This window comes from Odocoileus virginianus, chromosome 17, assembly GCF_023699985.2.
Source record: "Odocoileus virginianus isolate 20LAN1187 ecotype Illinois chromosome 17, Ovbor_1.2, whole genome shotgun sequence".
NCBI lineage: Eukaryota > Metazoa > Chordata > Mammalia > Artiodactyla > Cervidae > Odocoileus > Odocoileus virginianus.
The window spans coordinates 14,694,878-14,766,012 of NC_069690.1; the positions used below are offsets into that span (position 1 = coordinate 14,694,878).

General features: G+C 45.9%; 2 protein-coding genes and 1 long non-coding RNA gene across 5 annotated transcripts; 1 reads left to right on the plus strand and 2 right to left on the minus strand.

The window, feature by feature from the left end:
• Positions 1-18,529: 18,529 nt before the first annotated feature.
• LOC110146365 (uncharacterized) lies at positions 18,530-39,532 on the minus strand. 3 transcript variants are annotated; one of them, XR_011492117.1, is made up of 4 exons: positions 39,368-39,532; positions 37,178-37,327; positions 26,024-26,088; positions 18,530-23,833 (listed from the first exon to the last, which is right to left on the minus strand). It is a non-coding gene; the product is annotated as an uncharacterized lncRNA (long non-coding RNA). The 3 variants fall into 3 exon arrangements; XR_011492118.1 differs by lacking the exon at positions 26,024-26,088 and having other exon boundaries at positions 39,368-39,527; XR_002316524.2 differs by having other exon boundaries at positions 18,530-26,088; positions 39,368-39,525.
• On the plus strand, positions 29,003-32,275 carry CCL1 (C-C motif chemokine ligand 1). Its single transcript, XM_020907182.2, has 3 exons — positions 29,003-29,337; positions 30,514-30,628; positions 31,720-32,275. The coding sequence occupies exons 1-3, from the start codon at positions 29,262-29,264 to the stop codon at positions 31,808-31,810; spliced, it is 282 nt and encodes a 93-aa protein (XP_020762841.1). The 5' UTR covers positions 29,003-29,261; the 3' UTR covers positions 31,811-32,275.
• Positions 39,533-48,887: 9,355 nt separating the features above from the next.
• On the minus strand, positions 48,888-50,886 carry LOC110145797 (C-C motif chemokine 8). The gene is made up of 3 exons (XM_020906254.2): positions 50,732-50,886; positions 49,856-49,973; positions 48,888-49,453 (listed from the first exon to the last, which is right to left on the minus strand). The coding sequence occupies exons 1-3, from the start codon at positions 50,805-50,807 to the stop codon at positions 49,348-49,350; spliced, it is 300 nt and encodes a 99-aa protein (XP_020761913.1). The 5' UTR covers positions 50,808-50,886; the 3' UTR covers positions 48,888-49,347.
• Positions 50,887-71,135: the final 20,249 nt, after the last annotated feature.

Genomic DNA, 71,135 nt, shown 5'->3' on the forward strand with positions numbered 1-71,135 from the left:
ACCTGGTTCCTCTGTTCCTAGGATTCTCCAGGCAAGAATACTGGAGCAAGTTTCCATGCCCTCCTCCAGGGGATCTTCCCAACCCAGGGATCAAACCTGTGTCTCTTGAGTCTCCTGCCTTGGCAGGTGGATTCATTACCACTAGCACCACAATTTTTTAAAAGTTTTTTTTTTTTTTTTCTTAGAGAAAAGAAAGAGTGTATGGCATTCAGGTCAGATGGGCCACTCTGTCCCTGTGCCATCTGCTGGCCTTTGATGAACTTCTTTACACATTAGTGCAAGGAACTTTCTCCTGGGGGAATGTCAATACCTGCTTTCCAGGTTGCTGCCTTGATGACGAGGCTGATGTCAAGCTTTTATTGCAGCCCCTGGCACATGACAGGAAAGTCCATTTTCTTTCTTCCTATATCCCAAAGCATCCTTGCAACATCTTGTTGGGGGAGAAAAAGGACCCGGAGGCAAAGCCCAGAGCTGCTTGCTTTCTCCTGGGGAGGGCTGTGCTGTGCGTAGTCGCTCAGTCGTGTCTGACTCTTTGCAACCCTGAGGACTGTAGCCTGCCAGGCTCCTCTGTCCATGGTGATCCTCCAGGCAAGAATGCTGGAGTGGGTTGCCATGCCCTCCTCCAGGGGATCTTCCCAACCCAGGGATCGAGCCCAGGTCTCCCGCATTGCAGGCGAATTCTTTACAGTCTGAACCACCAGGGAAGGGGAGAGTTAGGGTCACGAGTAATCCCTAGAAGGAACCTTTCTGATGCACCTTCATCTTGCACCTCAACTGGACCTTTTGGAGTTCCCTCTCACACCATGATCTCATGCTTCAACACACCGGCAGACAAAACAAGCTGCATTTCAGATGATCTGGCTGATAGATCACAGATATGAAGTTCACTCTGGGTCATCTATTTCCTCCTGTTAGATTACCTGCCTTTCTGTCACTGGCATGGGCATGTGTGGAACCAGCAAGATGCACGAGCCAGGAGCAAGTAGCATCCAGGGTCAGGAGATCACATACCTGGCTCCTCTGCTGACAGCCCCTGAGGCAGGGGTCTACACCAGGAATCCTGGGTCCCTGATCAAGCCTGGGGAGTGAGACCAGCCACCCCAGGGATGGGGTGGGGGCCAAGGGAGGGACTTCAGAGGGGAGAATGAATTACCATTTCTCAGTTTCTGTACGGCTCTGAAGTATCAGTAGAGCCCCACACACCTAGGGTCTGATATCTAGCTGGCTGTTCACCAGCTGTGTGGTGTGGCCAAGTCCCATAACCTCTCTGCGCTGTTCCCTTCTCTGTAAATGGGGGTGAAAGCAGTCACGTGGCAGGGTTTTTGTAAAGATGAATGAAATAACATGCACCCTGGCCTGTCCCACGAGGTACTGTTCTTACAGCTGTGTTTTCTCCTTCCAGCTATTCAGAGAGAGCTTTTATCATCCCATTTCAGAGGTGAGAAAGTAAAGGCTCCGTCCTATACAGCACATGGAACTCTGCTGAACGTTATGTGGCAGCGTGGATGGGAGAGGGTGTTTGGGAGAGAATGGGCACACGTGTGTATGTATGGCTGAGTTCCTTCATTGTTCACCAGAAACTACTACAACGTTGTTAATTGACTATACCCCAATACAAAAAAAAAGTTCCAAAAAAAAAAAAAGAAAGGCTCAGGAAATGTGTCTTGCCTACAGCCACACAACTGGACCATTTTCCCAGATCTTTCGTGCCTCGCCCCCCAACCCCACCCCAGTCCATTGTGGTTCCACTCTGTTCCTGCGGAAACCGGCAGAGAGCAGGGGGCCCAGGATCTGCGGTCCACACCCACCTTCTCCTGCCACAGCCCTGCTTCCTTCAGAGCTGCACCCACGCAGGGTTTCCCTGCTCCACCCTGTTGCTAATTTCAGTGGCATCCCTGCTCCACTTGTTGCTAATTTCAGTCTCTGAGGCTGGGCCCTCCCCCGATTCACCTTCCTGTGAAGTCCTCCTCCGGCCCCTACCTCCCAGCAAGGGCCAAAGGCGGGGAGATACCATTGAATTTACCCCCTGGAGTGGGAGTTCTTTGCTGAAGCCTTCTGTCTTTCCCTTCCAGTCCTTTCTTCCTTCTTATCATCATCCCTCCCACCTAAGAGCTTTGTGGCCATCCCTTTCTCTTAGTGGGGAGACCAAAAAGAGAAGGAACAGGGTGGGTGAGCAACTTCCCTCAGGTTTGCACAGTGGGAAGATCTCTGCAGGCTGCCTTAAGCAGAAGATGACAGAATAGGATAAAGGCCCCGACCCTGGAGGGCTCCCACTCATCTTTGCTCTGTGCCTATCACAGTCTCTCTCTGTGGCTGGGGAAATGCCCACTTTGGTTTGGCAGGAGGGTTTGGATCTTTCTGGGCATCTACACTTTCTTCCGCGCCCCTTCCCCTCTCCTCAAGGCCCACAGGTCGTCAGTCTAGTCCACCACAGGGAAATTCCAGGCCCTTCCTCCGGGTCTCTGGCCCTCTCTGAACCACGCTAGGGGCTGTCATCTGCACGATGGGCCACCATTACCCTGCGCCGTCAGCTGCATCACCACCCTCATTCTAGAATGAAGGTGCTGATGTTCGGAGACATCTAGTGACCTGCCGGCGGTCACACCGTGGGTAAGGCAGACAGCCCAGCTCTGGACTCAGGTCTTTAGCTCCCAAACCCAGGGCTCTCTCCTCTTCAGCCGACACCAAGTGGAGGGTGCCAGGCTTTCTTCCACTCTCCTGAGGAGTGCCTTTTCTGGAGAAAAACACGAGCTCCGTCACTGACGTACATGGAGCACTGACCTTGCACTTGGCTCGGCTCGAGCTACTTTATTCCCCATGACCCCCTATGTAGTGGGTACCGCTACTCTATGTGGTTTACAGCCAGGGAAACTGAGGCTCAGACAGATGGGCCCACAGTCCAAATGAACATAACTAGCAGTTGGCAGACGTGTGAACTCGAACCCAAGACTGACAGCCCCAGTCCTTAAGCATGGTGCTGACACTGACATCAGTCACTCAGTTGTGTCCAACTCTTCGTGACCCCATGGACTGTAGCCCAGCAGCCTCCTCTGTTGATAGAATCCTCCAGGCAAAGTTCCGGCCCTGGGCTCAGGGTAGGGGCTCAGCCACCTCGAGTTCCTTTCTTCTCTTTCTAGGCTTCAGCGAGGGTTCATTGACCTCAGACCACGAAAGAAGGATCTTCAGCGAAAGTGAAGAGGATGTTCTGCTGACGTTGGAGCCGGTTTCTCCCCAGCGCCAGGCAGCTTGCTCTTTTCAGCCTCCTGGACCTCGCTCCCAGGGGGCGGTGGGAGATCCTGTGCCCCGGGTCTCCCTCTCCGTTTCCCAGCCTGAATTGTAATCTCCTCGCCTCCTTGGCCACCCTGGCGTCTTCTTTGAACCTCCCACCGTGGAAAGACCCTTCTGCCTAAACTCCTATCTGCTTCCTGTGGTTAGTATCGGGGCAGGTTCTCTGATGGGAACATTACCTGAGTCACGGTCCCCTCCCCAGGGCCCACTGACTCAGCATTGTGCTTCCCTTCCTGTCTCCATCCCCACCAAGGTGACCTGCTCCCGGCTCTGCTCTGACCACAGACTTCTCCTTCACCAGACGCCTCTGAGAGGAGGCGGGGCCCAACTTTAAGACCCCAGTCCTCCCCCGAGCATCTGCCGTGAGCCAGGCTTTGTGCTCAGCATTTTCCTTACATCATCTTATTGGACTCTCAAAGCGTTGCTCTGTGGTCACCATTAGTTAGTGACTGTTTCCTCTTAGAGGTTCAGGGAGGTTGAGGAATTTCCCCCAAATCACATAATCAGGTGGAGCCACTACGCAAACCCATGTCCGGCTGACTCCTGAACCCAGGTTCTTAAACACACTGTCCCGCCACAACTAAGCCCCAGTGCAACCAAATAAATAAGTCAATAAGTAAATATTTTAAAAAACACAAAATGCACCGTCCCGTGTGATATTTGCTTCTGAAGCAGAGGGAAAGACAGATAGGAATCCTTCTGCCTGGGAGAATTTGAATGCCTCCTTGCTCACTCAACTTGGGGGGAAAATTTGACTCCTGGACACCCACTTAGAGGCCAGAAATTGCCCTGGGGTTTCCCAAAGGCCAGAGAGGGCCACCACATGTGGGAGGGAGGAGGTGTGAATCTCCAGGGGCCAGCAGGGTTCTCAATGCCTGGAGTTCTCAGTGGTTTGGGGCAGGGTGGGGAGTGTTCTCAGCTCCTCCGAGGCCTGGGTTTCCTGGACTGGGCTCTTCATTCCCCAGCAGGCCTTCACAGAGGGCCCTGCACAAACTCACACTCTGCCATCGGGGCCTTTTGGGTATCACAGGAGACAGACATGGCAGCAAGCATCAGCAGGGCTGGCGGCAAGGTCTGGGATGAAAGCAGGAGAGAAGGGACTTAGAGCCTTGAGGAAGGCTCTGGAGAAGGACAGGGACCCACACTCCCCCAGGCCTAGTGTAGTGTGATGGAGGGTGAGAGGGTACTGGGTTCAAATCCGGGCTCTGCCGCTTCTGATCTGGGGGACCTCCAGCAAATTTTCTCTGAGCCTCAGTTTTGCCATTATGAAATAGGGCTAATCCCATCTACTTCACTGGGGTGTTGTGAGTGTTAAATAAGGTGGGTTTTAAAGCACCAAGAGGTATCAGAGGCTACTCCCTCTTTCCATCCCCACCTTGCCCATCATCAAACTAACACCTGCAGAAACGATCTTTCCAGCAGCCATGGTTGATCCCAAAGTCAGTGGCTTGACCCTCAGGTTAGCCAGTAGCCCTGGACTCTGTTCTTTTGTCCAGATCACAGAGGGTATTAGATAAGAGACTGAGGAGGACTGGGGGCCACTCACACACCTCTTCTTAAAACAAAGTGAAACAAAACAAAAAAACCCCAACCCCCAAAAAGGTGAGTGGTGCAAGGTCTACTGATGGAGATTCAGAAACTTTAAATCCAAACAATATCACTTAACTCTCAAACTGGGAGGCTTAAAGGGTGGGTTCAGAACACAGATTCTAGAGTCAGACTACCTAGGTTTGCTTCTTGGATCCATGATGTTCAAGCTGAATGAAATTGAGCACGCTTTTTAAAGTCCTTTAAATATCCTTTTATGGGTGCTTCCCAGGTGGCCCAGTGGTAGAGTGTCCGTCTGCCAATACAGGAGATGTAGGAGATGCAGGTTCAATCCCTGGTTCGGGAAGGTCCCCTGGAGTAGGAAATGGCACCCCACTCCATGGAAAATCTTATGGACAGGAGAGCCTGATGGGCTACGTCCATGAGGCCACGAAGAGTTGGATATGGCTGAGCCTCTAAGCACACAAGCATATCCTTTCATCGAGTCTTGTATTCCTCATCTGTAGAGTGGGGATCCCAACAGTACTATTAGGGTCTTCCCCATGGAGAACACATGAGGGCAAAATGAAATAAGATGTGTCAGGATTTAAGTACAGAACCTGGAGTAAGGGAAGCTCTCATTAAACATTAGCTGGTTTGTGACTACTTGGAAACTGTGCCTTCGAGTGTGGCAGTGCTGGCCAGACTTTGGGGTCATCTAGATGCATGGTTTTCACCCAGGGGGCTCCAGGGTATGTGGACATGCTCCAGGAGCCACTTGTCAGAGTCAGAGATGGGGAGTGGGCAATCACCCATTTTCTACCTCTGCCCCCATCTGTTTCATAGTTTGGGGTTCCTGTGAAAATAGTTTAAATAAAAGTGTGTGTGTGTGTGTGTGTGTGTGTGTGTGTGTGTGTATGTGTGTTGCTGGGGTTTGGGCGTGGTGGTGGGGAAGTGCTATTGGTTTTTTAGAAGTCTGAAATCTGTAGATTTGTCCCAGTGATTTCTAGCTCCCTCCACCACATGAGAACTTTGAATATCTTTTCATCATAAGCCCCGTGGTTTGAAGAGTTTGGTCTGCCTCCAAACTGCAATGTGAGATTCAGTGTGAAATTTTTTAGCCCCGATCAAGGCAAAATTTTAGAAAGACCTTTGGCAAACTTACAGTTCAGAGCCTTCATTGTTATTTCAGGGTCTGAGAAGAGACTGGGTCCCTGGATCTGGGACCTGGATCTCCTTCACTCCTTTTCCTACAAGGGGCGGTGTCTTGTGAGCACTTTCTGTGAGCATCGTCTTATTTAACTTTCACAAGCATGCTTTATTCTGATCTCCATTTTAGATTCAGAGGACAGAGGCATGGGTGGGGATTGGTGGTGGTGATGCTATGTGGTCTGCGCAGTATTGCTCATTTGAAAACCATTTTTCAAAGCCCCAGCTCACTGAAGCATTATCTATTTTCTGTATGAAGATTAGAGCCTTGTAGAATCCATCTACTCTTTTTCCAAATGGTCCCAACTCTCCTAAACATTTTATTGCTATTTGGAATTTGTTAATTTGTTCCCTATGTTAGCAAAGCTCTGTGAGAAGGCGCAGATGAAAAATTTGTGTTAAATCAAGAGCAGTCTGTGTTTGATTTCGATCCTTATATCACATCCATGATCATACACTACAGTTTATTCACACATACACATGAGCATATTCCAAGGACTATGTGCTCAGAAACTCAGTGTTTGCAGCAGACCCCAAGACATATAGACTCCACAACACATGTGTTCCTTGAATCATAAACATGGGAGAAGATGCACAGAGACGGTCAGATACGCAAACACATATATGTATCCAGACACACAAAACCATATCTACGCAACATGCACACACATTCACAGACACCCTGTGTGTGTGTGCTCAGGCATGTCTGACTCTTTGAGACTCTATGGGCTGTAACCCACTAGGCTTCTCTGTCCATGGGATTTCCCAGGCAAGAATACTTGAGTGGGTTGCTATTTCCTTCTCCAGGGGATCTTCCTGACCCAGGAATCGAACCTGCATCCCCTGCATTGCAGATGGATTCTTTTATCTCTGAGCCATCAATGAAGCCCACACAGATACACCAATTGAAATGAATTTATCTTTGAAAGCCAGTTTGACAAGATGTCTTTGGGAAGAAGAAGGGATGTAGGATTTACAAGTAAGGAAAATGGCAACAGTAATAGGGTAAACTTACATTCTCAATAAATTGACAAAAAAAAAAAAAAACAGGCAGGAGGGAAGTGGAATAATGATACCCAATTCTGAGGACTATCTTTTATAAAACAAGTGTCTTTATACATTACCACTAACAAAGAAATTGCTACTTCTTTTTAGAAACATCTATCCTATTGCTCCAGTAGTCAGATGCATCAGACTCTTTTCCTGTAACTCCACATCTAGGGAGTTACTCTAAAGAAAAACATCAACAAAAAGAAAATGCGACTTACAGAAAAGTAGTCACAACATTATCATTTAGGAAATACTGGTAGCCAGATAAATACTTTCAATCAAATCATATGTCCGTTTCAGGGAATATTTTCTAGCCATCTTCATGGCAATTTTGAGGAGTAGGGGGCATCACAGAAAATAGTTATGATAAAGCCAGTGAAAAAAAAGAAAAAGAACATAAAATTGGGAGTCACCGTGAATGGGATAGGATGAAGATTTGTCTATAAAGAACTAACGAAAGTGAGAAATGAACAGTACTTTGAGGAAGATATGACTACTATTGACTTTTTTTTTTTTTAATTTTTGTTTACTTTAAAGTTGCTATGATAAAGATTTTGGTTCCCAAAGCTTTCTGTAATATAAAAGATAAGCCTAAGGTAAGCCAGCCTGAAACCTGCAGTAGAGAGTTAACCTACTTGCAGATAATGGACCTTTAGCAATTCATCTATGAGGGCCTGTATACACGACATATGTATCTCTCAGAATGTCACATGTACATTGGAACTGGTGGTCCCCCCAGCCTCAGAGTGTCATTTAAGTGAGTCCATGGTGCTTCACAGACCTAAGTTTCACTCTGTTATTCTTCTAAGCCCTGGATTGATTATTTCCAGGTAATATATTTAATACCAATATCTGACTTTGCAGCTAATTTTCCCAGCTGGGAAGCTCTTGATCCTTGGAGATAAAGCTCAGTTGGTGGAAAAAGTTATCCAGGAGGACCAGAGGCCAAGAAATGCCAGGCCTTTCCATGAACTAGTTCTGTGACCTTCGGCCAAACTTGCTAGTGTCCATTGAGAATTGACCAAGTTGGGTGCCGCGGTGGATGCCTCTACATCAGTGATTCTCAAACTTCCGGGGCACCAGAATCACCTGGAGGGGGTTTCTTGTTGATACAGGGATTACTGGTCCTCACCTCTTGTGGTAAGACTCAGTAAGGGACTTGCCTGGTGGCCCAGTGGTTAACAATCTGCCTGCCAATGCAGGGGACACAGATTAGATCCCTGGTCTGGGAATATCCCACCTGCCACAGGACGACTAAGCCTGGGTGTCACAACTATTGAGTCCATGCTCTAGAGTCCAAGCTCTGGAGTGAGAAGCTCACACAAGCAACCAGACAGTAGCCCTCACTCACTGCAACTACAGAAAGCCCGTGTGCAGTAACAAAGACACAGCACATCAAAATAAATAAATGAATAAATAATAAAGGGTTAAGAAAAAGACTCAATAAGACTGGAGTGAGGCCAAAGAACTTGCATTTCCAAGTTCCCTAGTGATGCTGAGGCTGTTGCTCTAGTATGGAGGGCCGCCGCTGTACGTATATTTTGCTCAAAATAACCTTGCGAATGAAGTACCTTAAATATTACTCACACAAACCAAGAGCATAGAAAAGGTGGGTGACTTGAAAAGTCTTTTAGCCTTCTTGGTATAATAAGATTACCTCCTTTAAGAACTAAAATATAGAATGAATGTGACAATCAAGATATTAGTCATTTGCTGGGGTGTGAATACCAACACACACACACAAACCTCTCCTCTATTATGGAGACTCATTGCCAGAGTGCTTTCTTCTTTAAACATGAACCATGTCCAGGTGTCAGGGTCCTGCCTGTTTTGGGCGTTTTTTTTTTTCTTTTTAATTTGATGAGAATGAATTGACTTACGTGGTCAACTTGGACTTAGAAGCTGCAGCTCCTGCTGTGTCCAGGGACCCTCAGCACAGTGGCAGCATGCACCGCCTGTGGCTCTGCAGACCCAGGGTTTGTGGTCTCAGGCTTAGCGGTGTATCCACCACGCTGCCTGGGGAGCTGGGTGCTGGGAGCTGCAGAAGCTGCTGCTTTGTAGCTATGGACCAGCCGACCGTCTCTGCATCTCAGCTGCAGTTACGGGGAAAACAACACCGACCTTCATCAGGTAATGGTGAGGGTTCACTGAGCATATATACAGAGCACAGCCTGGTACCCACCAGAGATCTTCCTGGAACTTGATGAGATGGCTCCAAACTTGACAAACAAGAGTAAAAGGGTGAGCACAGCCAGGACACTTCTGGCTGAAACACACACACACACACACAAAAAAAAAAAAAGAGTGGGGGGACTTACTGAACCAAATACCATGACTTATTATGGTCAATGCAGTGATAAGCTATGAAGAGAAAGCCTAGAAACAGAACCATGTAGGTCTGATGCAATGGTATGTGATGTGAGGTTCACATGTCACCTCAGTTCAAGAATTAGGCCTGCTGGTGCACTGGGAAGACCCAGAGGAATCGGGTGGAGAGGGAGGTGGGAGGGGGGATGGGGATGGGGAATACATGTAACTCCATGGCTGATTCATGTCAATGTATGACAAAACCCACTGCAATGTTGTGAAGAAATTAGCCTCCAACTAATAAAAATTAAAAAAAAAAAAAGAATTAGGCCTGGAAAATTGGCAATCAATAAAGAAGAAAAAGTTAAATCAGATTCTTATATTATACCATATACAGAAATCAACTCCAGATGATTGCATGTTAAAAATAAGTCCTTGAAAATTTTAATAGAAAACCTTAATAGAAATGTCTTTTGAACTTTGGAGAAGGGAAAGATTTCTTAAACATAAGGTGCAAAAATGTTGACTCTAAGAGAAAAGAGTGATATATTTTTCTGTACTAAAATTGAGTTTTATTTCTTAGACAACTTGAAAATAAGCTACAGATAGGAGACTATATTGCAGTATACACCCTAACAAAAGATACATAAGAATGTATCAAACGTTCTTTCACATCTGTGACAGATTATATTCTCATTCAGAATATATTGGTTTACATCATTGGCTTTGGTCTTGGCCACATAACTTCCTTGAGTCAACAGAATGTAAGTAGTTAGGACATGTGTCATAGCTTAGCGGAAGGTTTAAAAGCATTGCATGTTTCTTTTTCCTGGATCTTCTAACATACCCTAAACTAGAGTTATTCCTTTAGCCTGGGCCCAGAAGTGGGAAGACATCAAGCAAGGAGCTGATCCACAGTTTGGAGCAGAGATACAATTGACCTGCAGAATTAAGAACAAAAGAAAATACTCCTTGTTATCATCCACTATTTTCAGGAGTTAGGAGATTGTTTGTTACTGTAGCGAAAGCTGATCGATATAGAAACTTAGTACCTAGAAGTGGGATGCTGTGCTAACTAAAGAATAGAATGTGTAGTTTTGGTTTGGGGGCTGAGTGGCAGACAGTGAGGTAATTATTATAGGGGGCTGGAAAACTATCAAGCTATGTAATGCAGTAGTGAAACATTTGGGGACACGGTTACATGTGATCATTTGGAAGGCAAAAAATATACCTACTGAATTCATGGCTTTGGAAGAAGAAATTTTGAGACAGAAAGTTGTTCGTGTGAGTTACTTGTTCCTAACTACATTTCATCAGATGCAAGGAAGAGGTGACAGCAGGTAAGACTGGCTCCTTTGCAAGCAGAATTGAGAGAGAAAATAATAAGTCTTGAAATTCTAGAGTTTGCAGAATGGACAGGTGCAAACATCTGTCATTTCAACTGCTGCAGCCTGCAAAATATCCTCAAAATAGAAACCAGCTTTAGGGGCAAATTTCAAAACAAAAGTATGACCTGGGGTCAAGACCAAATCAAATGCATGACTGTCACTCCATTTGTTAACACCTCTGACAGTTAACACCTCTGACAGTTAACACCTCTAACAGTTCCAGGGAATGGACGAGGTGGCACAGTGGGAAAGAATCAATCTGCCAGTGCAGGAGACGCCAGAGATGTGGGTTTGATCCCTGGGTCAGGAAGATCCCCTAAAGTAGGAGATGGCAACCCACTCTGGAAAATTGCATGGACAGAAGAACCTGGTAGGCTACAGTCAATGGGGTCCCAAAGAGTCAGACAAACTGAGAGACTGAGCATGCACACACACACACACACACACACACACACACAGGAAATGGACAACTTCATTTCCTGGAAAGGAGACTGAATGAATCTCTTTAATCCTGATAGTGTTCAAATACTTAAAGAGTTATATCTAGAGAAAGGCAGAGAGGTGTGCCTCAAAGCACACTGTGTCTACATACACTTCACAGGAAGTTTTTTCTTGTTCCATTGCCAAAAGTGCTACTGTTCTGAATTAAATAAGACTGACTCTTTAGGACATAAAGCGGTCTTGAGCTCTGGCCTTTACAGGCAGGAAGCGCACTGATGGTACTGATAAGAAACATGCAGATACCCAGAAGAAAAAATAGTGACAAACAGGAACAGATATTACACCAAAAAAGGAAGCACTCATGACTGATGGACAAGCAAAGAAATGTTTAGCTTCATTACTGGTCAGGGCAACGCAAATCCAAACCAAAAAGAGACCTCAATTCAAAATAATTCGGCTGGCCCGAATGGGAAACTCAGTTGATACCTAGCGTTGGAGAGAACGTGGATCTACATGATCTTTTACAGATGGCTATCTTCATGCAGCTACTTTAGAAAAAAGATTGAAGCTATCTCATAACAGCGACTATCCTAAAGCAGCAACTCCACTTTTTTATATATATGTAATAAAAGTCTTGCCTATACAAAGATGTTCATAGCTGTACTGTTTACAATGGCAAAGATGTGGGAAAACCCTCAAATGCCCTTAAGAGAGGGTGAATGGATAAATAATGTATTTAACCAATACATTTAACAATGTATTTAATGTTTAACCAATCATTTTAACAGCAGTTAAAATGAACTGCAGTGCACACTCCATAAAATGGATGTATAATACCAAAACATTCTTGGCCAAAAAGTAAGTCCCTACAATTATAAATAGTATGATACACTTTTTTTGTAAAGCAAAAATATACACAACTTAGACACACATATTGATGAAAAACAAACAAGAGAGTTTAGGATGTTGGTTACCTTGGACTGAAGGAGTCAGGGTAAAGTTGTACAGAGGAAAATATGGTTAGAAGCAGGTTATTGCCAAGGTGCTAGCTTTTGTTGTGAGTAGTGATTTATATGGAGAAGGCAATGGCACCCCACTCCAGTACTCTTGCCTGAAAAATCCCATGGGTGGAGGAGCCTGGCAGGCTGCAGTCCATGGGGTCACAAAGAGTTGGACACAGCTGAGCGACTTCACTTGATTGCATTATCAGAAAGAACTGCAACTTAAAGAAGAGATTGTTTTGAATACTTTTCAGAAATATTTTATTTTTTGCATTCTTTATAATATTTTATTGCTTTTTATGTTCAGCTATGACGGGTCTTTGCTGCTGTGCAGACTTTTCTCTCACTGCGGAGAATGGAGGCTACCTTCTAGATGCAGGGCTCAGGCTGCTCACTGCCGTGGCTTCTGTTGTTGGGGAGCACAGGGTCTAGGCATGGGGGGCTTCAGTAGTTGCGGCTCCTGGACTCTAGGGCACAGGCCTCAATAGCTGTGGCACACGGGCTTAGATGCTCTGCCCACGTGGGATCTTCCCTGATCAGGGATCAAACCCATGTCTCCTACATTTGGCAGGTGGATTCTCTACCTCTGAGCCACCAGGGAAGCCCCTGTTTTGTTTTTAATTGATGTACAGTTGATTTACATTGCTGAGTTAGTTTCAAGTGTACAGAAACGTGATTCAGTTATAAATATACATGTATATATGTGCATATAGATGATTGCTCTAGAGTCATAGACTATTAAAGGTAAAAGCACCCTTAGAAAGAAGTCAGTTAGTTCTATATTTCCCAAATGAGGAAACCAAGGACCAGGTTGGAGGAGAGATCCAGGTTACCCAATTCTTGAGTGGCACAACCCAGCCTGCCCACTTGAAATCCTCCTACTTCAGGGCTCGTATATTCAAGCCAGGGCTTTCTCTTTCCTCGCTCTCCCCCACGTCTCACCCAGCCCTCGTTCTGTTCTGCTCTGCTATGACACGCCGGGGTCCATCCACCTTGCACAGCACCTCCTGCCACCCAAAGCCACTGTTATCTCTCCCCCTCCACTTCTGCCTCCTGACTGGTCTTCCTTCGTTCTCTCTTGCTCTCCAAATAACCTATTTCCCATGCAACTGAGAGAAGGATCTTCTTTTGTAAAAAAAAGAAAGTCTGTTGTTATCTCTGACTGAATTTCTCAACTGTCTTCCCAAAGCAGCTAGAATAAAATTCAAACTCATCACGGCTTCCCAGCTTCACCTGAACTGGTCTCTGCCTTCCTCTCAGGCTTCACTTCCTATCATTCCACCCCCACCCCAGTTTTATGTAGCACTCTCACTGACTTTCTTTCTGGAACATTCTAGCCTGGTCTCTGCATGTCACAGGTGCTGCCAGTATCCAGCTCACATCCCTCAGCTAGGCTTTTCCATCCTAGTGCACACAAGCTGACTTCAGCCATGGAGGACAGCTCTGTCCATGAGCAAGGCAAGCACAGCAGTGCCAGGGAGCAGGCCTCACCAGCGACAGACAGCAACTGGAGTATAAAGACCCCAACTCCCTTGCTCTTAGGGGAGATAATTCAGCTGTGTGCTCTACACTGCATCTCAAAGTGTCCCTGGGGAGTCAGCCCCGTCACTCACAAAGCAGCTGGCCTGATATCATGTTCTTTATTAAGTCCTTGTTTTGCTCTCTGGTTCCCTTATTCATCTTTCCTGCACTTCCCAAATAAATTACTTTCTTTAACTCTTTGTCTTGGGTCCTATTCAAGGGTCGTGTTAAAATACCACATTAGATCTTTGCACTCCCCACTCTCTCTGCCTAGAATATTCTACCCCTCCAAATCTCAGCTCAAATGCCAATTCTTTAATTCTCCCTCTTGTCATATCTCTTTGTATGTATCTTCATTGACTTATCCTATTTGAAATTATCTTGTTTATATAATTAGCTGAAAATTAATGGCTCTCCCAGGGGGTTAGCTCGACAAGGCAAATGTCTTGAGTATCTTGGTTCCCAGCACAGGGGGAGGGCCTGGAACATAGTAGGCACCCTTGAAATATTTGTTGACTTAGTTAATGAGTAGTTTTTGCCAGGAGGGATGTCAAATACAGCATCAAGGGTAAGATTTATAGTAGCTGTTTGAGCTTATGCATTTGTAATTGGCAAGCAAATGGCTGGCGTGTAAATGGATACTGCTGTCGTGTTTGAGTGGTGGATTCTCTTTAGTGGGTTTAATCTGCTTCCAACTACTCTAAAGTGTTTGCAATTGCTGTGCTAATTACGAATCCTGATAAAGTCTCCATTAAAGTCTATCTTCTAAGTACCTTCAACACAATAATACTGTTAGAAGGAATTATATATGGTTAGCAGTAAGAGAACTATACTTATTTAGTAACTGTCTTAAACTCAACTTGCCTTTCCATTGATGTACCTGAATAAGTGAAACTAGACTACGTTCACCTGCTTGCTTATTTATGCAGGTAAGATGTTGGCAGAGGTTTGCCCTGGGGGATAGAGATATGGACGCCAGAAGGAAACTCCATGTGCAGTCCTTTGGAAAAAACTCAATTCTTATGTGGCCTTGGCCCATCTCATGCTCACCTGGCATGAACACAAGGCAAGCAGTCATTTGGATTTATAGGGCCCAATCCTTTGTTGGGGGCATTTGAGTGCAGACCAGTGTGTGTGTATGGTATTAATAATAATCTCTATGTTTTTATTTCCTCATTTGTAAAATTGATTTGTAGGAACCTCTTCATGCCTTATTGTGATGCTCAAATTAACATAGAGTGTAAAGCACCAAGGATATAAATAGCTGTGAACACATAAAGACCTATTGTTGTAACTGGCAGGCACTGATTCCTATTTGGAGACAGTCCTGTCTGTGAAGCATGTCCTCACTTGTCTCTTGTTTATAGAAAAGCTTTAGTCTCCCAGGCCTCCACTGAGTACCAAAAGGCTGGCTCAGGAATTAATGACTGGAAGAACATGAACATGTAGTAACAAAAGACAGTAATTGGGCCAGGAGAACAGGTAATAATTTAAACAACAGATCAACTATATAGTAGAGTCACAGAAATCTTTATTTCCTCCCTGACAGACTTAGATAACAGTGTCTGACTCATATTCCTGAGTTGTCTTACAGACATTAAAACCCCCACTACATGGAAGGAGCTAACTGCATGATAACCATGAGCACAGAGCCCCAAGATTGGGTGGAATTGGCAAGCTGATGATATTGACTCCTGATTAACCGCCACTGACCGATCAGAAGAATGTCCACAAACTAATCCAACCTCACAAACCTGTTCCTTAAGCATAAGGGATCTTCAAAAACATTGTCCTCAAATGAGATCTGAGGCCTTTAGAATGCTAGCTCCCCCCATACTCCTTGCTTGCCTTTCAATAAATGTTGCACTTTGTTTCACCACCACCTGGTGTCAGTAGACCCGCCTGACTGAGCTTGGGTGAATGGACCCAAGTTTGGTTTGGTAACATCAGGTTCCACTGAGACATGGGCCAGGTCTTTAGTTCACCTAAACATTCACCAGCAGGATCACATGCCTGTGTGAAGCCAGGAGCTCAGAGTCTAGACAGGAAGGCAGGCTCAGGAATGGACAGATTATATCAGAAGGCAGTCTGTGCAAGCCCAGAAGGGAAATCATGGCATCTGGGATCCAGGAAAGAAGGAGGGTTGGAGAAAAGAGAGAAGGCTTCACTGAGGAGGTGATTTTGTACAAGAGTGGAACTCACCACATGAAAAAACAGCTCTTCTTAAAGAAAGGAGCATATGCAAAGACCAGAGTGTATCTGGCAGGAGGGTATGGAATCCAGTGTAGTGGCACAGAGTGTAAATATGGAGTTACAAGTGGTACAGGTTGTGGCCACATTAGGAGGCAGATTGCAGGATAAGCTAAGATGCTCAGACAGCACCTGGGAGTGAGCCTGCCTAGAGGCGGTACGGAGTACTGGTTCAGAACTGGAGCCAGACTGTCTGCTTTTGAATCCCACCTTCCCAGTGACTAGCTGAGTAATCTTGGACAACTTCTCTGCACCTTGGTTTCCTCATTTGTGCAATGGGTGATAATAACAATAACTACTTCCAGGGCCATGAAGAAGAAAAGACAGCTTTAAACACATGAAGTGCTTAGAGTAGCTTAGCACATGTGAGGTATACAGAGTGATGTTAGCTCAAAACTGCTGTTTTTCTATGGAGGGGCAAGATTAAGGGATGACCAGGAGCCTCTAACCAAGTCTCAGAAGTAACAACATAGACGTTGGAGGAAAACCATGAGGGCCACCTGTCATAGAAGCTATGGCAAGGGGATGTTTCTAGGAGGAAGGGTCGACAGGATCAAGGGTGCTAAGACGCCAGGCAAGATGAAAGCCAAGGTGGCCATGGATTTCGCAACAGTGAGGTCACTGGTGACTTTAGCCATTGCAGCTTCTGGTGGCGTGGTAGAGACAGAAGCCAGTTTGCAGTGTTTTGAAAGCATAGGGAGGGAAGAACTGGGGAGAGTGGGGCCAACACTTGCAGTCATTTGCCTGCGGATGGGCCCAGGTGAGGGGCAGCACAGGTAGAGAGACAGTAAGGCTGGTCACTCTGTGCTTTGCCAAATACCCATTACATCCCACCACAGTCTCCTCTGCGGCTCCCAACCTCTGGTCGGTTAGCCAGGAGAAAGATCAGAATCAATAACTCACAGATGAGGACACTTCTGGTAGACAGAGATCACGAGGGGTCAGAACTGGGACTTCCCTGGTGGTCCAGTGGTTAGGAATCTGTCTGCCAATGCAGGGGACATGGGTTCAATCCCTGGTCTGAGAAGATCCTGCATGCCGCGGGGCAACTAGGTCCAAGGGCTGCAACTACTGAAGCCCATGTGCCCTAGAGCCAAAGTTCTACAACAAGAGGAGCCCCTGCAATGATAAGCCCACTCATCACACAGTAACTAGATAGTAGCCCCTACTCACAGCAATTAGAGAAAACGCCTGTGAGCAGCAATGAAGACCCAGCACAGCTGAGAGTAAAACAATCTCAATAAATAAATAAGTACCATTAAAAAAATTTTTTTTAAAGAGTGACAGAGCTGGGACAAAGTCCAGGTTACTCATTTCCTCTCTTTTCATGATGTGATTGTAGGCAAGGGAGGGCTGGGCAAGAGGAGGCGGGATGCTCAGCACCATCTACTTGCTTTATTACATCCGGATCTAAAGGATCCATCTGTTGAAGGTGGATGGAGGCAGAAGAGATCAGTGACAGAGTCCTTTAAACTAACACAGGCTGGTTAAACATGCCCCATCCTACTGAATCACCTCCTATTGGGGGTGGTGGGAGAAATCTTTGGTTGAGATTTGTTCCAGCTAGAAACAGTGGGACAAGATGGATCCCAGATCAGCAGAGGGAACAGTGCCTATTTTCCACATCTGCCCCTTCTCCACAATCAATTCTTGGCCATTTTAGATAAATCTGGTTTTTGTTTGACTCTTCAGTTGGGGAGTTATGGGTGACTTGGAGCCTGATGAGTTACTTAGAACAGCAATGATTGTGGGAAGAAAATGCATTCTTCTGATCTGTTTGGGCAATGGCTTTAAGTCAAAGACTTAAGAATGAGGAAACCATAACAATGGGATTTTGGGAAATCATGTTCCAAACCAGGGCAGAGGAGACCCAAAGAAGGCACTGGGAGATTTCAGGGAATAAACCAATGGATGCCCATCCAATATGAGGCCGAAATATGGCAGGAGGGCTGAGAGGGGCAGGGCAGCCTTCAAGGCCTATGACTTGTGCAGTCTTTGCTGCTGAATACTTAAAACATTTAGCTTTTAAACAAGGGATTCCATCATTTTATTTTGCACTGGACCCTGAAGATTTATGTGAACATCCTGGTCAGGGCTGCAGGCTTGGTGGAACACATGGACTGCGGACTTTGTCTAGGGCTAGCAGGCAAGCCCTGACTTCAGATGTTCCCCACGTGAACTTGGCTCTTGAAACTCACCCACCCCTGAGAAAGCTGAGCCAGCCAGCCAGAGTTAAGAGAGAGAACCTGGCCAATTTGCAATCAGAGCATAGCCAAGAGCAGCTGTAAGATGTATTAGACAAACCAAGCAGGGAGGGAGGAAACACAGAATACTCTCAGAAAGCATGGACAATGAATGGGGCTCTGCGCTGCAAGCTTTCTCAAGCATTTCCATATTAATAAGATCCTAGCACACAGGCACTGGGGACCCAGTTTTAAAGATAATGACCCAGAGGTTCAGGAAGATGATCAGAACCAACGGTTCTAGTGTTAACACAAGTCCGTGTGCCCGACGCATAGTCAGGCCAAATAAACTGAAACTCTAGAGTTTTGAGCAGAAAAAGGTTTATTGCAAGACCTTGCTAGGAGACAAGGTGGCTTGTACCCTCCAAAGCCAGGTAGGTGGTGGGAGGGAGGTTCAGAGGGAGGGGACATACGTATACTTATGGCTGATTCATGTTGATGCATGGCAGAACCCAGCAGTGTTGTAAAGCAATTATCCTTCAATTAAAAATAAATAAATTTTAAAAAAAGCCTGGAGCTCCCCAAAAGGTTTTGGCAAAGCACTTTTAAAAGCAGGTGAGGATACCCGTTTTAGAAAGTGTGTTTTCTTCACTTAACAAAATGCCATCTACATTGCTTGTTAAATCACTGAACTCTCCTTAAGCTGTTATGGGTGGTCTTTCTGATTCTTCCTTTTATTAGTTGAGCTTCTCAAGATACTCTGGAGTGTGGGGTAGAATTTCTGTGCCAGATTCAAAATGTTGTACACATTTTAAAGAAAAATCCCCTAATTTACTTATTCCACATTCCAGCTTTTAAATGAATAAAGTGATTATTATGTCTAAGTGTGAATAATGTTTTAAAAAAAATAAAAAGCAGGTGAGGTGGAGACAGGTGCAGCTTACAACTTGTGCACAATTCTCGGACTGGCTGATGACGAGGAAACAGGATGGAGTCACGGGGTTAATTTGTCAGTCCTTAGACTCCAGAAGGCCTGGGAGTGTGCTCCTGGTCAGCACGTAGTTCACATCTTCCACTAGGTGAAGGGGTGGGGGAAGAGTTCACATCTGCAAAACAACTCAGGAAACTCACGTCAAATACTATTACCAAAGTATGTCAGAAAGGCGCTAAAGCAGAGGACAAGGGGGGAGGCCCCATTGGGTCCTGCTCAATTACGCAGTAAGTGGTGACCTGGATTAAAATGCAGGTGCCTGGACTCCACGTCCAGTACTTTCCCCACCACGCTAGAGGATAGAGGGGAAGGCCAGGGGACCCAGATGTCCAGGCTCTTCAGGCCAGAACATCCCAGGCCCAGCTCCAGCTCTGAGCTGAATACACTGCCTGTGACTAGATCAATTCACTCCAGACACCACGAGGCAAGACCCTGCAACAGGGGCATCTCTTTGGGTGGCCAGCTCTAAGCTGAGCCCGGGAGCTGGGCCTCAACAGTGCTGACAGAACAGTATCCCTGCCTGGGCTCCCCTGGGCTCCCAGCGCTGTGGTCCCAAGACGCAGTGAGAAATGGGCAGTGGTCGAGGTGGGGCCCAGGCCGTCCAGCCACTGCCCCAGTGGGAGAGAGCTCCTCCGGGGACTTTCCTAGTGGCCAGTGGACAGGAGGCCTCGGTGGTTTGGGGGGACATATTTTGGGGTCAGACTATTGCCATTTCCTGCCCCTGCATCCTTGCTCTGTGGGGTGGAAAGGCTGGGGCTCTTCCCCACCAGTCCCTGCAGAGGGGGCACCATGCCCTGGCCTCCAGGTGTGCCACGGGAATCCTGCAGCGCTTTCCACTATCTTAGGGGGCCCCCATCGGGCCCCGCTTCTCTCTCTGAGCACAGCCCAGCTCTGTGGTCCCGAGCATAAAGCCAGAAATCACAGAGGAAGAGCCCCGTCTGGGAGTTAAGGCGGGGCTGTCTTCAGGGGTCCAGGTGTGGCAGGTCCCTTGTCCTGACTTCTGGCTCCTCATCTGTAATGTGAGATGAGATGAGATGTGTGTGTGTGTGTGCATGCATGTGTGTGTTTATGTGTTAGTAGCTCAGTCGTGTCCGACTCTTTGCTAACCCAGGGACTGTAGCTCACAAGGCTCCTCTGTCCTTGGAATTCTCCAGGCAAGAATACTCAAGTAGCTTGCTATGCTCTCCTCCAGGGGATCTTCCCGACCCAGGAATTGAACCCAAGCCTCCCTCACTGTGGGCAGATTCTTTTACCTTCTGAGTTACCAAGGAACCCAATTAGATGCAATGGTTCACCCCAGGATGCCCTGATAGCCCTCCTGAGGGCCGGGCTGATTTGGCTCACACTTGCCCCCTGAATACTCACAGGGACTTTACAAAGTGGGTATTTTTGGTTCAGGGCATGACATCTCAACAACTGCAAAAGTGAGGTGACGAAACAATCAAAATCCAAGTCCAGGTCTCACCTACCAGGCCTCTGAGCTTCTGGTTTTGCGGGAGCTTTCTAAATTTTAAATGGGCCTGGCTCCTCAGGTGGGTGGTGGGTGCTTGGCCCCATGAACTATAGCCTACCAGGCTCCTCTGTCCTTTGCATTCTCCTGGCAAAAATACTTGAGCTGGGTACCATTTCCTCCTCCAGGGGATCTTGCCAACCCAGGAATCAAACCTGGGTCTCCTGCATTGGCAGGTGAATTCCTTACCACTGAGCCACAGGGGAAGCAGCTCCTAGGGTGGGTGGGACCCAAATCCTTAGAGGCTGCGATGAGCCCTGCTAAGCTCTGTTTCCCTCGATCCTCATCAGAAAGGGCAGGGGGCTGCCCCAGAAGTTCCCTCAGTCGTTATGGCCTGCTAAGGCCTGATCCAAAAGGCTACTGCTCCATGTCGGATGGAGGAGGGGGCTGTTTAGGATGTAGCTTGTGGTCGGGGCTCTGTTTGCAGTTGGAGACCCAGAACACCATTTAGTGCCAAACCAGAGAGGGTCTCAGTAGGATCCAGTGAGGGCAGCAGTAGGACTGGATTACCTGGAGAGCCCTTTCATGATACCCCAGTGACCTTGAGCTCAGAATGCAAAGGTCCACAGTGAGGTTTAAGCAAGTGGCTTTTGGTAAAAGCTTCCTGAATCATCCTAATATGAATCTCATTTCCAGGGAAAGAGTCACTGATTTAGGCCAACCTCCCCAAGCGGTTCAGTGGTAAAGAATCCACCTGCCAAGCAGAAGACATGGGTTCAATCCCTGAGTCGGGAAGATCCCCTGGGGAAAGGAATGGCATCTCACTCTAGTATTCTTGCCTGGAAAATCCCATGGACAGAGGAGCCTGGTGGGCTACAGTCCAATGAGCTGCAGAGAGTTGGACATGACTTAGTGACTAAACAACAACAACTCCACATTTTATTTATTTTTTTAATAGTGTTTTCCCCTTTAATATAGTGAATAGGTTACTTCTCCAATGGGGGGAAAATTATAAAATTGGTTTGATCAAGCATTATCTTTCAAATTTTCTTACTAACAGTACAATTAATCTACAGCTGTAAATAACTTATTTCAATTCACCATTATATCAAAATTAAAAAGGCAAGACCATAGTCTTGAAAGAAGATAAAAATTAAGTAGAAACAACATAGGAATGGGAAGAAAGACAAAGCTCACCAAAGATAAGTAGAAATGACTGTTACCAATGTCCAACAAGAGAGCCAGCAGAGTGTGTTAAGAGTGTGGGCTCTGGTACCAGAATGTATAACAATGGCACATTTTCAGTGGGAGAACTAAGGCCCAGACGGGGGAAATGGCCTGCCCCAAATTTCACAGAAAACCAACAGCAGAGTCCAGAAACCCTGTCTCCCAATTTCTCACCCTTTTTCTGCAGAAGAATCACACCTCCTTACCTCTCACTATTCCTGGATTCTTTTTTTTTTTTTTTTTTAGATTTTTAAAAATAAATTTATTGTTAATTAGAGGATAACAGCTGTACCATATTGTCTGTTCCTGCTGCACATCAACACGAATCAGCCATAGGTACATACATATGTCCCCTCCATCTTGAACATCCCTCTTAGCTCCCATCTCATCCCACCCCTTTAGGTTGCCACATAGCCCTGGGTTTGAGCCCCCTGGTAAATACAGCAGATTCCCAAGACTATCTATTTTACATATGGTAATGTATATGCTTCAGTGTTACTCTTTCAATTGGTCCCTCCCTTCTCCTGGGCTCTTTCAAACCCCCTGGTCCTACCACCTTCTTCCATTCATTGGGTCCTGCAGGCACAAGCCCTCAGTGCAAGCCACAAACCTGGCCTCATCCCTGGCCTGAGCCAAAGATGACTTAAGGCCCTTCCTCCACTGACAACAGGCCCAGGTCCCAAGGCTTGAGCCTAGGAAACAGAATCTTGTGAATAAGGCCCAGGTCCTCCCAGCTCCATTTCCAGCCTCTCAAGTCAGGTGCACTTCCTTTCCCCATGCTCCGGACACATCCGCTCCACGTCATCTGTTAGCACGCCATCCAACAATTGTTCAACTTCCCTTAAGGGACACACCATGTTTAATTCTCTAACAAACCTGTGAGCAGATAGCATTATTTGGAGATGAGGTTGAGAGGTTAAGAAAGGAAAAGAAGTCACACAGATGGTGTACAGAGGAACTGGGACTGGGGCCAGGCAGAGCCCACCCTCATAACCACACACAGCATGATATCCAACCCCCACACCCCCCACCCCAACTCTGGTAAATCCCACCTTCATCCTTCCAGGCCCAGCTGAGAGGCCACATTGCACCCCAATGAGTGCCTCCTTCCCCCACCCTGGACACGTGCAGAGCCTGGTCTGCGCGTTACAGCAGCCCTGCCCGTACCCACTTGTTGGTTTGTATATCTGTTTCCCTTTCGAGACCCTGGCTGTGTGGTCAGCTCTCCTGTCTCACCTGACTGCCTCAGTATCAAGCAGGCCCTCAGAAGATGTTTGCTGAGTGACTGAGTGAGTGAACAGATGAATGAATCAGCACATCAGAAATTGAGATCTGTCAGCAGCATCCCACGTGTGGAATGGTGCCCATCAACACACTCGGGAAGTGGTCTGATGGTGTGTGCTAGAGGGTCCAGGGGAGTATAAACCAGCAATGGGTTTGGGCCAGAGCTGTTCATCCTAACATTGTCACTTGCCACCTGTAGGACTCCTTTCACCTCCAGGGCATCCGCTACTCATCTGCGGCAGGGGGATGCCAAGAGCCACTGTGCACCCGCCCTGGATGGGATGCTGGGGCATGAAATGGGGACCATGACAGAGGCACTCCTGCCCTTCTTCCAGACAAGAGAAGGGGGTGGAGCACCAGGCAGTTCCTAGAGTGCAAGGCGGCTGCTGTGGGAGCTCAGTGGTGGGGTGCGGTCGGGGGCAGCCTGCAGGGGGTCTGCCAGATAAAACTGGAAAAAGCATGTCAGGCAGAAGGGGCAGTGAGTTCCCAGCGTATGTGGGGCCAGAGCTCTGGGGACCACATCATCCAGGACTATGTAAGCTGAGCCAAGACCTCACCTCTGAGCAGTGGGCTGAGTGGCTGTCACTCAAGAGCTCCATGGCTATGGACACAAGTTGAAAAACTGGTACATGGATGGACCTGGAGGTTGTCATCCCGAGTGACGTCAGTCAGACGGAGAAAGAAAAATATCATATGACAGCCCTTATATGAGGAATCTAGAAAGAAATGATACAAATGAATTTATCTATCAAAACAGAAACAGACTCATAGGCATAAAGAACAAACTTATGGCTGTCGGCAGGAAAGGATAGGGAGAAGAGATATTAGGTAATTTGGGATGGGATGTACACACAGCTATATTTTAAATGGATAACCATCAAGGATCTACTGCCTAGCACAGGGAACTCTGCTCAATGTTACGTGGCGACTGGGATGGGAGGGGAGGCTGGGGGAGAATGGATACATGTATATGTATGGTTGCTGTCCAACGGGAAAGGTACCTTTGCTGTCCAACTGAAATTATGACAGCATTGTTTAGTGGCTACTCCAATATAGAATAAAAAGTTAAAAAAAAAACAACAAACCTAGTGACCATCTCTGCTGTGACATTCTTTGGGCATCCCCGGGTCGTGGCTGCTACAAGAGACACTTGATGCCTCATTCGCTTTGTCACCGAGAGCTGGGTAACACAGGCCTCCTTATCAGCACAAACATGCTAAATGTTAGAGAGACAATGAGGGACAAGGGAACCCAGGCAGAGGGTAAGAGATGCTGGAAAGTACAAGAAAGCATTTTCAGTTCAAGGGTCTTAAGTACTGGGGGCTTGTGCTTACGGGAAGTAGCCAGGTGCAGACGTGGGGACACTGCCCCTGGAGGGGACGCTGAGTTCCCGGGCATCCAGCAACCCAGGATTAGAAAGAAGCCAGGATGCAGGTCCCGGATGGGGACGTGATGTCACTGCCTGGGTCCTGTAATGAAGCCCCAGATGGTCCAGGATTGAGGGACAAAGAGGGAGGGGGTGTGGTTTTATTGAGCCTCTACAACGCGTCAGACCCCCGGGGTAAGCACTTCCCTGGACTCCGCAGGTCACAGGAAAAGGGGTCTATTCTCAAGCACTGACCTCAGCTCCCAGTGCGTGCCTCCTGCAGTGAGCTACGAGCCCCAGGGGGCAGGCCTGGTGTCCGTCTCGTGCCTGCTGTGTCCCCAGGACCTGGCATATGTTAGGTATTCCACGGTCATCTTTTTTTTTAACTTTTGACTTTGTATTGGAATATAGCCAATTAACGATGTTGTGATGGTTTCAGGTGGACAGCAAAGGGGCTTGTCCCTACACGTAATGTATCCATCTCCCCCAAACTCCCCTCCCATCCAGGCTGCCACATAACATTGAGCAGAATTTCACTTGCTTCACAGTGGGTCCTTGTTGATTATCCATTTTAAATAGATCAATGTGTACAGGACCACCCCAAACTCCATAACTATCCCTTCTCCCCACCCTCACCCCAGGCAATCATAAGTTCATTCTCTAAGCCTCCGCAGTGATTTTGGATGATCCAGAGGAAAACCTCTGTCCTCCTTCCTGCTCTTGTTAGTTTTCTCTTTTCCTTCCTTTCTTCCTCCTGTGTTCCAAGATAAGGTGAGCCATCTCATTGAATCCTTTAAAGAGCTGGAAGTTAGGTTATGGTTGGGGAGTTTATTTTGAAAACAATGGAGAGTTTTACCAGATCCGTTAGGCAGTGGATTTGAAGAAGGAAGGAATTGAGGCTCAGAAGCATTAAGTTACTTACCCAAAGTCACACAGCTAAAAACGAGTGGGGCTGAAATCTGACCCACTTGCTTCTGAGGCCAAACACACTTCCTCTCTAAATGAGAGAACTCAGAAAATTTGGCTCCAGAGATGGACGATGGGAGGCCAGGATTGCCGCGGCTGTGTGATGTCAGGCAAATAACACCTCCCACCATTGGTTTCTACATCCAGGTCTGAAGAATCAGTCTGGAATGTAACTGGAGGGGTGGCAGGCAGGGCCAGGTTCCAGTGCCCCCAGGCCAGCAGGGTTTAGGCAAGAACCTGGGGAGAAGGTGATCTTAAGATGACCTCACACCGGTTGAGCTCTGTCCGACCTCTACCATCCTCAGTAAATTGGTCCCCATTTCACCAAAGATGACTAATAAGAAAACCTTTCTATAGGCACACGTTAGTTTTTAAACTTCTAACTAAGGAAAGGGTCGTTCCCGTGAGAAACTGGTTCAGAGTTGATGGTGCAGACCATTTCTTATCTCTCCATCATCTGTGCAGTTCTGACCCATCTCATTCAAGGCCGTGAATTTTTTATTGAGTTATTACTTGGCCTGTGCTTTGCGTCAGGCCTGGGCAAGAAGAGATGGCGTTGGGGTGGGGGACGTACCGTGTGGGATGCTACATTTCCGTGTGGTAGGAGCCTCCGGCCGGTACCTCTTGACGCTGCAGGAGCTGGGAAGGGGGGAGGCATGACTAAGTCTTTCTGTCTTCTCTTTTTCTGTCCTGGGTTTGCGGTGGCCACAGTGAGGGGGAGGAGGGGAAGTGAACTGCTGGAGGGGCAGTCCCGTCCTTGTCTCAAGTGGGCTGGGCAGCAAACCCAGAAGGAGGGGAGAATGAAAAATTTCCTGGGTGACCACCTGGCTCCTCACTGTGTCCCAAGTGAGTCTAAAGGGTCTGCGGTTACCTTTGGCCAACTGACCACATCCCTTTATCTCCTCCCTCTTTGAGACCCACTAAAGTGACAGTCAAGGAATAAAAAAGGATCAAGGAATAGGAGAGCGACTACAGTGTCTTCCAGATTTCAACTGCTTTAAGTACTTTTCGGGTAGCAGGAAGCAGTTGGTCAATGAAAGAAATTATGGAACAAGGCAACCATTAGCGGTGGTCCTTCATGAAAGTGTGTTCTTCATGACCGCGTGGCGGTCAGGTGGCCAGACACCCCAGGGTCCACCATTCCATCTGTGCAGTGAAGTCTCAGTATAACCTTGGCAAAGTCAGTTTCTTCCTTCGGAGACTCATTTCCTCCCATCAGTAACGGGAAGAGGCCCTACTGAATTCTTATCTGCTGGTGCCTGAATTACCTTGAGCTTCCCATTCCCGCCCCCCAACAAGCACAGGCACATTTGTTTTGATGCTGCTTCTGAAATGGAGCGAAGGTATTTTTGCATTTTTTTTCCCTCTCCCAGGACACTTTTCAAGCCACTGCTGCAGGTGGTCTTCAATGGGAATTTCATCTCTGACATGGCAGGACTCCCACCCAGGTGTTAGGATGAGGAATACATGGTGACGGAGGGGTTGTGAGGATGTAACACCTTCATGTGGAAGAGCCAGGCACGGATGGGCTTCAAAGGGGGCTGAAGGGCTCTCTGCTGGGGATGGCAGAATGGGCTGGACAGAGACACTGGTGTTTGCAATGGGTATAAAATTCACAGAGGGAGACAATGAGGAGGGCCCTGTGGGTGCAGCTGACAGTGGCAGCAAACCCTGGAGATAAGAAAGCATGTGACATCCGCAGAGAGCTACAAATACTGTAGCTACAGGAATCCATGGAGACATCACCACAGTTACGAATGGCCAGGTCAGCAGTTTGCACTTCAGCCCACTGACCATGGGGAACTATCAAGTTGGCATCGTGATTTTTTGAATAATTAATTAATTCACTAATTTGACAGTAACGGGTCTTAGCTGCAACACCCAGGATCTTCACTGTGGCCTATGGACTCTCTAGATGTGGTACACAGACTCAGCTGCTCCACATCATGGGGGAATCTTAGTTCTCTGATCAAGGATCAAACCCTGATCTTTTTAACCACTGGACCACCAGGGAAGTCTCAGCCTTGTGACTTTTTAAAAATTTATCTGTTTGAAGTAATTGAAGTATAATTGCTTTACAGTCTTGTGTTGGTTTCTATCAAACATCGACATGAATCAGCCATAGGTTTACTCATGTCCCCTCCCTCCCACCTCCTTCCCCAGCCCACCCCTCTAGGTTGTTACAGAGTCCTGGTTTCAGCTCCCTGAGTCAGACAGCAAATTCCCACTGGCTACCTGTTTTACAGATGGCGATGTATGTTTTCACATTACTCCCTCTGTGCATTCCACGCTCTCCTTCCTCCCCTGACCCCCACCCCGTGTCCACAAGTCTATTCTCTATGTCTGTGTGTCCACTGCTGCTCTGCAAATGGGTTCACTGGTACCATCTTTCTAGATTCCATATATATGTGTCAGTATATAATATCTGCTTTTCTCTTTCTGACTTACTTCACTCTATATAAGAGGCTCTAGGGTCATCCACCTCATTAGGACTGACTCAAATGTGTTCCTTTTTATCAACCTTGTGATTTTAATACACAGATATGGCCCAGCTACCTTTCTTGAGCACCTACAATGTGCTACTTATCCCATGCCTCTGCACTGCACACCCAGTGTTCATGACCTGGCCACTGAGTCACTGGGCAGTCACATGTCTCTCTTGCCATTTCCTCACTGTCCTTCATGCCTAGCTGTCTTTACACAAGCTCCTTCCTCTATGGACAGGCCCCTTTCCACTTCACAGCCTTCCTGCTGGAGCCTTTGCTTGAAGAACATTCCTCTGGGAGGCCTCTCCCCTGTGGGCAGTTCCCAGACCTCCCCTGTGCCCTCCACATGGCACATCCCCTACTGTCCTTGCACCAACTGGCTTTTCCTTATTTATCTGTGAGTGAAAGGGCAATGACTTGCATTTTCTTGGTAGCTGTCTTCCCTGAGGCTAACCAAGGACCGAGAACAGGGCAGACTGTTGAAAAGTGTTGAGATCGGGAAAATAGAATTTGCAGCTATCTGGGCCAGGCCCTTGACATAGCAGATCTTATTTTTTAAATTTACTTATTTTTTTAAAATTACTTATTATTACTTATTTGGCTTTGTTGGGTCTTAGTTGCAGCATGGGGCATCTTTAATTTTCATTGAGGCATGCAAACTCTTAGCGGTGGTATGCAGGGTCAAATTCCCTGATCAGGGATCAAACCCGTGCCCCTGGAATTGGGAGCACAGAGTGTTAGCCACTGGACCACCAGGAAAGTCCCAGCAGATCTTATTTAATGCTCCCCTCACACCTGTGAGACTTGAGTTACTCTCCCCATTTTGCATGAGAGATGTGACTAAGGTGAGTTTATGCATCTGCTGATTTGCAGATGTGGGATTTAAACCCAGGTGTGTCTCCTCCATGCTGTTGCAGAGCTCTTCTGCCCCACCATGCCCCTGGGACAGTGACTCCATTGCTGGATGGAAAGACATGAGGTCAGAGGAGGCACAGACAGGCCACTTCCTCTCATTCAATTTTCTCTGTGCCCTACTCAGCTGGAACAGCTTCTACTCGGCCTCTCAAGATCCTTATCTGCACCTGCGCTTGGGGAACTTTTCCTACACCTCTCACACCCCCCAGGAGAGTTGGAGAAAGGAGTTTTCCACGTGGTCACTGGACATGAGTAACTGTGACTTCCCCTCCTCTGCACCCAGGCTTGGAAAACCCCACCCAGGTCTTCTGATAAAAGCCCTGGGCCCTGCAGGATAGACCAGAGGAGAACTCTTCACTTCACCAGACTTACTGAGACCCTTGCAGGGAGGTCTGAGCCGGACAACCTGAGATGAAGCTCATCATTGCCGCACTGGTGTGCCTGCTGCTGGCCGGGATGTGGTTACAGGATGCAGACGCCAAGAGCAGTGAGTTTGGCTGGAGTCACTTTGCTTCTCTTTGGGGAGGGCGGAGACTCAGGCGGGCACTCTGGGGTTGCGGGGTGGGGGAACAGGATCACCTTGAGCTCCCTGCCTCCATCTCTACTCCTTCGGGAAGAATTCTCCCTGAAGAGGAGGAAGGGAGGCCTTGGATGGGGGCAGGGGGCCAGCAAGAGAAACGGGAATCTGGAGTCCACACTGACCACTGAGCAGCCCGCTTCAGTCAAAGGAGTTCTGCTTCATCTAGACCCTGCAGACTGATGGATGGAAGTGGCGAGGTCATTTAGGCCAAGCTGGAGGCCTGAGGTCCAGAGGAGGGACTGAGAGGGGTCTTGCTTCCACCAGGCAGAATCTGAGGTCAGGACAGATTGGCTACCTTGGGCAAGTCACTTGACCTTCCAAACTCTGGTTTTGCCATCAGTAAATTGGAATTTGATTATGCCTACCCTCTAAAGCTGGTGAGAGAATACTGACCAAACAACAGACATGTGAAACAGGCTTTGCAAGCAGTTAAACTAGGAGGTCTCAAATGCAAGTCTTTTGAGGGTGGGCTGTGGGGTGGGGTTGCAAACCCCCAGAGTGGAACTTGGGGGTCAGAGCTGTGAATAGGGTAGAGGGCCTTCTGGAGTGGTGGGGGAAAGCTTGTTGATTCCCGGAAGCTCTTTCCTGATCACTTCTTTGAGTTTAAGCTCCTAGCACAGTCTCTAATCCCACCCCAAATAGTGGACTGCAGTTGAATCAGACTCACCAGGGCCCCAGGGCCCTTGAACCCAAATGTGGGGGCAGAACCATGCACTAGCGGTGGGATGTCGCAGCTAGAAGAGCCTTTAGAAATCAGTCTAAAAAGTCTCATTTTACAGCTGGGAGGTCTGGAGTTCAGAGGGAAGTCTCCATCTTGACCAAAGCCACACAGCTGTTTTGTTGGGGCCTGGGACAAAACCCAGTGTCCTGACTCTGACCCCCACTGAACCCACTGAACCCCAGTGTCCTGACTGCCTGAATATGGAATGAGGTGGCTGATGAGACACTGGGGTCCTTTGTATGTGGCCCCAAAGCCTGAGCCTGTCCTGGAAGCCTTCCCCCCCCCCCACCCCCCCCCTGGATGAGAGGAACTCAGTCTGGGTTGAGAAATGAATGCGACCCATTCCTGTGCTTCTCTTCTAGTGCACGTGTCATCCTCCAATTGCTGTTTCATAACGGTGAAGAGAAAGATTTCTCCGAAGAGAATCCAGTGTTACAAGAACATCAGCTCCACCTGCTCCTACAAAAACCGTCTGATGTAAGTAATGTATCTTCTTCCACCCCTAACTCGCTTCTCCAGAGAACAGAAACTGATCCACCTGGGATTAAAATAGCAGACGCTAGATGGCGATGTTCCACTAGATTAAGGTTATTTTTTGTTTTGTTTTTTAACCGAGCCTTCGAGCCTGCCAAAACCTTCGGTGCAGAGCCAAGAGTGGACGCCAGGGGGAGCACCTGTGCTACCTCAGTGACACGGGTTTCTTAAAGCTCCATGGCGCCAAGTATTATATCTTAATATTTTATGCCCAGAGCTTAAAAGCTCCAGGCACTACTGTGTGATGGTACGAGTGAGGGGAGTCTCAATTAGTTCCTGTCTCTGGATTTGCCAACCTAGAACCTTGGGTGACTCCGGGCAGGTAACTTTTCTGAACCTGATTATCTGAGTAGCTCTTGGCACTCCTGACCTGTGAAGTGGCATCACCACAATAGTTGCATCGCAGGGTCCTTGCAAAGCTCCAAGGAGGCATCTTACCCTTGGCACGCAGTGTCTGTGAGACATGTGTGTTATCTCAGTCAGCTAACTATCCTGGGCCACGCATTTTCATCATCATGAAAACTGAGGTTCAGGGAATTAGAGAAATTTGTCTAAGGTGGTGCAGATAACTAAAGGCAGAACTAATCTATGGTTTTTGGACAACAGCCAAGTTTGGGAGGTGGCCGGATCAGAAAAGAAACACACATACGCACACCCAAAGCAATGACTGGGGGGTCGCAAATGGATACAGACGCATGAAAAGACGGAGCGGGTGAACTCTCAGAGATATTCTAGGAGAGGATTTGTTTCCAGGCTAGCAGGTTGTCTACAGCCTTTTCTCTTCCCTGATGCACTGAATGCACCAAAGGGTCCAGGAAATGCAATTTTAAGAACTACCAATCCTCCCCCCAAACCGCCAACCCCGCTGAAGCTTGGGTATTCCTCCCAGGGTACAAATCACAGATCTTACATAACACTTCATTTTACAGAACGGCTCAGGGGCACCCAGGAGCAATGTGGGGGTCATGGGGCTTGTGTGTGGCCCCCAGGGGTGACTCCGGTGAATCAGTCCCTCTTCTATTCTCTGCCCACAGACTGAAGCTGACTGGAGGCCTAGAGGCTTGCGTCTTCCAAAAAGAATCATGGGTTCAGGCTTACTTAAAGAAGATAAACCTCTGCCAGTGAAAGGATATGTGAGCTGATCCCTTCTCACCCTGGACTCAAGATACCACGTGGCTTCACTTTCCTCCCAACGTCTAACTTCACACCAGTCCTTCTGCCCCGTCTTCACCAGGTCACGCCAAAGGGTCTGCTGGGCTCTAATAAGCTATGTTGTTGCACTTTATATATTTAAATTCTAGAATCTTTAACTTCTGTCCCCACCCCCCCCCCCCCCCACGCCTCTTGGACTTCACAGGGATTTCAAGGTGCAAAGTTGATTGACATTGAGGGGCTGGGGCCAGGGGGTGGAGAGGAGGGAAACAGGTTGGAATTGGTGCCAGGGGAACTGACTTCTTATATTATTATTTAATTTTTATTGGAATATAGATGCTTTACAATGTTGTGGTAGTTTCTACTCTGTAGCAAGGTGAATTCTTGATACTGTGGAACTGACTTCTTGTCAAAAACCGTCAATAAATGACTCAACACAACTCAGCTGACTGCCTTTGTCCTGGGGGAATAAATATTGATTTGCCTTGTGATGTAGATTCTCTGCGGGGCTGGGTCCCCATCTTCCCATCTGTATGCTCTCCGCCCCTGCCCTGCCCTGCCCAGAGCCTTTGGAGGCTATTTTATCCAAAAGTTACAGCTGCCCTAGCTGCAGGGGGTGGGGGGGTGGGGAGTGGGGGGGTGCGGGTGGTTTGCCATCTGCCTGTAAGACATTGCTACCCTGCTGTAGAGAGGAGATGGCTAAGGGCTGGAGAGATCGACACCTACAGGCCTGAGGACACATAGCAAGTCAGGATCAGATCTGGCCTTAGAGCTCAGGGTTCCTGCTGCGGTCAAATCACGTCCTACTGCTTGGCTGCCTACAAAACCAAACTCTCAAGTGTTGACAGAAAGGAAAATTGCCTTTAATCAGAACGCTAGCAATCTGGGGAGATGGTGGACTCAGGGTCCGCCCAAAACCATCTCGGAAGATTCTGCTCAACCATGAAAGCTTCTAACGGGAAACAGGGAAGTCATCTCAGTTAATCATTGGGATGGGATGGCAGTCAGAGTCCTCACCATCCCCCACTGTGTGCAATGCTTGTTGACTGCTCATGATATTTTTTTGGATGCTATCTTTTGACATAGTGTGTTCTTGAGATTCCTGAAGGAATGAGAAGAACTGGGGAAGAGATCTGGTTATCTGTTAATTATTCTTTATTTCTACTTCTCTGATCTATGGAGAAAGCAACAAGTTAGGTAACCTATTGTATGATCAAAAGATTTGAAAGGTGTGCTAAGGCTGGAGATGATAGAGCATGGGATGCCTGGTTTAAGGATAGTGGCAAGACAAAAGTGGCCTCCTGAAGAGAGCTCTTTTCTGCCAAAAGTTGCTTACACTGCCTTCCAGGGTGGAAATCTTTCCCAAGTCCCCATGTGCCAAGGGACTGCTTGGCACAGCGTGGCACAGGGCCCTGTGTCCACTGGACAGGGCCTGGGGAGTTAATTAGCAGGATCTTTTCCCGGGGGAGGGCCAGGCAGGTGGGTCCATGTCTGATGGAGATGTCGACAGAGGTCATCCAGAGGAGGGAGGCAATCTTGAGAAGAAACAGGCAAACCCGCAGGGGACAGAGAGGAAGAGGAGGCCCTGTCCCTTTAAAGGGGGCAATCACATGCTCCAACTTGTGTAACCTGTGACTCTGGGGAGACTAGTGTCAACTACACATTGGCATTTACCAAAAGCACTGCCAACGACTGAACAACAAAGACATTTGCCATTTGCCTCTACAGAGATGGCTTCCCTGGTGGCTCAGAGGTTAAAGCGTCTGCCTGCAATGCAGGAGACTTGAATTCGATCCCTGGGTCGGAAGATCCCCTGGAGAAGGAAATGGCAACCCACTCCAGTATTCTCGCCTGGAGAATCCCATGGACAGAGGAGCCTGGTGGACTACAGTCCACGGGGTCACAAAGAGTCGGACATGACTGAATGACTTGACTTTTTCACTTCTATGGAGATTGAGCCCCATGCTGCTATAGCTGTTGACCTTCGACTGAGGGACTTCAGGGTGGAGGGAGGCACTCTATGCTCCAGGGGATCTGGTGGGACAGGTCTTTAGATATTTGGATGCTTTTAGGAACAGATTTTATGATCTCAATTCTTGTATTTGCTCATATCTAGAGAAGCACTAAATTCCTTCATGGTGACATCAGATCCTCATGACTAACAAAAACCTTTTGTAAAATGAGTGCTTCACAGCAATGAACTCCCCCTTCACCAAAACTTTATATATTGACTTACTCCCACTGCCGCTTTGGAGCAGTCTCTCAGAGCTATCTGAGATGCTGTCCCACAGGATGCAGTCCTCATTTTGGCTCAAATAAAACAACTCACAACTCTCAAGTTATACATCTTTTCTTAGCCATCACTAGCAAAGGAAGGAGTGAATTCTGGGTCTTGGACACGCTGGCTTTAGGAGAGAAAGTCTTGTGTCCTGAGTCTCAGGGCTTCTCACACTTTCTCCAGCAACACTGAGGCTCATCTTAAGCACCTCCTCCCTCTGCCCCCAAGACTGCCCTGCTTCCTGGGCTCCCCCCTCACCCAGAACATTGCAGTAGGCGGCTCTCAGTCACCTTGTTGCAAGAAGGGGAACCTGTTCCAGGGCACGAAAGTGGGCTCTTGTCTAATACTCAGAAATGGGTTGTCCGAGGAGACACATGTGCTGACGAAGCTAGAGACTTTATTGGGAAGGGGTGCCCGGGTGGAGGGCAGGAGGGGAAGGGAACCCAGGAGAACTGCTCTGCTCTGCCACCTGCCACAGTCCCCGGGTTTTATGGTGATGAGATTAGTTTCCGGTTGTCTTTAGCCAATCATTCTGACTCAGAGTCCTTCCTGGTTCAGCCAAGATGGATGCCAGTGAGAAGGATTCTGGGAGGTGGTCGGACGTGTGGTGTCACTTTTTGACCTTTCCTGAACTCTTCCAGTTGGTGGTGGCTTATTAGTTCCGGGTTCCTTACTGCAAATGGTTACTATGGTGCCTGGCCGGGGTGGGTAGTTTCAGTCAGTATGCTTTCCCTAACACCCTCTTGCCAACCCTGTCCCACCCTTGGGCCCTGCCCCAGACTACTCTTCCTAGCATCTCCCACCCTCCACTCTCTCCATTGCTCCAAGGCCTTCAGAGCTGAGTCCAAACTCCCATCTTGACATTCCAATTCCCCCGTAAGCACGTCTCAACCTTCCTTTCCAAAGGTCTGCGGCATTTCATTCCTGAATCCCACACGCTGACTCTCTGGGGGTGTTCGCTGCAAGCCCTCTCCCCTCTCTTCCATCTTGCATCTCTTCCACAAGAGTCTTTGCTCTGAAGGTGCTACACCATTCTCCAAGGCCCATTCTCTCCAAGTCCCATGGAGGACTTCTCAGAGCTGGGAGACATGGGCCCAAGGAGACCCATTGGAAGCTGATGCTGGGGACTGGTGCCACTGTTCTGGAATACCCTGGGCTGGTGAGCCAGACCCTCCCTGACATAACAGATGAGCCCAGTTAAGTCACACAGTCAGGGCCTGGCTGCATCTGTATGTAGGGCGCCTCAAAGCGCCCCCTACTGGTTGGGAGTTATCCCTGACGAAAACACTATGCTGTATTGGAGATTTCATTTATTTATTTATTTATCTGGCTGCACTGGGTCTTGGGTGCAGCATGCAGGATCTTTAGTTGCAGCATGTGACGTGCTTAGCTGTGGAATCTAGGATCTGGTTCCCTGAGCAGTGATCGAAACCAGGCCCCCTGTGTTGGGAGTGTGGAGTCTGAGCCACTGGACCACCAGGAAAACCCCTGCACTTGAGATTTTAAACTAAATGTATTTTCTGCAAAAAAGTCAGCAGTCCTAAAACTGTATGTGTCTTTCCATAATAACTTCCCCTGTTGGCTCAGGCAGTAAGGAATCTGCCTGCTAATGCAGGAGATCCGGATTTGATTTCTGGATCGGGAAGATCTCCTGGAGAAGGGAATGGCTACCCACTCCAGTATTCTTGCCTGGAGAATTTCATGGACAGAGGAGCCTCTGGTCCATGGGGAGGCAAAGAGTTGGACACGACTGAGTGATTAACACTTCCACGCTTTTCCATAATAATATATTTAGCAATACCTCACACTCATCAGGCACTGCCCTCCTTAGATTGCAATGGCCCTTCAAATCCATGACTCACTAGCCATGTTCATTACCCGCTGGGGAGGGAAGCAGGAGGGAGACCCACTGCTCATAGCTTACAGGAGAAGGAGTTGGGGCTCCTGCCAGGAATCAAGTGGCTCAAGACCTTACTTTAAAAAAAGAGAGATCACCAATATTCAAAATAAATCACCAACCAGCCACAATCCACATAATACTAAATATTATTTAAGACATGGTACATTTTGCGTCAGGAAACCAAAAGCACTCCACTTGAAAATTAAGGTCAAATTAGTCCAGGGTAGGGACAGAAGGCCCCGGGGAAGAACATTCTCGTCCACTGGTTTGGTCTTAGTGTGACTGGAATAGTTCAAGTCTTCAGGGTGTGATTTTTTAAAAAATATTAATATTTGACTATTTAAATATTTTAAAATATTTAAAATGTTTATTTATTTGGCTGTATTATATCTTTGTTTCCCCATGAGGGATATTTCACTGTGGTGCACGGACTCTCTAATTGTATTGTACAGGCTCAGTAGTTGCAGCCTGTGGAGTTAGTTGCTCTATGGCATGTGGGTGTGGATCTTAGTTCCCGGACTAGGGATCAAACTCATGTCCCCTGCATTGCAAAGTAGATTCTTAACCACTGAACCATCATGGAAGTCCTGGGTGTGAGGTTTTGATCCAGGCTTTTCACATAATTCTCCTTTGGGTTTGCACCCATATCCTTGGCCAGTTGGTTCTAAAGCTGTGGATGAGGGTTGGCTGGCAGGGTCAGGTGACATGTTGGAGGGTTTTACCTTAGGGATGACTCCTTAGATGCTAAAACCTGCCAAGCCCACCTGCTTCGGGGAGGGGTCCTCCCTGGGACAGGAAGTCAGAGGGAAGTGGTAGGGAGAGACCCTCTGGAGGTGGTCACTGTACATGCCAACTGCCCTCCCTCCAAGAGAAGCTGGCTAGGCATCCACCAAAGTAACCACAGAAGTGTGAGCTGACACCCATTCAAGGAGCAGGATGTGGGATGTTACCAGCCCTCTCTGGGTCTGTCCCTGGTCTAATAATAGGAAGCTTTGGATTACATAGTCGAGTTGGATCTTATCCCCGGAGTGTCATGCTTCAAATTTGTCTGATGTCTGTCTGGTGAGGCAGAATTTAGACTGAGGGGATGGAGAAGTGGATGTGGAGTGGGGGAGGGGTAAGACAAGGTGGGAGTGGAGGGGAGCAGGATTTTTCTACTTACATGACAGCTTCCCGGGGACCCCGGCTGCTGGTGATGCAATCGCTCTTCATCCTCTGCAAGGGAACCTTCTTAGGCTTCTTTAACCACGAGGAATCTGCTGTTTCTTATGGTTAAATGGGAAACAGCAGGTGACCAGGATGTGGAGTGTGTCTAGAAATAAAGTCACAGAGAAGAAGCATTGGAGGAGATGCCAGGTTTTCCTCAGCGTGAATGCAGCAGGGGAAGGCAAGCACAGAGGTAGAAGTGGGTCTCATCCACCTCAGGTCCAGTGCTCCTGCCCACTGCCCTGAAGGCGGGGGTAAGGCCAGGAATGTGTGCCTCAAGATTGTTGAGGTTGATTTCACATGGAGGGGACACATCATTGATGACTGAGGAAGGTTGGTGTGACGGGACCCGGATATGGACCCCGACCTACAGGGTTTGGAAAGATTCATTGTATTTACACGCCAAGTCACGTCTGACTCTTTTGCCACCCCGTGGACTATAACCCACCCAGCTTTTCTGTCCATGGGATTTCCCACGCAAGAATACTTGAGTGGGTTGCCATTTCCTTCTCCAGGGGTTCTTCCCAACCCATGGATCCTACCGGCATTTCTACATTCACAGTGGATTCTTTGCCATCTGAGCCACCAGGGAAGCCCTTGGGAAGATTAGCTGGCCTCAAAGAAAGGGCCTTGGATTTGGATTGGGCAGTGTAGGCTTTATTCTGGCTCTGCTGTGGCCTGGAGGTGGGAGGGGGCAGGTAGGATGCCTGCTGTCCCCAACATGGGCTCTCGCTTCTGTCTCCAGAATTAGAAGTTGAAACCTTGAGGGTCCCTGATGCTCTGATAGGGTCAGAAGTGAAGGGCTTTGTCTCAGGCTTTCCTAGAAGATGAGAAACTGAGAGAGAAGTGAGAGAGGAAGGGAAGGGGGAAGAGAGACTGAGCTTACCTGGCTGAGTCAGCACCTGGGTGCTGAAGGCATCTGCTGTGAGCCGCAGACACAGAGGTGCTGCGGAGACCTTCCCATGGGAAGGGGTGGATGCCAACTTCACCCTGAAAGTCACTGGTTTCTGATTTTTTCTGATTTTGTCTCAGCCCCTCAGTAGCTCTAGTTGTCCTGCCTGCCTGTGTAGGAAGCAGAGAGGATGGGGTAGCAGGGATCCCAGAGGGATGTTTGCCTGGCCGGGGTCATGTTCAAGTCAAGATGGAAAGGGGGAGTGGGTCTTGAGTCAGCTAAGCTGGAGACTGAGCTGCCAAATCATTTTCCAGGAAATGCAAGATGGAAGTTGTGAAAGACTAGCCGGGTAGGCACTGTTTCCCCCTTAGCTGCTCAGACCGCAGAAAGGAAGATGGAACACATATGTGCTGGCAGTCACCCTAGGAAGTGACCCAAGGAGCTGCTGTCTCCAAAATGAAGAGGGAAACCATAGAAAATACTTTCGGTGCTAGGGACTTTCCCCTATTACGTATTTAGTCCCGTCAAGGTAAGCACCATTTACAGATGGGGACACTGAGGAGCAGAGAGCTTAAATAACTTGCCCAAAGTGTCTTGGGGAATAAGGGGTGAGGCTGGGAGAAACAGCTATAAGTTTACATATAATCACCAAGAGTTTCATGCCGCTGATGTCTTTTTCCAAGGTAAGTGCTAAGTAGAAGTCTCATGCGCATGCTCAGTTGCTCAGTTGTATCCGACTCTTTGCAACCCCATGGACTATAGCCCGCCAGGATCCTGTGTCCGTGGGATTTTCCAGGCAAGAGTACTAGAGTGGGTTGCCAGCAGGAGGTGTGGGTTCAATCCCTGGGTTGGGCAGATCCCCTGGAGGAGGAAGTCTCGTCCTGGAGAAAAATTAAAGCTGGCTCCTGGTGACTGGGCTCCTCCCATCATATAGGCGCTCCCTTCTGCTGCTCAGACCTAGAGGGTTATGGTTCGAAAACCACTGATTTGTCTAGGTCCCTCGTTTTCAGGAAGGTTTGTTGATGGGAGAGGACGGGGAACAGAGCAAAGATGTGGGCTCCTTGTTCCTGAACCTAGCTCCCTCCTGCAAGGAGTCTGAGCTAAGAATTTGGGAGGTGGGTGAGTGGGTGGGGAATACCAAAAGGCAGGGTGGCAAGGAGGGAACAGCTTGCACTCTGATGGAAAACCTAGCAAGTCTCTTGGCCTGAATATTTCTATCCCCGTGCTCACTCCTGACTCCCAGATTTTGCTTACCTTTTGTACCTGCTTGGAATAGTCTCCCATCCAACCTCCGCTCTTGAAAGTCTTTCTACTCTCCTGAAACAAGCCCAGTGAGGGTGAAGGAAATGAAACAAAGAGCTAAGATTAGTGAAAGGAAATGAAACAAAGAGCTAAGATTAGCAGACAAAGGTGGTTCTTTGACAAGCCTATGATGAAGCTGAAACTCTCCTGAGGCTGATCAGAACAGGAAAAAACAAAGGCCCCAGTAAGGGCGGTCCCTGCAGAAGTCCACAGATCCCAGGAAGAAAATAAAAGCCTTCTACCAATAACTTTAATTTAGATGAAATGGATGGATTTTTTAAAATCTGACTTACCAGATTGCAAGAAAAAATTTTTTTAATTCTCAAACTATTTAAAAAATTGAGTAATGGAAAATTTTCCACAAAACATCCTCCAGTCTCCAAAAGCTTTAACAACTCTTCCTCCAAGTATTCCAAGAACTACTAATTCTTATCTTACACAATTGCTTCCAGAGAATATTAAATGCATGCGCTCTTCTGCTCATTTTATGAGTCTTTGACATAAAAATTTGTCAGGAATTGCATGAGAAAAGATTGCAAGCTTGTCCCAGCAGACACATTCCATTCTATTATTCCACCCTCTTCTCTGGCCCAGAAAGCCAACCTATGTGGATCACATCAATGAGATTGCAGGTCTCCTGGCTTCGGGCTGGGGTTTGGACACGGGAGCCCTTCAAGGTGTTGGCAAGAGGGAGTCGTTAGGGTGAAGAACTGATTTCTCTGCCGCCTTCCTGTACCTTTCCCTGGATGAAGCCCATCATCAGTGGTTTTCACTTTCTCTCCAAGTGACCCTCTCCATGACTCTCTTCATCCATGTTCGGGGGAACTACATTGTCCTTGCACCTTTGGGTCCAGTGGCGGTCACCGTGCTGTTACTAGCCTCAAAGAACCAAGCAGCCTTATGGTTTCTCCGCACCTAGCCAAACACTCAATTGCATTTTTATTATTAAACTCTCCTCAAATCATTCCAACATCAATGCCATTCACTTCTTCCTGACTGACATAGTTTTGGGTACCAGAAGTGGCTCCTGGCAACAGACCTTCCAAATAGGATTCTGGAACTGGGTCGCTCATATATTGTAGGAGTATAATAATGGCCTTTACTGGCATCATGATTACTTAAATTATCACCAATAGTAGGATGGCAGATTGTGTTGTATCAAGCCCTCCAGGTGATTCTTAATGGGCACTAAAATTCGAGAACCAGGTGATTACAGTATATCCCATGGCCATCCCTGATCTACAGTGAGCAGACTGTAGAGGGTTCTTAAGGACTGCCCTCCTCTCTTGGCCACATCAAGGCATCGCTTAATCCATGTAGTCAAAGCTATGCTTTTTCCAGTAGTCACGTACGGATGTGAGAGTTGGACCGTAAAGAAGACTGAGTGCCAAATGACTGATGCTTTCAAACTGTGGTGCTGGAGAAGATTCTTGAGAATCCTATGGACTGCAGCAAGAACAACCCAGTCAATACTAAAGGAAATCAACCCTGAATATTGATGGGAAGGACTGATGCTGAAGCTGAACCTCCAATACTTTGGCTACTTGATGGGCAGAGCTGACTCGTTGGAAAAGACCCTGATGCTGGGAAAGATTGAGGGCAGGAGGAGAAGAGGGTGGCAGAGGATGAGATGATTAGATAGCATCACTGACTCAATGGACATGACATTGAGCAAACTCTGGGAGATAGTGAAGGACAGGGAAGCCTGGTGTGCTGCAGTCCCTGGGGTTGCAAAGGGTCAGAAAAGACTGAGCAACTGAACAACAGAGGAAGTGTCCTCTGGCCTTTTCATGGAGTACAGTTAGGGATGGCTGGGTAGCTTGCACATAATAGATACTTTTCAATAGCTCCACTTCCCTGAGCTTTTGGACACCTTCCTAACGTCCCAGGGAGTTCTGGCGTTTCAGCTTCATCAACTGCAGGCTTCTTTTGAAGTCTAGATTCCAATCAGCCAATCTAGCTAAATAGTCATCACTCCTAACTACTTGTGCTAATGCACTGAATTATGAATTCTGGACAAGCACATTCATACCAATGAATTTGACAAACTGAGTCTTACATGTTAATGTCCTCTTACAATTCAGTGCTCCACACGCCTCCCCCCCCAAACTCTCCTCCAAATTGAGTGAGTGGGGGGACTTTCATACCCTTCCAGCAGGGACTCCTGTCTGTCCTTCCCTCTGTTTCAGGGCCTATTATCTTATAAGAGAATACGTTTAGGAACCTGGGGTCCGGAGTCAGCCAGACAGGGACTTAAATCCTGTGTTGAAACTATTCACTTGTTATGTGGTTTGGAGCAAATTGTTTACCTCTCTGAGCCTCTAAGAGGAACTGGTTGCTGGTTATTATGTACCTGTGATGCTCCGAGAATCTAATAAATAACGAAAGCGTGGCAAGAGCTCAGTCTAGTGCCAATAATTTCTATTTAAAAATTTTTTTTAATTTTCATTAAAGTATAGTTGATTCATAATGTTGTATAGTTTCTGGTACACAGCAAAGTAATTCAGTTATACATATATATAATATGAAAAAGAATATGTAATTATTCTTATATTCTTTCCCATTAGGTTATTTCATGATATGGAATATAGTTCCTTATACTATATAGTAGGAGCTTGTGTTTATTTATTTTATTATTTATGTATTTTTATAATTTATAGTTATGTATTTATGTATTATTATTTATGTATTTTTTATACATAGTACTACTAATTTCACTACTAATTCACTACTAATTTTTATCTACTAATTTCACAGTCTTATCTCTCCCCAACCTCTTTTCCCTTTTGTAACAATAAGCTTGTTTTCTGTGTCAGTCTGTTTCTGTGCTGTAATTAAGTTCATTTGCACCATATTTTAGATCCCACATATGTGATGGCATATGGTATTTGTCTTTCTCTTTCTGAATCATTGCATTTAGTGTGATAACTCTCTAGGCACATCCATGTTGCTGCAAAGTATTGTTTTATTCTTGTTTATGGCTGAGTAATATTCTATTATATATATGTATATATGTGTCTGTGTATATATGTGTGTGTATATATATATATATATATATATATGTATGTATATTTACCACATCTGTATCCATTCATCTGTCAATGGCCATTTAAGTTGCTTCCATGTCTTGGCTACTGAAAATAGCACTGCTATGAACATTGGGATGCATGTATCTTTTCAAATTGGGGTTTATTCCAGGTACATGACCAGGAGTGGGATTGCTGGATCATATGGCAACAGTATTTTCATTTCTTTAAGGAACCTCCATAGTGTTCACCATAATGGCCGTACAATTTACATATCTCCCAACAATGTAAGGAGGGCTCTCTTTTCTCCATACCCTCTTCAGCATTTGTTATTTGTAGACTTTAAATGATGGCCATTTTGACCAGAGTGAGTTGATACCTCACTGTAGCTTTAATACAGTGCAGTACAGTGATACCTCACTGTAGCTTCGATTTGCATTTCTCTAATGATTAGTGATGGTGAGCCTGTTTTCATGTGCCAGCTTGGTCATCTGGCTGCCCTCTTTGAAGGACACTGACTGGCATTCTCTGCCCCTCAGGCTGGGTATCTACAGAGAAAGGAGAGATCGCAGTGGAAAGGAACATTGACATTGTGACGGAAGAAGGAGCCCATCCACCACCCCTGAACATGATGCAAGTCAGCTTGCCTCGCTTCTTTCTTCACACCACTGCTCTCCTATTTCTGTCTTTACTTATAATATCCCATCTTCCTACAGTTTTCATCTTTCTTCTTTTTTTAAACGAGCAACACTTTTATTTACTTCTGGCTGTGCTGGGTCTTCGTTGACTCACGAGCTTTCTCTGGTTGTGGTGAGTGGGGGCTGCTCTCGAGTCGTAGTGCGCGTCTCATTGCAGCGGCTTCTCCTGTTGCGGAGCACAGGCTCTAGGCTTGCGGGCTTCCGTTGTTGCAGTTCCCAGGCTCCAGAGCAATTGGTTCAGTAGTTGTCGGGCTCAGGCTTAGCTTCTTCAAGGCATGTGGGATCTTCTTGGACCAGGGATCGAACCCGTGTCTCTTGAATTAGCAAGTGGATTCTTTACCACTGAGCCACCAAGGAAGCCCCCAACATTTGTCTTTCCATCTGACCCATATAGGAATTATTTGAGATCTGGCTTATGCTGTATCTGGCTTCACAGATTTCACAGGGGATCGAATCTGGCTCTGAGATGGATGGCTGATGACTTTCCAGGTCAAACCTTCCTACTTCTACCCTAGAAAACAGATTTCTTGTCACGTTCTTGACCAGCATATCGTCAAAATGAATACTTACCAATGATCCAGGGAGCCTAAAAGGACATAGTGGGAAGATTATCATGTAATTGATCTTCCTAGCCAGACGGGTGAAGCAGGATTGTCATAGGCAAGCTGAGGGGTGCAGTCTCCCTACCCACTGGGCTGTTGGCTTTAACCTGTTGTTGCTTTACTAATTGAGGTGCTTATAGTGTTTAGTTTTTGCTGCCTTTTTTGAGGGAGAAGTCCTAGGATAAATACTTGATGCCATCCCTTCCCACGACTAAATAAAAAGTGCAGGCAGAAAAACTTCATATTTGGCACATTCTCGTGCTGTGACCACAGAAACAGAAGTTTTTCTGTCCACAGGTGGGTGGACCCAAGTTTGGTTCAGTAACAAATTCTCTTCCCACTTCAATGTAATCCCAATTATTAATACAATCCAAACAAAAATTTTGTGGAGACTAATAAGCTAATTCTGAACTTTTAGAGAAGTAAAAAAAGAAAAACAAAAACAAAAATAGTCAAGACAACTTTAAAGAAGAACAAAGTTGTTGGGCTTATACTCCTAGATATTAACAATTTTTAGAAAGCATTAGTCATTATGACATGCATCCATTGTTCCAACAATGGATGAATGTGCCAAGGGAACAGATTAGAATGCAGAAATAGAACCATACATATACTGATGTTGAATATATATCAAAGTTTGCACTCCGGAGTAGTTAAGGAAAAAATACCCTTTTGAATAACTGATCAATCCATTATTCAGTGTGCTGAATCAATTTGATATTTATAAGGAAGAATAAAATCTTGATCCCTAACTTTCAGCACACTGAAATATATATATATAATCAGTTTCAGGTAGATTGTAGCTCTAAATGTGAATGACAAAAATAAAGCTTTTTTGAAGATAAGAGAAGATCTTTCTGACATCTGTTTTGAAAATGTTTGCTTAAACAGAAAACAAAAGCACTTATCATAAAGGAACATGTTGATAAATGGACTATTTTAAAATCAGGAAGCTGTATCATCAAAAGGTAGAAAGGGAATGAAAAAGAAAACCACAGATTATGAGAAGATGATTCTGTTCACATGTTTGTCAAAAGATTCTGATTCAGAGCATAGAAAATGCTTCCACAATTTCATAATAAAAAGAGGCAATCTAAAAAAATAGACAAGATCCACCAAGTCTAAACAATCAAAAATGGGTATAGGATATGATGAACTGGACCTTCATAAAAAAAGATATCCAATAAACATTTAGCAAGATGTTCAAGCTTATCTGTCATGAGTAAAACACAAACTTAAACCACAATTATATGAAATTGTACACATAATCAGAATGGCTAGATTAAGAAGAACGACAGTACCAAGTGTTGCAATATCAGATATGAACTGACTCAAACTATCATACATTGCAGGTGGGAGTGAATGTAAATTGGTGACACAGATTTGGAAAATATTTAGCCATAGCTGGAAAAGTGTTTGATGGTTGAATATATGCTTAATATGTGCATATCCTGTCAACCATGTATGTATTTCTTTCTTTTTTCTTTCTCTCTTTCTTATCTATATATCCATATTTATTTCTATCTATCTGTTTGTTTGCCATCTACCTGCAAAACTGTAAGTTCACGCTGATAACTTTTAACTGCAGTCCAACCCCACAGAGTTTTTCTAGCCTCCAACATTCTATATCCCTCTATAGAAGCTTCTCCAATAGTAAGGGAGTTGGCTTCCATTATCTTCAATACATTTATTTATTTGCTAAATCCTTCTTCAGGTCACCATTCTCTTAAGTACATGGCTAACTCAGTCCTGGTGCTATTGATCCTAACTTGAGGACTGCTCTCTTGAACCCAGTCCTACTGAACATACTGGCTGAGTTCTCCACAGTCTTGTCTCAGCCCTGGTCCCAAAGAACTTACTGGCATCCCTGATCCTGGTCCCAGCCCCAGCCTTGGTAAACACACCAACTGAATGCCCAGCTAAATCCCTGGCCCTGAGCTAGTGAACTTGCCTGGTGAAATCCAGGCATCACCTGGAGGACGGAGAACAAATATTGATGGTAAAAAACAATGAGTCAATAAGATAGAGCCTGAGATAAGAACGTCTGTGCAGATAGCTCCTTTGAGAAGTGACCCCACGGGTGAGGACTGAGAACCCAGTGAGATGGAAAAGGAGAAAGCAATAGAAGCATACATAATTAAGGGCAGAATAGTGGGCGATGGGGACTGCCTCTCCTGGAAATACCCGATGAGCCTACAGAATGGCCCCCAGAATCAACTGCTGGTAGGAAGAGTGGCAGAAGCTTTTAAACATCTGCTCTGTACTTCGCTTGTGGTACAGAGGATACCCACAATGCAGGGGACACAGGTTCAATCCCTGATCCAGGAAGATCCCACGTGCCGCAGGGCAACTAAGCCCATGTGCCTCAACTACTGAGCCCAAAGCTCTAGAGCCCAGGAGCCACAACTACTGACCCCATGTGCCGCAACTACTGAACGCCTCGCACCTAGAGCGTGTGCTCCGCGGCAAGAGAAGTCCCTGCAATGAGCAGTCCGTGCGCTGAAATGAAGAGCAGGCCCAGTTCACCACAACAGAGAGAGCCCACATGCGGCAAAGAAGACCCAGCACAACCAAAAAGAAACAAATTAATAAATTTAAAAAAATCTGCCCCACTCTTCGTTGGTGGAAAGTTGGCACCCACAGTGTCCGCTCCCCTGCACGGTGAGCGTCAGACAAATGTGTAGGCTGAGCCAACTCCTGACCTGAGATGGCATCCAAGGAGAAGCCTGTGGACAGAACACAAAAAGTGAGGAGGCAGAGACCACATGTTGAGAGAGTGAAGTGAATCCAAGCCTGCAGCAAGCTGCCTGCCCGAGGCGTGGATTAAATCAGTGGTGAGCCCAACAGGAGGCTTGTCAGCTTCCTGTGACCTCACCAGTTCTTTGCCCCCAACTGACAAAGGAATGAATTGTGTTCATAGAAATGAACCCATTAGCAGAAGGATGTGGATTTTCAAAACACAACTATTCCCAGTTGAGGCACATAAAGCATTAGTAACTTAAATAAGGTGACATATCACTTACCATGTTTATGTTTCATGTCATTAACGAAGTTCATTGTGATTTGAAATACAACAACATAATCCCGGAGTGTCTCTGGGTGATGCTTGGGGAGGACAAATGGACTGTGTCTTGTGCTGTAGCCTGGTGACAGTTTAGGATGAGTCTCATGCCTTTGGAATTTAGGACTTGTGTCCAGGGAGTTCATGAAACCCTGGGCCCAGATCTTTGCAGCCAGCTTGACCTTGAGGCTGTGAAAGAGCGCGGTTAAGAATCAGATGGAGCCTTTCTGGTTGGAAAGCACTCTTTTTACCCAGCTGACATTTAGATGCCTTATTTTAGACACCTGGAGTTTCAGTGTGCTACCTTGGGCTTTGGTGGAAAGCTTATTTTCAGACAGGTAATATATCTAACTTGGGAGTATTTGCCACTAGGCTGGGCTCCTGGCTGGCTCGGTGGTTTTAATTCTTGGCGCTTTCTTCCTGACCCTTCCCTAGCCAATAGGCATGACCAAATTCCCAAGAAACATGGCTCCTAGGGTAGGAAGGAGCTTGTGAAGCCATCTCCCAGACCCTCTTACTTCTTGCATGTGATACAGAATGACTTTCACTTTTATATGGGGCATCTTAGTGCCAGAGAGAGAAACTGACTTGCTTTAAGTGACTCAGAGAGTCAGAACCAGTTCTGGGATCAGAACCCAAGTCTCTTGCCTTGCCGTGTTTCCATGTGTGTCATTGAATCAGGGCATCTCTCCAACCTGTGGCAGGCTCCATGGACCTGGGTAAGCCGGACAATAGTTCCCTTCCTTCAGGAGGGGTCTTGGTCTCTGCGCCTCAGTACAGTGGGCCTCATGTCTGAAAAAGGAGCCAACTATGGTGGCTCAGAGGGTAAAAATCCACCTGCAATGCAGGAGACCTGGGTTTGACCCCTGGGTTGGGAAGATTCCCTGGAGAAGGGAACAGCTAAACACTCCAGTATCCTTGCCTAGAGAATTCCATGGACAGAGGAGCCTGGCAGGCCACAGTCCCCAGGGTCGCAAAGAGTTGGACATGACTGAGTGACTTTCCCTCACTCACTCATGCTCAAGAAGTACAAGAGAATCTGGACCTTGAGAGGCTATTAAGGAAAGCAGATTCCATGCCTTCAAAAGGATTTTGCAAATTCTTGGGACTGGGGTTGAGGGTATAGTGATGGAGATGAATTCATTCTGTATCTCAAGGGTAACAGCCCTGTGGATAGTCGATTTGCAAGATCATAAAAGAAGGGTCTATGTCTTGGTCAATAACTCTCTTCTTCTATAGCACTTAACGTATCACTCTGTCTGGCCCATTCTTCCTCACCTCATCCCACTCCCACGGTGCACCATTTATGTTCCTACCATTTCTCTGCTCTATGGCGGCAGTCTGCTCTCAGACCTTCCCTCTCACGCTCCATCTTGTATTCAGACACGAAGTTATTCTTCCTGACGCTCACCTCTGCATGTGAGATTTTCCTTCTCTCCTATTTCAGCACTCTCAGTGCATCTCTATTATCTGCTGAAGTTCCAATCTGAAATTCAAGAGCCACTACAATCTGGCTCTAAACTGTATTCCTAAAACCTCAACTCCTCTGTTTTCCTAAAGCCCAGCCAGGTGGGATTCCTTCCCCGGGCCCACTCCCCTCATCTCTCTCCTCTATCAGCTCTGAAGAATCCTTTCCTTTTCCATCACATTCGAATCTCTCATGACCTGTCTGAGTGAAGACTCATCTCCAAGGAATAGTCTTAAGTGGATCTCTGGGCTATAGGCATCTAGTTTCCTCTTGGGTTCAATTTCATTCCTGGGATGTTATTCTAGGTTTGAGAATGAATGAAACAGAAAACCTCGGGTTATGGGAAACTGGTTAAAGACTGTTGCAAGAGATCAAGAGAGAGACCAGGCAAAGGTCAATGTGGAGAGAAAAGAAATGGGAATCTAGATGCTATTATGGGCAAGTGACAGGGATTGGAGCCAGAAGAGTGGAACAGCTTAGTCATTCTAGGTTCTCCCTAATCCTAAATTGAGTCCAAAAGATGTCTTAGAGGATGACTTTTACACTCCAAATTGTCATTCATCGCTACCATTTTCTCCCTCCCCACGAAATGTTATCCCATGAAAAATAAGACCAAGTAGCTTGAAATTATATATATATATATTTCTTTGAAAATTCCATAGCCATGTAATAACATTACTTTCCATCACAATACTACATAGCACACATCCACTTACAGGAGCACTGATTTCCTAAGATCCCAGAGGTGTTTCACTCTGATGATCGGTGGAAGGACCTCACCATCCTACAGGCAGTAGGATGGGGAACAGCACCATCTTGCCATGAACTTAATCAAGCTCACAGGACACTCATCACCAGATGTTGTATGTTACATTCATTAGGATTTATAGCAGATAAAGTTAAAACAACAATAACTTAAACATAATTAAATATTATTTAAGAAACTATGTGTTTAAATTATTTTTTAAAAAAATAACCTCTTTTTGGCCACTATAATAAAATAATACACTTGGGGAAGGTTGGGAAGAAATAAGTAAGATTTTCCAAGATTCTGTCTCTCAGTCCAGGTATGAAGGTTCAAGGCTTCGGTGTTCGGGACTTTTGGTCCAGGAGCTTTATGGAATTCTGGACCCACTTCTGTTTGGGGTCAGCACAGACTTCCTTGTCCGCTTTGGTCTTGAAGCTGTGGGGAAGAGAGGGCAGAGTTAAATGGAGTGTCTTGAGGATTTTTCCCAGGAGTCTGATCCATTGGTCCCTAAAGCTGATTAGCCCTTGCTCCCTGGTTGAGGAGCCTGAATGGGGACAAGAAGAAGGGGAAATGGGAGGAAGAAACTTCTTTTCCAGAAAAGAAGTTCTGCTGTTACTGCCCCAGGGGAAGCCCTCCAGACCCTTGGCTAAAGGAACTTGGATGATCTGACCAAGCTCCTAGAAAAGGAGCCCGGAGTGTATATATTTTCCTTCTTGTGGGTTCAGTTTGTCTATGGAGTGAAGGGTCCTTTGGCTTAGGTGTTTCATTTATCTGACTCATCTGGACACACAGAACTCAGAACTTTTGGCTGTGGGTGCCAGGGCATGGTCCACTTACATCACAGCTTCCTGGGGACACTGGCTATTGGTGACTCTTGTGTAGCTGTCCAGCTTCTTGAAGGGGATCTTCCCATTGATCACATGAAAGCAGCAGGTGATTGGTATAGAAACTGAATCTGAAAAACATTTTGCAAAGAACCAGAGAGTTATGATGTGTTGTAAGCACACATGTGTCAGAGAAGATGAAGAAGACAGGAGATAAAGCTAGTGCTGGAATTCTAGCTAGGACCCACCACTCCCACATTCAGAGCCTTAGTCCAGATCACACAGGTAAAATGGTGCCTGTGAGTCAGTTTCTTCTACTGAACTGTGGGTCCCTCATTGTTGACTGCAAATGGGGGACTCTATCCAAAACCTCTGAACCTGGGAAGATTCTAAAAACTTGCTTCCCAGCTCTATCCGCATGGGCTTAGAGCCAACCTATGTCACATGCTGAGATAGATGCCTATGGGTCTTTATCCTTCACAGTCACCATTCTAGAAGTTACGCTGGACCATAATCCAACATTGGAAGCCTCCAGCAAGAATTTCCTCCTCTCTACTATTGCTTGAAATGTCTTTTCCATCCACAATGAGAAATGATCCTTCCTTCTGTGCCCCATCCCCAAACAAGATGAGGATTGTTGAGATTGCATTTTGTGTCCCGAAGGTGGTACTGGGCAAGATAATGGAGCCTGGCCCCAGGGGCCTCAGCTTCTAGTTTTGGTCCTGCCTCTGACCAGCTGTGAGGTGCCAGCTCTTCTTAATTCCTCTCTTGTTTCACCTTCTCCATCTTTGCAATGGAGGCGATGCAGCAAGCATGGGATGACTTATGCCCGGGGTTAGTAGCTGGGGTAGTGAAAACATTAAGGCTGAAGAAGAGAGAGGCTCCTTACCTGGCTGAGCGAGCACCTGGGTTCTGAAGGCGGCTGCCACGAGCAGCAGACACAGAATCCCAGCGGAGACCTTCATGTTGGAGGGCGAGCACAGGGGCTTCAGCCTGAGAGTTGGCGGTTGCTGAGTTGGTCTCAGTCTCTGGAAACCTGGCTCCTCTGACTGATCTGCCTGCCTTTTATAGGGAGCAGAGTGCAGGGGTAGCGTCATGCTTAAGGAAGCACCGAAGAAGCCCCTGAATGTGCTGAGTAAGCACCAGATCCTGGTGGTGATTTCCGAACACCAAGAAAAGGAAGTTGTGCAGTTTCCATCATCTGTTGGGGCTGTGGAGCAGAGGTGGAAGGATATGTAGCCCTGCCAGCAAAATGTACAAAGTGACGTCATTAGGCTATTAAGAGCTCCGATTTCTTTGAAACGGAAGATGATCTGTTGGAAAGGACGAGTGGAAGCCGAGTTCTTAGTGGGGTGGGAAGAATCAACGGCCTGGGGCCTCCTCAGGGTCCAGGAGGTCGGGGAAGGGGCTCTAAGTCTTTGCCTGGGCTATTTGTCCATCTCTGGTCTCTGCCATCCTAAACCAGTTGCACTCCTTTAGAATCTCACATAGGTAGCTTGAGAGAATCTTGGCAGAATGGTAAATCCAGGCATCTTCTAGTCTTCAGGCTCTGGAATGTTCTGTTGTGGAGGCTAAGAACTGGACAACACATACTGATCTTACAGGATTGCTGTTGTTTTAGTTGCTAAGTCCTGTCCGAGTCTTTGTAACACCATGGACTGTAGCCCACTAGGCTCCTCTGTCCATGGAATTTCCCAGGCAAGAATACTGGAGTGGGCTGACATTTCCTTCTCCAGGGGATCTTCCAGACCCAGAAATTGAACCTGCATCTCCTGCATCGGCAGGTAGATTCTTTACCACTGAGCCTCCAGGGAAGCCTACAATCTTGCCGAGTGGTGATTTCCCAACACTGTATCAGACACTAAAGTTTCTTTCCAAGTGAAATGAAGCAAAGAAATCCAGTATTTCATGCAGATTCAGATAGAACAGGTCTGTTTGAAAAATGCCATTTACTTTTGGTGTCCGGTGTTTTACCCACTTAAAAAGTTAGGTTGTTTGTTTCCTTACAACTGACTTTGAAAAGTTCTTTTAACATTTTGCATTCAAATCCTTTACCAGCTATGTGCATTGCAAATATTTTCTCCACAGGCTGTAGCTTATTTTCTTAACAATATTTTTCACAGAGCAAAAGTTTTAAATTTTAATAAAGTTCAATTTATCAATTTTTTCTCTCATAGATGTTGCTTTTGGTATTCTAGCTAAAATCTCTTCATCAAATCCAAGTTCGCATATTGCCTTTTCAATGAACATTTCCAGACTTTTCACAAATCATTCAATATTCCCCAATAATCTTGAATGTTAAATATTCCATAAGGGTCCATATATAAAGTCACCATAATTAAGTGAAGCCTTTCTCTACAGTTGGAAATTACACAATTCCCACTTTTTCACAATCATAAACAACAATTATGAGAAAACTGATGTAACATAATCATTACTGTCTCCCATTCTATAGCTAAAGGATTAATAAATCAAGTTATATGGCTATTATTAAGGCTCTTAATCAAATTACAGCATTATTACAGTGCTGGAAGATTTCCATCTTCATTAAAATGTGAGTTTATATGTTCTTAAAAATATTTGACAATTGCTAAGAAAAAGATATTTATCTTGTTAAAGGGTAAAACTAAGCAATGGAATAGCAGTTTCCTTTGTGGTGCTGACATCATGCAGGAGCCTTTTTAGAGGCAGACACATTCTTTATCTTACTCAGAGGGGTGCTTAAGCAGATGTCTACTAAAAATTCATGAAATTGTACACTTAAAGTGTCTGCACTTTACTGTATATAAATTAAGCTTCCACATAAAGTAAATAGAAAGCACAGCACTATTGTGCTTACATTCTAGTGTATTTGTTGTTTTTAGCGAGTGCATTAATTATTTTTTTCTTGTGATTAACTCATTCATGTTTCTATAACATATGGCCTTTTATTGTTCTTACTGATTCCCAAGAGACTTTAGAACATTTATCTCATGCATTTTCCTTTTATTATACTGTGCAGACTTATAAGAGTAGAGAATTTGCAGAACATGGGATAAATCACTGTCATCAGAATTTCTTATGACCAGAAGGGAACTTGAGTTCTTCCAGACAGTCCTCTTGCCAGATGTACCTTGTAGCCCTGACTTCTGTGGGAGTGTGTTGTCTAAGAGGTCATTTGCACACATTTTTTTGTTCAGAAATAAAGTCACTGTCTCACACAAAACTTTCAAGGCCCTGTTAATTTCTCCCCTGAGCTGCCTTCCTATGGAAAGTTCATCCATAAGCAGATGACACAATTAGTAGCAAAAATGATATTGTTGAGAATCAACAAGCGTTAGTCAAATGAAGGGAACTAATGGTCAAGTAACTCAATTCTAATCCTGATGGAGCCAATAATGAGCCAATGACCTGCCCAGTATGACCATGGATAAATCTTGATTCCTAAATTCATTGTCCTTATCTATAAAATAGAAGGGTTTGACAAGTTCAGGGATGACAAATAGTTTTCAATAATTTGTTAACTTAATGGATTGATGGCAGATAAACAGAAAGGCGTGTTGAAAAAAAAAAAAAACCCAAAAAACAAAAGAACCAAACAAAAGCTCCAGTGAAGGCTTACCTTGGGTTATTGAATGCAGTGCTGTGATTGATTAGTGATGTCTGCCAAGGATGCAGCAATAGAAAGTGGTACTACCTGTATAACACAGATGTTGTTCCTGGATTAAATCATATTTCAGCTCTTCTGTAACTTAATTCATCTATGTTTGGGAAGCATCCACTCAGAGACTAAGAAGCTAGCATGCCAAGAGAACTGGCAGAGAAATGTACTTAGCTGTCAGCCCGAGGAGAAGATGAATAGCATGGTGGTTAAAAGTCTGGATCTGGATACAAAGAATACTAGTTAATATCTATGTCAGATATTCTTTACTCGCCTATTCTTATGTGGAAGTGGGGTTTATTGTGAATATTAAGTGATCTGATATCCAAAACTTGCTTTGCAGAGTGAGTAACACATGTGTGCATGCATTCTCAGCTGCTCAGCTATGTTCGACTCTTTGCGACGCCACGGACTATAGCCTGTCAGGTTCCTCTGTCCATGGAATTTTCCCAGCAAGAATACTGGAGTGGGTTGCCATTTCCTCTTCCAGGGGATCTCCTCAACCCAGGGATCAAACTCATGTCTCCTGCACTACAAGGTGGATTTTTTACTGCTGAGCCACTGGGGAAACCCTCAGTAACATATGACAAGTGATCAATAAGTTAGCTGTTATTAATAGTCAAGTAAGAAAGGTATTGTGTCTAGAACGTGCTAGAAAGGGACCCACAGTGTGGCCCCTGGTCTCTTGTATTAATTGTCCTTAAAATTGCTTCCAACTAAGATATGTGGTAGAAATAGACTGCTAGGAATGTCTGGATTGTAGATGAAGGGGAAAAAAAGAGACCCCCAGAGGAAGAGAAGTGTGGTCCTGGGATCCTGCCATGAGTCAGATGCATGGAATGTTCTGGGGTCCACAGTGGGGATGAAGGTCAGACCCCAGGGCTGACACACCAGGAGGCACCAAGTCTTAATTCTTCCAGGAGCTCAGAGACCTCAAGTGATGAGTCAGTTTGATTATGCAATTTCCCTCTATTGTTTTGTCCTCAAATTGAATTCAAGAAATCCCAACATAAAAAGTTAAAATGAAACTTTAGGCCATGCAAGTTCAGCAGCTGTTATTTCCAGTATCGTGGTTATGCTGTTCTTTAAGGAAGTGGTCACTCTGCCTTCTCTCTTTTCTGCTCAGCATCCTCCCAATATTCCCAATCCTCCCAATCTTCCTTAAGCAGTTTTGACAGCTCACTTAGGGCTCAGTGGCTGTGAAGGGGCACCAGAGATCAGAAACAACCTCCATTAATAGGGGGCCAGAAGTGGGTACCCTGCTGTGGAAGTAGATCTGGGTTCTTACATACTTTGTTTTGTTTTTGTACTAATTGTTTTGCTTCATTTTGCTTGTTTTTTACTGCTTCCTTCTTTTTTAAAGAATTTTTCTTAGCCTGTAGCTGATTCACAATGTTGTAGTAGCTTCTGCTATCCAGCAAAGTGAATAAGTTATACACATGCATATATCCACTCTTTTTTAGATTCTTCTCCCATATGGGTAGTTATCAAGTATTGAAAAGAGTTCTCTGTGCTATACAGTAGGTCTTTATTAGTTATCTGTCGTAGTTTGTATATGTCGATCTTAAGCTCCCGGTTTATCCCTCCCCCATTGCTTCCTCCCCTGGTAACCGTAAGTTTGCTTTCTACAGCTGTGACTCTATTTCTGTTTTGCAAATGAGTTCATTTGTACTATTTTTTTAGATTCCACATATTAGCAACATCATACTATATTTGTCTTTCTCTGTTTGGCTTACTTCACTCAGTATAACAATCTCTAGGTCTATCCATATTGCTACAAATGATATTATTTCATTCTTTTTTTTATGGCTGAGTAATATTCCATCATATATATGTGTGTTCAACTCTTCTGTGATCCCATGGACTGTAGCCTGCCAGGCTCCCCTATCCAAGGGATTCTCCAGGCAAGAATACTGGAGTGGGTTGCCCTTCCCTTCTCCAGAGGATCTTCCCAACCTAGGGATCAAACCTGGGTCTTCTGCATTGTAGGCAGATTCTTTACCATCTGAGCCACCAGGGAAGCCCCGTACCTGTGGACCACATCTTTTTTATCCATTCCTCTGTGGATGGACATTTAGGTTGCTTCCGTGTCCCGGCTATTGTAAATAGTTCTTCAGTGAACATTAAGGTACATGTATCATTTCAAACTGTGATTTTCTCTGAATATATGCCCAGAAGTTGGATCACAGGATTGTATTGTTTGTAATATGTGGAAATGTGGCTCCTAAGGAATGTGATTAGATGGGAGAGGATCTCGGGAATCAAAGTATCTGCTTTCATTTTCCAGCTCTGTCCCAAGTGTCCTCGACGCTCACAAAATTATAGAATGAGTTAGAAAAAAGTGCATTTAATTTATTCAATCTTTTTCCCTTGAGAGAATGAATTATAGAGGTGAAATGATTTGTCATAAAGTTGTACCACTGCCCTGTGACAAGCCAGGGCTGGTAAATGGGCATGTCAGCGTGAAAGCCATTATTCAATTTCAAGTTAGAAGACAAGAACCAGGCAGGAAGATATGGAGAGGTGCCCAGGAACCCCAAAGACCATCCAGTGCACCAGTCCCCAGATCTGCCTATCACACCAGAATGCCCTGGGCAGTGACTTATAATATGGAAAGGCTGCCTTAACCCACTCTAACATACTCACTCAGAATCTTTGGAGACAATGCCTCGAATTCTCTTTGAAGTGTTCCAGGTGGCTTTTAACCATGACCAGTTCGGGACCATTAACCTGGTTTAGATGCTTCATTTGCAGACATATACACTGAGGCAAAGAATGGTAAGCTGATTTACTCAGAGTCACTCTGACAATGTAGCAAAAGCCCCAAACCGGAACTCAGAGATGCCATCACTATGTCCAGTTACACACTGGGCCTGCTTCTTTGGTCCCTGGTACAGGCATGGTCTTCATTCTAACAGAGACCCCAGTGTCCTGTGTCTGTACGTTCATGTCACAAAGGTAAGCATGTGTGGGCCCAGTTGGAATGTAAATGATCCCAAAGAGGATTACCTTATAGGTCTTAACAAGAAGAGCAGGAATAGATTCTATTTCAACTCGGGAATATGTAGTTTAACCCCCCAAGCCCTTTTATCACCATTCCCCACTCAATGCTTAAAAAGTGATAAAAAACAGAGGACCTTTTGAGGCTATCTACAATGTCTGTTTTTCTCCTTTATAATAACTCCAAGGAATCAATTGGAATTTTGATGGCAACAAGCTGTTCAGTTTCTCCTGGGGTTTTGGGGCTACCACTGGGATGTGGATAGAAGTTACCCTGACCTTAAGCTCCTGGCTAGTTTGGTAGTATGGATTCCAGGTAATGCCTTATCCTGGTCTGTCCCCACTGGTGGCCAAAGCAATGTGGTCTGTGGTCTGAAGACACAGCTTTAAGAATGAGAGGTGAAGTGGACTTTGTTGGATTTCTGTATTTTTGAAGTGTACACATTATTTCAGCTTTATTGATGGAACAGCTGATGAACAGGGCAAAGCAGATATGTCTCTTATGTGTACAAAATTAAGCACCCAGGTCTCAGGCTATCTAGGCCAGCCTCTTCCCAGGGCCCTGATTTCTAGGGCAATGCATGGAACAGTGAGATACAGCATGGCACAGCAGTTGTGGGCCCAGTTGGAATGTAAATGATTTCCAAGAGGATTACTTGATAGGTGGCCTGCTTTGAATAGTTTCCTCACTAATAACTGAGCGGAGGGTGCTGATTCTGCTGAAGTCTTTCTTCACTTGGCCTGTTGGGATCTTTATCAATCAGAAACATCCCTGGTCACTGGGGCAAGTCAAAGGGACATGGAGATTCTTAAACTAGCTCTTAAAGGCTTCTCCCTGGAGTGACACAAAAGGGGTCATACCCCTTGCCTATCTTCAAGATGGCATGGAAGAATAACCTACAATTGGTAGAAGCTCAAACACTAGAAATATGAGTGGTTCTCTCTAGTCCACCACACGTTCCCTGTTACCCACATCAGTTTAGTAACAATTAGCTGTTGTAAAGAAATGACTGTGCTATGTGACATTCCTAGCTTTAACCATTTTTAATAATTCCCATTAAAAACAGTCCATCCTTTATTTGTTAATTTTGGCTGAGCCATGTTTCATGAAGGATCTTAGTTTCCCAAACCAGGGAATGAAACTGTGTCCCCTGCAGTGGAAGCTCGGAGACTTAACCACTGGACGGCCAGGGAAGTCCCAAAACAGTCCACTCTTTACATTTTTTTTGTTTTAATTTTTAACTTGAAGCAAAGTGGTGAGTCTAAGTGGTTTCACATTTAGCACTCTAAATCAAATACGTTGTACATTTTTTGCTCCCCTGTTCCCCAACTGACTTTTATCTAAATGTCAGGGAACTACACTAATGATTGCCATATCAAGTTATTCACTTCAACTCAGTGAAGTGGGAAATTATCATGAAGCCCTTAATGAATGCAAGTGTTAACTGGTCCCTCGAGGGATATTTGGATTTTATTATTTGTGAAGATCACAATTAGGCTTATGAAGGCTAAGAGCCTCTGGGTGAATAGCTGGTAAGCCCTGTGAAGGAGTCATTACGCTTTTACATGTTCTGTGTCACGTACCGGACAGCCACTCTTTTGTATTTCTCTGTGGTTTTCTTTGTTTGTTTGTTTTTGGTTTGTTTTGTTTTAGCTTTTGGCTGAACCCCATGTGGAAATTTAGCTCCTCGACCAGGGAACAAACCTATGCCTTATGCATTGGCAGTGGGAGAATTAACCACTGGACCAACAGGGAAGTCCCTCTATTTGTGTTTTTAAAAAATTGACCTGGATGGGAGGGGAGTTTGGAGGAGAATGGATACATGTCTATGTATGGCTGAGTCCCCTTGACGTCACCTGAGACTATCACATTGTTAACTGGCTATACTCCAATACAAAATAAAAGTCTTTAAAAAATTGAGAGCTGTCTACCTGATTCAATCATATGTATTATGCTCCATAACATTCTGGAGCTCACTTTTTTTTTTCCTATGTCAAAAATAAGTTTTTTCCTACATTTTTAAAGATAGGAATGTATAACATTCAGTCAGTTGTAGAAACTTTAGGGTGGTACCATAAACATTAAAGTACTCTATCACAGGAACGGAATGAAAAATGTAGAACGCCTCTCAAGGCATCCAGACATCAGCTGGCCCGGCACTTAGCAACGCACCGCAGCGGAGTCGGAGCCTTCTGCGCAGGCGCCTGCCCACTAGCCTACATCAGCAACCTTGGCTGCGTGCCCACACTAGGGACCTCCAGTAAGAAATTGTCATTGCAATTTACAGCTCCCAAGTGTTCAGTTTTAGCTTTCTGGTCTTTAATTGATTGCTTTTCCCATTTCAATCTCCAAGGTCCCTCAATCACACAGGCTCAGAGGGAAGGAGTCTTGTTTGTTTACAGGGGCAGCTGCCATCCAGAATTAGGGTACTTCTTCCTGAATCTGCCCTCGGACTTCAGATCTGTTTCCTCGGTGGAAGACGCTGCCCTTCTTTCACTTGTCTGATACACTGAGAGGATTTGTAACACTTTCAAATGTTCTGAGGCTTCTGAAATGTTTCCCAGGCCCAGACTCTGGCATTTCAGAGTAACACGCCTGCAGGACTTTGAATGATTTTCAGGTGATTGCCTGCTCTTTGCCGGAAACAAAAAATACATGGAAATGCCAAAAGGAAAGGACAAAATACATCTGCATTTAGGGTGGTGACCTACTCGTCCTGGTTTGGCCTGTGATTTCCTGTTTTTAGCACTAAAGACTAGTGTCCCAGGAAACCCCCCAATCCTGGGCAAGTGACGAAGACTGATCACCCTACCTGCATCTTAAATGCTAAGATTGAATCTGGCTGAAACCTATTTATTTTACCCCTTTCTTCTCTCTTGATTTCTCTCTGTGTGTATATATAGCAATATGTATGCATACATATGAAAGTATATATGTGTTTTGGTATATCTATACACATGTATGTGTATAGATACACATACATATCCATATATCCATGTGCATACACACATATCTAGACATAATGCACATGTGATAATATTTATAGCTTTCTTTCCTTAACACTGGTCATGTACTCTTCTGAGTCATTAGGTATTCTTCAGTTGCTTGAATTTTAAAGGCTTCATAGTGGTCCATTTTACATACCACACACATACCATAATTAAAGTCTTTCACTGTAATTGGGTATATATATGATTTATATCTTCACCTTTAAAGTTAACATTATGAGGAAAAAATCAGTTTAAAATCCTGACCCACATCTTTATTTCTTTTTGTAGCTATGGAATTAACATATCACAATGCATGAAATGTTGACACTTTTAACATGTATTACCCTGTCGCTTTCTAGAAAGTTTTACCCTGGACAACATTTACAATTTGTGGTAAAGAGAATCATGGACTCCCCAGATGTCCAGTCCCAGTCGCTGGAACGGATGAGAATGTTGTCTTACATGGCAAAGGGATCTTTGCACATATGGTTCCAGGTTCAGAACTTGAGTTGGGGGAGCAGCGGGTTATCCAGGTGGGCCCGACCTAATCACACAGCCTCTGAAAGTGGAGACCCTGTCCTACGGCATCAGAGAGATGAGACAGAAGGAGAAGAGATCCCAGCTGTGTGTGAGAGAGACTCGGCATGCTGTTGCTGGCTTTGAAGACGGAGGAACGGGGCTCAGAGCCAACGGTTCTAGTGGCTTCTAGAATCTGGGAACAGCCCTCTGCTGACAGTCATCAAAAAATAAAGATCTCAGTCCAATAAACCAAAAGAACTGAATTCTGCCAACACCCTGAATGATCAAGAAAATTGACTCTTCTCTATAGCTTCTACATAAAAACACAGTTCTGCCAACACCTTGATTTTAGTCTGATGAGACCTGGATCTCACCTTCAGCACTGTAAGATAATAAATTTGTGTTGTATAAATCACTGATTTTAGTGGTACTTAATTATGATAGTAGTAGAAAGCAAATGAATTATTCTTTTAAAATGTGTGATGCTTTATTAATGAAAATATGATTTTACATATGGGCCAAACTAACCTATAGTGATAGAATTCGACTAGAGTCTCCCTTTTGGGAATATTTTTTAAAAATTATTTTCTGGGTTTTTTTAAGTTGCTATTTTTTTAAATTAATTTTTTCTTTTTCTTTTTTTTTTTTTTGTTGTGCCATGCAGCATGCAGCATCTTAGTTCTCCAACCAGGGATTGAACCCATGCCCCCCTTCTTTGGAAGCATGGAGTCTTAACCAGTGGACCACCAGGGAAGTCCCCTTTGGGGATATTAACTGGCAGGGACCTCAGGGAGACTTCTGGGGTTTGGAAAAGTTCTACAAATGTTGATTCGAGATGCGGCTACATAGAGTGTAGGTGCAAACGTGCCAAGTCACTTCAGTTGTATCCCACTCTTTGCAACCCCATGAACTGTAGCCCACCAGGCTCCTCTGTCCATGGGATTCTCCAGGCAAGAATACTGGACTGGATTGCCATGCCCTCCTCCAAGGGATCTTCCCAACCCAGGGATCCAACCTGTGTCTCCTGAATTGGCAGGCAGGTTCTTTACCACTAGCACCACCTGGGAAGCCCCACAATGAGTGAAAGTTGCTCAGCTGTGTCTGACTCTTTGCGACCCCATGGACAATACAACCCATGGAATTCTCCAGGCCAGAATACTAGAGTGCGTAGTGTTTCCCTTCTCCAGGGGATCTTCCCAACCCAGGGATCGAACCCAGGTCTCTCGCATTGTAGGTAGATTGTTTACCAGCTGAACCACAATGGAAGCCTGAGAATACTGGGGTGGGTAGCCTATCCCTTCTCCAGCAGATCTTCCCGACCCAGGAATTGAACCAAGGTTTCCAGCATTGCAGGCAGATTCTTTACCAACTGAGCTATCAGAGAAGCCCCACATAAAGTGTAGACATGTGTAAAACAGACTTATCTTCACTGAATTTTATTTTTGGAGAGTATTACCTCAATTAAAAAGTAAGTAAAAAGAAACCACTCCATTGTTTAAACTTTTATGTGTAGGTTGGTTCTTTGTGTATATGTTCATTGGTTAGAGTTTTTTATCTTGTAAATTGATAGTCTCCTTAGCTTGAGAATTCACTTATTTTTCCCTTATTTATAAGAGACTTTAAAACTCTATCTCTTGTACATTTCATATTTTGAAAACACAGTATCACCTCTTAATACAAAAGTTACAGAACACAAAACACAGTCTAGACCTCAGGATTTCCCCTTAGAAGAAGGAACTTAAGCCTTTCCAGAATGGCAGCTTTTTTAAACTCTGGGACTGTCCCCGCCAATTGCATCATGTCGGATATACATAGTAGAGCATGGTTTGGGGATCCGGTTTATATTTAGTCGCAGTCCGCATGCAAGGCCACTAAGTAAGCCAGGAAATTTTTATTCTCCAGTGAGATGGTATGATGCGGAGGTGCATCTGGAAGCAAGAGCTAGAAATAGGATTAAAACTCTTTTATCAGAGCAAGTGGGCTCTTCAAAATGCAAGGGATTAAGGGCAAGCAGGCATAATCCTAGCTTGCCTGCTAAGTAGCTCTGTGACCTAACCCGATGCCATTAGGCCCACCTGCCTCATCTATGAAACATGGGGATGCTCACGGTCAAGGATGATGAGTTGATTTCTGTGCAGATGTCCCAAGAGGATGATAGTAAAGATAACAAGGTCTTGTGCTGGCCTCTGAGAAATAGTAATGAGACTCTTTACCGATGTCCTCCAAGGACACAGTGTTAGGGAGGACTCCAGTTTTGTGACATGTCCGGACATTTCTGAACCAGGAGATACCTATGTTCCATCAATTTTTTTCTCCCAAGATCATCTTGAAATGAGTCCAGTCTGAGATTGGACATTTTGGACATTAGGAATCAGCTGGGAAGTGTTCTTTCCTGTGTAGCTCCATCTCAGAGACAGGAGAGTGGTTAAGATCATGAACTCTGGAGTCAGACTGCTAGGATTTGGTTATCCAGATGCGATTTCAGATCTCTGCGCCTCAGTTTCCCCACCAGTAAAACGAGTGCCTAAAAAGAGTTGACACAGGAGGGCACTGTAGTCATATAGTAAGCATATAGTATATGCTTATAGTAAGTATTTAGTAAGCATATAGTAAGTATTTCCTGGGGCTTCCCAGGCAGCTCAGTGATACAGAAGCCACCTGTCAATGTAGGAGATGCGGGTTCGATCCCTGGGTTGGGAAGATCCCCTGGAGAAGGAAATGGCAGCCCAATCCAGTATTCTTGTCTAGGAAACCCCATGGAAAGAGGAGCCTGGCAGATTATAGTCCACCAGCTTGCAAAGGGATTGGATGGGACTTAGCAACTAAACAACAACAACACAGTATTTACTAAGTCAGCAGTTATGAATATTCATCATGAGGGGGATGCAGTGACCGGAGGATGCTGGGGAGGTACCAAGGATGTGCATCATTCAAAGTGTTCCTGTAACTGTCTTCATGTTTCTGGGAAAAGAGGTAGCAGAGATGGACCTTCCGGAAGACCTGTGCTATAGATGAGGAAATAGACAGGGTCTCCTGGGAACAGTGGAGAATGGGCTCCTCAGACCCTCACTTGAACCAGAGGTGCAGAAGGTTCTGGACCCCCAGAAGGAACAGGAGACAGATCCCAGGGAAGACAGACACCGAGAGGCACCTCACTCAGGTTCCGTGGGAAGTTCAAAGACTGCCATCAGCAAATTCCATTGATTGCACAATTTCCCTCCTTTGGTTTTGGTTTCCATCTGGATTTGGGAAACCTTCGTGTGAAAGCTAAAACGAAACTCGAGACTGCTCAAGTTCTGCAGCTGTTTTGGCCAGCTGCCAGACTGCCCTCCCTAGGACAGGATCCTTATGTTGTTGTTTTCTCTCTCTCTCTCTCTGTCTCCTTTCCCGGGGGGCTTCCTAGTTAGCTGTTAACTAAAGCACAGACAACAGCAGCGCTTGTCATTTAGGGGCGGGTGGATGGCAAGGCTGTGGTCTAGACAATAAGCTGGGAGTAGGTGGGGTTAAGTTAATATTGGGAAAGAAATGAGGCTGCTGCAGTGGAAGCTGGTGTCCACCTTCTTAAATGACTCCCAAGACACACATCAAGGCTGGGTGGACGAATAGCCTGGGAATCTCAAGCCTGAGCTACATTTTACAGCGTTGCCCCAGGTTTATTCAGAGATCACAGAATCACAGAAATGATGGATAGAGGTATTAGGAGAAAGACATAACGTGCGTTTCAGCAGGTGACGCAGCTGGTTTGTGATGAGCCGGGAATGGAGGTGAGCAGTGGCCATGTGTGAGTGTCAGGTTCTTGCCAAGACTACCGTGCAAGTTCAAATTCAAGACAGAAGCGGGCAGAATCCAAGCATTAACAGCACAAAGGAACCTCAGCAAGCATCCCAACTGGGCCTCAGGTCCCTAAGGAAACTGATCAAAATCTCGGAATGGATACGTAGCCATAAGCCAATGGGCTGACTCAGCATCTTGGGATAAGTTCCGGAAACCTGTGTTTTTAGAAGGAATCCTGCTGATTTCCATTCACAGCCAGTTTGGAAGCCATGGATCTAGGGCAGAAGCACATTCCTGGGTGGGTACACTGGGTCATGGAAGGAAAATGATTTGTCAATAACGCAGTTGGCAATTTAGTGCAGAGGCACAGCCTAAGGAAGAGAGGGGGTGATGCCCAATTACATGTCCATGCATCCGCGTTCGGTCCCCGGTCCCTGATGGGAACTCTTCTCTATCAGAGGCCCCAGAGTCTCCAGGGCTTAGAGTTTACAAGTTCATGGACAGGAGTGGGAGGACAAATGAGCTGAGGACTGTTTAAAAATGAAGAGCTATAGCTTTACACACGGAGTGCTAACAGATTCTATTTGTGGTAGGACACACAGAGCTAACTCACCCTTCCTGCCTCTTACCAACCCCCACCTTCTACCCAAGGCCTGCCCAGCACCAGAGGGGCTTCTGAGTATGGACCCATATGGTGGCATCCTAGTCATCTGGACTCTGACTCACTGTGTGCGCCTCCACTGCACTGGAGGTTTAAAGTGAAGTCGCTCAGTCGTGTCCGACTCTTTGCGACCCCATGGACTGTAGCCCACCAGGCTCCTCCGTCCATGGGATTTCCCAGGCAAGAGTACTGGAGTGGGTTGTCACTTCCTTTTCCAGGGGATCTGCCCAACCCAGGGATCGAACCCAGGTCTCCCCCATTGTAGGCAGATGCTTTTACCATCTGAGCCACCAGGTTTAAAGGTCACTCTTTTTTAAAAAAAGATTTACTTATTTGGCTGCATCAAGTCTTAGCTGCAGCACACAGGGTCTTCACTGCATCTTGGGGGATCTTTCACTGCAGCACATGAACACTAGTTGTGGCCCTCTGGCTCAATAGTTGTGCTGAGGCATGTGGGAACTTAGTTGCCTGACCAGGGATTGAACCCAAGTCCCCTGCATTGCCAGGTGGATTCTTAACCACTGGACCACCAGGGAGGTCACTAGGGGTCACTCTCGGTGGCCACTTGGGATGGGATCTTGGTGGCAGAAGAGACACACAGGACTACTGGACCCAGCCTGAGGATGAATGAAGATGCTAATTGCTCCCAGAATTTGGGGGTCTTCTTGGAGGCTTTGATGAAACACGTCTGTGTCTTGGCAGGCAATGACTGAGACAGGAGTGGGTTTATAGTAACCCAGGCCCCTGATGAGCCCTGAGTGTGGATTTGAAACATGGTGCCTTCCAGCTCCTCCCGAGACATGACTCCTGGGACTGTGGGAAACAGTGAGGTCCCTTATCAGACTCTGCCTACTTCCCGCCTGTGGTACACTATCATCTCCGCTGAATGGAGAGGGAAACGGAGGCCCAGAAGGAGAAGCTGACACGCCTAAGTGCACAGGCAGTCAATGCCGCTTTTGTGATGAGCACCACCACCTCCGCCTCGCAGGCCTGGACATTTCCAGCTCCGCGTGCTCCCGAGTACACTGTTACCTACCGCAGTGCTCTCTCTCCAGACTGGCAGGTAGGCGGCGCCCTCTAGTTGATCTTAAACTTTGATGGGGAGGCTAGTTTTCATACAAGTCTGGGTTCCATTTTTTAAAGAAGAGCAGACCAAGCTCATAGACTGCAGAGGGATCTTAGGGGACCATTCAGAAAGAGGAGACCCTGTCTCTTTAAATGCTCGTTCTTAAACCTTTGCAGCTAGACCCCAGGAGATAGTGACAAAGGGAAGAGAATTTGAGGCATAGGGCAGACATGCTTGTAAATGCCAGCTTGTGGTGTCAGGGGAGCTGGCTCGAGACTCTACATCACTGACCCTTCTCTCTGTCCTCACGACTGGAGATCATCCAGAAATCCCCTAGAGGCTGGCACGTCCTCCGCCCTCACCATCACTTCTTGCCTGGATCATCACAGAGACTGGCTCTCAGGTCATCCTTCCTACACCCCAACCGGCCCGCAGCTCTCTCCTCCACGAGATCACTTCTGATTACGGCACTGCAGCTTTCCTTCTGGCCAAACATCCTCAGTATCTCCTTATCACTTTCAGAATTAAGCCCAAACTGTCCATCTTGACATTCAAGATCCTTTAAAGCAGGGGTCCCTAACCTCTGAGAGCTAATGCCTGATGATCTGAGGTGGAGCTGATGTAATGATAATAGAAAAAGCGTGCACTATAAATCTAGTGTGCTTGAATCATCCGGAAACCATCCCAGGCGCCCTAGTTTGTGGAAGAACTGTTTTCCATTAAACCAGTCCCTGGTGCCAAAATGACTGGGGACTGCTGCTCTAAAACATGACTCCAAGCTCATTTAGAAATTCTAAAATTGCTAAACTTTCCTCCTTTTCCTGGAGTAAATTCCGGCAAACTGAGATTCCTGCTTTTTGCCTGTTCTTCTGCCCATCCTGAACTAATTCTGTACAACCCTCTTCTCTAATCTCACCCCACATGTTTTCCTTTTTCACTCAATTTTTTTTTAAATTAGAGGATAGCTACTTTACAATATTGTGTTGGCTTTTGCCATACATCAACAGGATCAGCCACAGGTATACATATGTCCCTTCCCTCCTGAATCCCCCTCCCATCTACCTCCTCATCCCATCCCTCGAGGTTGTCACAGAGCACTGGGTTGAGCCTTCTGTGTCAGACAGCAAATTCCCACTTGCTATCTGTTTCACATATGGACATGTATACACTTCACTGCTGTTCTCTCAATTCATCCCACCCTTTCCTTCCCCACTGTGTCCACAAGCCTGTTCTCTATGTCCGCATCTTCACCCCACCCTTTAAGGCAGGTCCTGTTTATGTCTCTTCTTTACTAAAAAGTGCCACTTAACTATAAAGTCTCTTGTCACCAGACTGCCTCTGAGGTCTCAGTTCACATAAGATCAGTATTTCTCTGGGACTGAGCATAGACGGATGGGAGTGACTAGTGAGAAAAATGAAAGTGCTGGTGACTCAGTCGTGTCTGCCTCTTTGGGACCTCACAGACTGTAGCCTGCCAGGCTCCTCTGTCCATGGAATTCTCCAGGCAAGGATGCTGGAGTGGGTTGCCATTCCCTTCTCCAGGGGAATCTTCCCAACCCAGAAATCGAACCCAAGTCTCCCGTATTGCAGGCAGATTCTTCACCATCTGAGCCACCAGGTCATGACTAGAGACAGGAGAAAGTCATTGCAACAGATCAGGAAGGGGTAGGTAGGTTTCACTATGTGGGAGGAGGGGGTGAGCAAATGAGGAAGGAAATGGCTGTGGGCTGGTGCTGGACAGATGACTGGAGTCCTGGAGTCTCAGTAAGCTGCCGTGGGGACTGGAACCCCAGTGCTGGAATGGCCCTGTCTGTTCCAAACCTTGGCATGGAAAGAAGCTAAGTCAAAAGGCCATTCGTTAGTGGCCTGGCCCCCACTTCCTAAAACCATGGATTCTTCTGGGTTTATCTCGGCTTCTCTGCTCCTCCTGCCATCTGGCACAATTGCTTTTTTTAGAACTGTGATTCATTATTTTATAGGAGGAAGAAAGTAAGGAAAAATAGGAAAGAAACCTTTCCTTTGGCAGGGTCACAGTCAAGGAATGAAGCAATGAGACCTGAAATCTGCAGAGTCAGCAGTGGGGTCCTGGGGAGGTTTCCTGGAAGAAAGAAGGGGAACCAGTGGGTCAGGACTGGACATGTCTTCCATCCGGCACCAAGACTAACGGCTGAGATAGGAAGAGGCGGTGTAGCCATGCCCAGACTAACAACAGGAAAGGTTCTGAGCAGGGTCATCCTAGGGGCTCCACTTTCTTTTCACTGAAAATCTTTTTGTAGTTAAAGGAGTTGAAGAAATGAAACTGGTCATAAGGGAAATGAGCAGATCCAAAGTTCTTCCTGTTGAGCCGAATGAAGGACTTCAGGAATCCTGGTTGTAAAGCTCTTGGATCTTAGCATCAGAGGCGATCAGAGCTGGGTGGCAGATAAAGATGTTGGAGTGCTGTGGTTTTCAGACCTCAGCTTGGTTGTTTGAGTTTTTCTCCAAGTGAGATCATGGACAGAATCCCATGACCAACCCGGGCAAGTGGAGTGGTCTGTGTGAGGCAGAAGCTGAAGGCCCTGTCCCTCACACCCAGGCTTTCAGAGAGCTCGGAGTGAGATGCCTTGATCCAATCAACCCCACTCCCCTCCTCCCAATACACACTTCAAGAATCTAAGCGAACACAGCCCTCACGTTGTTTCTACTTGCTGGGAAATTGCTCCCTCTAGTGGACAGTTGGTGCAGAAGCAGGGAATTGTGTATGCAGGGCATCAGAGAAAAACACGGCATCCAATACTGTTTCATTGTTTAGCTACTGAGTCATGTCCGACTCTTTTGCCATCCCGTGGACTGTACCCCATCAGGCTTCTCTGTCCATGGGATTTTCCAGGCAAGAATACTGGAGTGGGTTGCCATTTCCTTCTGTAGGGGATCTTCCCGACCCAGGGATCCAACCCAAGTCTCCTGGATCGGCAGGTGGATTCCGTACCTCTGAGCCACCAATATTGGCTTGGAAGTATTTCAGGGACATTTGTCCAGATCTACAGATAACTCATGAATGTGGAGGATGGCACAGGAACCCTGTCTGGAGGAGACTGAACACCTCTTGTGGTGATTAGATCAATAGGTCAAGAGCTGTGACCTTCAACTGATGCATTCCCCTCCCTCTAGAAACTTCCTCAAGGTCCAGGCCTGAGTGCCCCTGTCCTGGGACCAGGGAAAATGTTCACTAGACCAAAGCCCTGTGCACATCCACATGAGGTGTAGAGAAGAGTGAGGAGTCAGAAGCTAGATATCAGTTTAAACTTCTGGAAATGGGGCTAATACAACTTTGTGAGGGTTAAATGCACTGGCATACAGAAAGTGTTTTGAACAGTGGCTACTGGCACGTGGTAAGTTCTCAATAAGTTTAATAATCCTTAGTTTTTGGGACTTCAGAGAGAATATGTCCAGGAGGGTCTCTAGGAAGAGACTCAGAGCGAAAGACAATGGAATTCTCCTAATTTCTCCCCCAGATTCACTCTAGGTTCCAAATTGAGACATGTGGCAAAGGGGATTTTTTTTTTTTTTCAGAAAGCTTGTGTTATGGGAAAAGAAACAAGAGGAATGCCAGAGAGAAGGGCAAGGTCCCAGATATCATGGACAGGATCAGATGTTTTCACTGCTCCAGGTTTCAGAGAATATGGCCGATGTATTCTAGGGACAATGGCTCTGAGTGATGCTGATGTCATAGCTGGTGAGCATTCGGTGACACCAGGCTATTTCCCCCTTTTTTTTAATGCTTATTTATTTATTTGCCTGCACTGGATCTTAGTTGCAATAAGCAAGATCTTTAGTTGAGGTATGTGGGGTCAGGTTCCCTGACCAGGGATTGAACCTAGCCCCTGTGCACTTTGAGTTCAGTCTTAGCCACTGGACCACCAGGGAAGTCCCTATTTTTCTATTTTTTTTAGATTTTTTTTTTATGTGGCCCATTTTTTTTAAGTCTTTATTGCATTTGTTACAATATTGCTTCTGTTTTATGTTTTGGTGTTTTAGCCATGAGGCATCTGGGCTCCTAGCTCCCCAACCAGGGAATAGAAACTGCACCCCCTGCGTAGGAAGTGGCAGTTGCTCAGTCATGTCCAATTCTTTGTGACCCCATGACTGTAGCCAGGAGAGTCTGTGATGAGGAATAACTCTGATGGGGGCAGGATATAAGTCCCTCGCTATGGAAACAGATGTCCTGGCTTTTTACCTGGTCCCTAAAAGAATATCAGGTGAATGATCAGGTAGAAGTGCAACCTGGGAATCCAGATTCCCAGACTTGTTTTATAGCTCAAACTCAGAATTCTCTGGGGAGGAAGTAAACAGGACCCGAGAATTCATTGTCTTCTACCCTGCCCTTTCCTGGATAGACACCAAGTCCCTCAGGCCATGCAGGGTATTAGAGGCCTGTGTGTCCCAGGATCTAGGGAGAGGGATGGGAGATGGTAGAGCTGAAGGATCGTCAGCAATAGGAGATGGAGTCGGAGGGCTAGCTGCAATTTCACTCAGGCCTGATGTTGATGAAATACACATTTGCATCTATGAAAGGTCACCACTCGAAGGTTCATATCTAGGGGATTTACAGTGTGTTATACTCTCTCAAGCTCAATTTTCCCTTCTACAAAAGAGAACCAGCTGAGGTTTGGGACCAGCCTTTCCCAAATTTCTTGGAACTTCTTAAAAGAGTCTGTAAACTCATTTTCGTGTAAAGCTCAGTATTGCAGCTGACGCAATAAAAATGCAGTAATGATGGCTGCTTCTGTTGAATTTGTTCTCCATGCCAAGGACTATAGCGTTTATGCATGTTATCTAATTTAATCTTCCTGGCCAACATCTGACATAAGTGCTTTTATGATGCTCATTATAAAGATAAAAGAAGTGAGGCTTAGAGAAACCAAAAGCCTTCCTCATACAGGACAAAGCCCAGAAGAGGGAGAGCTGCCTTTCTGTGCAGACACGCCCTTGAACTGTGCTGGAAACATGTGCGCACACAACTTTTTTAGTGCTCTTTGTCTATTATTTCATACCATTCTCTAGTAGCAGGCCACTTGATCCCCAGTTTACCTAGAAGATTAAATGATTTTCCAGAGAATGCACAACCAGTTCAGGCAAGCCAGAAGTGAAGCGATTCTAGTAGGTAGAACAAGATCCTCCACTCTAATAATACATTATTAGATTAGATCCTCCACTCTAATACATTATTCTAACACAGAGTCTTTGGGAAAGATGTCTTAGAACCTGTGCTTTTAGACATAGAGAATGGCCTTGTGGTTGCAAAGAAGGAGGCTAAGTGAAGAAGGAAAGGATTGGGGGTGGAGGATTAGCAGATGCAATATGCATTCTTTATTATATTCTTTTCCATTATGGTTTATCACAGGATATTGAATATAGATCCCTGTGCTATATGGTAAGACCTTATTATTTATCCATTCTATATATAATAGTTTGCATCTGCTAGAATGCATATACATATAATATATATATATGTATATATATATATATATCTTCCCTGTGGCTCATCTGGTAAAGAATGCATCTGCAATGTGGGGCCCTGGGTTTGATCCCTGGGTTGGGAAGATCCCCTGGAGAAAGGAAAGGCTACCCAATCCAGTATTCTGGCCTGGAGAATTCCATGG

Excerpts from the sequence above, each read along its gene's own strand:
- CCL1 (XM_020907182.2), top strand. The coding sequence starts at position 29,262 with ATGAAGCTCATCATTGCCGCACTGGTGTGCCTGCTGCTGGCCGGGATG. Across the intron at positions 29,338-30,513 it reads GGATGCAGACGCCAAGAGCA|TGCACGTGTCATCCTCCAAT; the intron begins GTGAGTTTGGCT and ends CTTCTCTTCTAG. Across the intron at positions 30,629-31,719 it reads TCCTACAAAAACCGTCTGAT|ACTGAAGCTGACTGGAGGCC; the intron begins GTAAGTAATGTA and ends CTCTGCCCACAG.
- LOC110145797 (XM_020906254.2), bottom strand. The coding sequence starts at position 50,807 with ATGAAGGTCTCCGCTGGGATTCTGTGTCTGCTGCTCGTGGCAGCCGCC. Across the intron at positions 49,974-50,731 it reads CCAGGTGCTCGCTCAGCCAG|ATTCAGTTTCTATACCAATC; the intron begins GTAAGGAGCCTC and ends AATGTTTTTCAG. Across the intron at positions 49,454-49,855 it reads TGTCCCCAGGAAGCTGTGAT|CTTCAAGACCAAAGCGGACA; the intron begins GTAAGTGGACCA and ends TCTTCCCCACAG.